The sequence below is a fragment of the Malus domestica genome, chromosome 10 (genome assembly GCF_042453785.1).
Source record: "Malus domestica chromosome 10, GDT2T_hap1".
In the NCBI taxonomy this organism is placed as follows: Eukaryota; Viridiplantae; Streptophyta; class Magnoliopsida; order Rosales; family Rosaceae; genus Malus; species Malus domestica.
In genome coordinates, this window is record NC_091670.1 from 14,548,104 (window position 1) to 14,620,192 (window position 72,089).

A 72,089-nucleotide genomic window follows, 5' to 3' on the forward strand; every position below is an offset into this window, starting at 1 on the left:
TTTATTTTCGAATTTGAAGAGATGAGAAGAGAGAGAAATCAAAATATTATCATAATAATTTTCATTATTGCAGAGGTATAAATGTTCTTTGTCCCTTGATCCTATCCCATATATATATATATATATATATACACATATTGTAGAAAGATGAAATTCATCTAAAACCTCCAGCCGAGTTCTACAATGATAAATCACGTCTCTATCCTAGAAAAAGATTCGGTATCCATCCAAAACCTCCAGTTGAGTTCGACAATGACAAATCCCGTCTCCATCCTAGACAAAGACTCGGAAATCGGTTATATATAGGGTTCTTTAGAGAAAGGACCTTGATATTCCCATTTTTCAAATAAAAACCCAATTAATATTAAACATTCAAATAAAACCCAAATTTCAAATAGATTACCATGTAGATAAATATATAACCAATTATTACAACATATTTACAACTTATGCCACAAAACCCTAATTATGTTAATAAATATTATTACTCACCCTAATTATGATTAGCAATTAACCCCATATGGAAATTTTACCTTTTTTGTTTCATAAATATTATTAACATATATATATATATATAAATATATATTAATTTACCTATATTCATAAACAATTATAGGCATATTTTTTGTATAAAAAAAGGATCCTTTTGTATAATTAGTTATTTTGCATCAAATAATATTGTTTGATAAAAAATTAAAAAAAAAACAAGAATCAATTAATATTCTTTTATTTTGTAGGTAAATTATTTTTACACAGATTATTACATACATTAGCCATTTTGATTTGTTATTATATATGCGTGTCAAAAATAATTTATCTATATTGATATGTAATGTGACAACCCGTCCCTAGTTCTAGAATTTTATAAATTTTAAAGGTGTGAATTTACGAAAATGCCCTGAGAGGCGAGGGTACTGACTTACGTTGACCAACGTATAGTGAGATGTATGACTTATTCTTTTAGCATATCCTCGTAGTACTCATTGGTACGAATGCATAGGCGAAAGCCGTTTGCAAGTCCGAATTATAACGGTATAGTTACGAACGTTTGATTTTGAGTTATTCAAAGATTAGTTATAAATTATTTGAATTCCCACCTTGTGGGAAGAGGACCAATTAAATTAAGGTACAAGGAACCAATCAAATAAAAGGGAACTAAGGACCAAACAACCAATAAGAAGAGAGATTAAGGAGCGAAATGAGGGAACCAATCTCTCCCCTCTTTGGACCCGTGCACCCATATCACCCAACATGTTCGGCCGGAGTTATTCCGGCCAATTTCCACCCATTTTTCCGGCGATTCATGTCAAATTAACACTTAGGAAACACTCCATGACATTTCCTCTACCAATTACAACCCAAAATTTATAGAGTTTGGCTTTGATTTGATGAAAACCGTACCCATGGGCGTGATGAATCCGTGTCTTCAATCCTCCAAATCTGAAATGATTCCATCCAATTACTACCACCATTAGACTCTCTTTGAGGTCTAGACAAAGCCCAAACAAGTTTTGGGGCGTCGGAGTTCGTTAGAGGTCGAATGGAGCACACCCAAATTCAAGGGTTTCGTATGGTTCGTGGTGATTTAAGGTGTTTCTCGACCCAATTGGCCTTATTAGCAGGTATAAATCGATTCCTCATGTTTGTAGATGAATTCTCATGTTTGGATTGTTTAATTTGGTGGAGAAATGAGATAGTTATAACGATTTTAAGGTTGGCCAGTTTTTGGCGACCTCTGCCACTTTCGGGCCGTTTTCCGGCTAAACCACGGTGATTTAGCCATTGTGTAAGGTACCAATCTCTTCATCTCGTCGAGAACTATGATTTCTATTTTTGAATCACCTGTTTTCGTTGAGTATTGACAAATTTATGGACATTGAAAGGTTGCCCAAAAATTCTGGCGAGTTACCAGTTTTCCTGCGGACAGCCGTCTTTCAGACCATTTTCCGACCACCTTCGGCCACCATTTGGACTCCAAGCTAGCATAATTTTGTTTTACATTTCTCTAGCTTCGATTTAGTATATTATGGGTTGAATTCAGTTGAAAAAAAAAAAATATGGAGTCCCAAAGATCGCCCCAGGAAATCTGCAAAATCTGCAGAATCCGGCAAAGTTCCACTAAGGTCCGCCACTTGATTAGGATAGTAATCGATGATCCGACCGTTGGATCATCACCAAAATTTAATACATTATATTAAATAATATTTGAGAACCATAGAAACTTACGGATCGGGAATCCGACATATGGATCTTCCTGAATTGGATTGTAAGTTCATAAAATAAAATGTTGATCACCACTTGGTTTTTGGCAATTGGCGGAGATCTGATCGTTGGATCGTAATGAAATTTTAGATGTTGTTCTAGAAGCATAATGTGGATCTTTGGAAGTAACAGATCAGAAATCCGTTATGCGGATCTTCCGGATCAAATCTTAAGGGTGTGTTTTATGTAAATTACGTATTTTTATCGGTCATAACTCTGAGATGTGATTTGATAATTAGTCATAGGCGATGATGGTTCGTGATGTCTCGATATGTGTGCTAGGGAGTCGTGGTGTGAACCTCAGGTGAGTGGGTCTCTTCCTTTCTATCGTATGTTATATATATATGATTATGATGGACAATTCCATAAACGTTTATAAATTGAATTATCTCATATAAGTATTGTGAATGCTTTGAAATAATATGTGAACTATGAATGGCTTGAGCCCTGGTTAGGGTACATAGGCAGTCTAATGAGACATTAGATGCAGCCATACAATAAGTGAGATTAAATAATCAAGACAAACGCTTTGTTTGGGAAAATGAGCAATGTGAAGGAATCTGGTGAAAAATGTGAGATTTAACCCTATGTTTTGGGTGAATAAATGTTGGTTATAAATCAACGTACGAGGAAACGAGAAATTGTAATTTTATGTTTTATAAATGCCATGCCATAATTAGTCTACATTTTAGTATGTGGTTTAGTACAACCTTGCACAGTGTTGCACACCAATGCGGAGGCTAAGGTAAGTTCAGGTGAGTATATAATGTGGTAGGATTGATGAGATATGTGATTAGATATGAATATGTCGTACATGTCACTAAAGGTGACTCCGACTTATATGCTAGCCATGATTGATGAGATATGTGATGAGATATGAATATGTCGTAAAGGTCACTAAAGGTGACTCCGACTTATATACTAGCCATGATTGATGAGATATATGATGAAATATGTGATGAAATGCTAGCATAAATGTGGTGATATATGATGAGATGCTAGTATATATTTATGATGAATATGTGATGAGCTAGCATATGTAATGAATATGGGATGAGCTAGCATATGTGATGAAATATGTGATGAGCTAGCATACGTGATGAATATGTGATGAGCTAGCATACGTGATGAATATGTGATGAGCTAGCATATATGATGAGTTAGCATATGTAATGAATATGTGATGAGCTAACATATGTGATGAATATGTGATGAGCTAGCATATATGATGAGTTAGCATATGTAATGAATATGTGATGAGCTAGCATACGTGATGAATATGTGATGAGCTAGCATATATGATGAGTTAGCATATGTAATGAATATGTGATGAGCTAACATATGTGATGAATATGTGATGAGCTAGCATATATGATGAGTTAGCATATGTAATGAATATGGGATGATTGATGAGATATATGATGAAATATGTGATGAAATGCTAGCATAAATGTGGTGATATATGATGAGATGCTAGTATATATTTATGATGAATATGTGATGAGCTAGCATATGTAATGAATATGGGATGAGCTAGTATATGTGATGAAATATGTGATGGGCTAGCATACGTGATGAATATGTGATGAGCTAGCATATGTGATGAATATGTGATGAGCTAACATATATGATGAGTTAGCATATGTAATGAATATGTGATGAGCTAGCATATGTAATGAATATGGGATGAGCTAGCATACGTGATGAATATGTGATGAGCTAGCATATGTGATGAGCTAGCATATATGATGAGTTAGCATACGTGATGAATATGTGATGAGCTAGCATACGTGATGAATATGTGATGATCTAGCATATGTGATGAATATGTGATGAACTAGCATATATGATGAGTTAGCATATGTAATGAATATGTGATGAGCTAGCATATGTGATGGATATGTGATAAGCTAGTATGTGTAATGAATATGCGATGAGCTAGCATATGTGATGAAATATGTGATGAGCTAGCATACGTGATGAATATGTGATGAGCTAGCATATGTGATGAATATGTGATGAACAAGTATATGTGGTGAGATATGGGTAAGTTGTACAGGTCACCATAGGTGACTCCGACTTGCATGGTAGTATGAGTTATTAATCATATGATTATTTGATATTACTAATGAGATGCTATGTTGTGGTATATTTATGACTTTTCTAGAAATTATACAGGTGTGTAGCGAAGTGTTATAATGTTTTATATGGTTTCTATTAAAATTTTACTTACAGGGCCACTCACCCTTGTCTTGTCTTCACCCTTTAGGTTTTATTAGCTGAGCTTTCTTATCGTCGAAGATTAGTAGCGATTCTTTGTATTGGAGAATATTTCGAGGGTACGATTGCTTATGCTCTAACGTCATGTGTGGAATGAGTTCATTCCCACTCACTAGTGCACTCTAGTATTTAGGCACACGTAGGTTTAAATTTATTCACAATTTTCCACATGATCACATTTTATGGCTTCGTCACCTTCCAGGTGTCGGCTAGCACAGCTTGATTCGGAATCCTAGTGGACATTCTGGGTCGGGGTGTGTCATGTAAAGTATAAGTAAATTAATTTTTTTATAAGAATTAAATAATAGGTAAATTAAATTGTAGGTACATTATGTTTTTTTTTTAAATTGAAATTTATAAACAAAAAGTAGTAGATATATTATCTTTTCAATCAAAATACATTCCATTATTTTGTAGATAAATTTTTTTAAAGCATTATTACATATACCGGGCACATTTTACTAATAATATATATATGTGCAAATATATATTAGTTTTAATAGGAATTATATATTGTAGGTACATTACGTTTGTACCAAAAAAAACAAAACAATAGGTAAATTAAAATTCATAAAAAAAGTAGTAGATATATTATTTTTTTAATCAACTTACATACCTTTATTTTGTAGGTAAATAATTTTACATGCATTATTACATATATTGGGCACATTTGGGTAATATATATGTGCAATTATACTTTATTATATCAAATGTAGATAAATTAATATTGAATCAAATAACTTTTTTTTTTATTTGTAGACAAATTATTTTACATGTATTATTACATATACTGGGAATATTTTATTACTAACACATATGTCCAAATAATTTACGTATGTTTTTATGTAAATTACTCCATAGTTTTCTTTTAGTTTCCATTTGGTAAGAAAATGACAAGATTAAATTAAAATTGTCTAATTTTATGCAAATTTAGAAAACAATTACGAAATCTAAAGGAAAGTATAACATTAATGTTTATTTATTTTTTTTCTTTGCTAGAAGCATTAACATACAATTTGTTATGATATATTAATATACAATGAATTTAAACATTAATAATTTTTTTTCATTAATCCCTCCCTTCAAATCTGCATAGAATTAAATGTATACATTAAAATTGTAATTAGGGGTATTTTAGGCATATGAAAAATGAAAAATGTGTAAAGTCAAACAGAATTAATGAATTTGCTTATGTGGAGCCTAGTCATTGGGTTTTATTCAAGTAAAAAGACTATGTCGGGTTTTATGTAATGAAACTTGAGTTTCAAGGGCTAAAATCATATTTTCAGTTATATATATGCACACCAAATATGGCCCAGAAATGTCCAGAGTAATTAAAAATGTCTAATCTTGCTTTAATTTATGATTAAATTTATAAACAGGCATATAATATATGTATAAAGACAAAAATACTATAATAATAAATTGAAATAAGCAAAAGATGGAGTAAAGGATAAGTAAAGATGGCAATTAAAGATGATAGGATAGGCATAAAATAGAGCAAACTCACATTAATTAATCTTCAAAATTACAGGGGAGCACTCCAAAAGTCGGATGCAAAGACAAAACTAAAAAAAAATGCACTCAATAGAGTAATTTACAATGTGAAAGTCTTAAGCGTGCAAACAACTGAGCTCGAAAGCTCTTTAAATAGAAAACTAAAAGCAAACTTAAACGGCATGTGTCAAAGAGATAGCGGAGCATCATAAAGCAGCCTATAATAATGAGTGGCCTCTTCACTTTATGCAATGGCACTGACTCAGATTCACGTGGATTTGCATAAAGATTCTTGAAAAAGCACACCCCAACAAACAGTTACAGGAAACAAAGGACAATTATTCGAAAAAGGAATAACTATTGGCGTCTAGATATCAAACATCATCTTACTCTCTCTTTAATCAAAGAAAAACATTTCACGCTTTACTTCTTTGGACGTATAGGAGAACAGATTTTATAGCAGTCGTCTTCTTTGTCATCATCATAGTCTTCCTCCATGTTATGCTGAGATGGCGCGGCTTCAGATTCCATCAACTCATCATCTAGTTCGTCGAGCTCAAGGAGTTTGAGAACTTTATCTTTAAGATCTTTCTTTGAGAAAAAGGGGCTGGACTCAATCAAAGACTTAAGTTTTTCAATCTTCGAAGATGATTCAGGGGTTAAATGGGGAGGTTCAACTGCACTCTGCCTATCAAGCAAAATTCTTCTAGTTTGAAAACATCTGGCTTGAGATGATCCATGTGGAACTTATCCCACCAGAGAATAAAAACTTTCTTTCCAGTTAGGGAACAAAATCCTAAGCACCATCATCGTCATCAACAAAACCATAATCTCATTTCAGGATCCACAGAAGTTCATATATTATCATGAACCAAAGAAACAACTTCATTTAATCAGGATAATCAGCATTTTCTTTACTTTAGAAAAGAATCGACAATTGTATGAGGTAAATAATCCAGATTAGGACCCCAAACAATAAACCATATTCTAAACCAATTGGGAAACTCCTTCAGAGACCTAAGACGAAATTGGATGAACCAAGTATGGGAATGACAAATGTTTTGGAAACATAAAACTGTATCCCAAGCTTTTTGATAATCCCAGTAATTATAACCTCTAGGACTCATATCAAGACTAGAGTGTAATCATAGATAATAGAGGGTTATTTCCCCATTCTTCCAAAGAGATTTTTGAAAATACAATCATACTGTTCGTTTCACTTCTTTATTGGCGACCAATATCGACTGGTTCCGTTTCTATCAGAAGTCTTTCTTACCAATATCTTGGCTTAAGGAAAAGACAAATATGATCACAGTGGTATTTTTCACCAACCTGTCTTGGAGACAATAGTAAATCAAAATCCTCTATGTTTATCAGAGGAATCGCCATGTCCATATGAAAGGATTGTCAGCTACAACCTACTCCCTATCTTTATTATAAGTGAGAGCAGATGAGATTGGATTTGGTTTTTGCTGGGAAGACGAGGGAGAACCTCTCTGGATTGAGGTATAGCCTTTTCTAGCGAGAGCTAGATTTTGCTCCTTCTTCCTTAGATATGCCCTACAAAAATTCATGAGTCAAGAAATCAAGCAAAGAGTTAAATTCACCCTTAATGTATTCTATATCAAAACCAAATGCTGACAAGATCCTTTGCCATCTAGCAAAAAATTGTTTTGAAGCTAAATTTTTAACATCTTTCAACAATATATCTTTAGCAGTCATACAGTCTACCCTAATCAGGAATCGTTTGTTAAGAAGGTCACTCTCAAGTTTAGTAACTACATGAAGTATGGATAAAAGTTCCTTCTTCATAGTTAAATAGTTCTTCTGGGCTGGTTTCCAGACACCAGAAGTAAAGCTAACTAAAAATTCTTTGCCATCTTTAGTTCTCTGCTTCAAAACTCCTCCATAGCCTTCATCAAAAGCGTCAGTTTCTACTATTTTGAATGTTTTTAGATTTGCCAAAGCTAAGCACATGAGTTCTTTGACTTTTCTTTCCAAAAGTCGCACTGCTCGAGTTTGCTCCTCTGTCCAAGGAACAAGATTCTTCTTCAGCCATTGATAAAACGGCTTGCTATCCATCAAGAGGTCCTTATAAAAATCACCTACATAATTTAAACTTCCCAAAAATCTTTGCAATTATTATTTTTATCCAGGATTTCATCTTGAAATTTATCAGCAAAATCGATAGCCCGATCGTTAGGTAAAATAATTCCCTTATGGATATTATGTCCTAAATATCGAACCTTGGTTTGAAAGAGTTTCATCTTTCGAGCTGAGACCACTAATCCTGCGTTCTTCATCACTATCAAGAAAATATTTTGATGCTTAAAATGTTGTTCTAATGAATTAGAATAAACCAAAACATCATCAATATAAACAATGGTAAAAGTGGAGTACGGATTAAAGATGTCAGTCATGATATTTTGAAATTTAGAATGAGCGTTCTTTAATCCAAATGGCATTACGTTCCATTCGTAGTGTCCGAATGGTACATTGAATGTAGTTTTATACCTATCTTTTTTCAGCAATTTGAATATGCCAATATCTAGGTTTCATATTGAATTTAGAAAATATTACAGCTTGATTCAGCCTTTCTAACAAATTTTTCATATTTGGAATAGGGTATCTAATCCATCTAAAAGCTTTATTCAAAGGTTTGTAATTAATAACTAACTTGGGCGCTTCTCATTCAAATTCAGCAGCATTTTGTACATAGAATGCGGAAGAACTCCAAGGAGAGTAGCTCTTTCAGATTAACTTCTTTCTAAGAAGTTCGTTGATCTTTTCCTTGTAAATTTCCATCAGTCTGCTATTCATCTGAAGGGTCAAGCCTTAGTGGGAATTTTCTTTTCATCAAATCAGGCTCATAAGGTAATTCGACAATATGTCTCTTACGATCCCAAAAACCGCTTGGAATTTCAACACAAACTTGTTTTTCAAATTCCTTTTGTATGAACTCAACCTTTTCTTTCACTACTTTGGTAGTAAGTTGTTCTTTAGTCCTTTTAAAATGCATTTCTTCTTTCAAAGAACAGAGAAATTTTCCTTTATTTTGAATATTCTTTCGTATGGCATTTGCATACTACATATCGGGTTCCCTTGAAAATGTAAACTTTACCTTTGTTCCTTCAACTTCAGTTTCAATTCGTTCTTCTGATACTTTGAATGGATAAAGCATGTTGATAAGGGGAGTACCTAAAATCACAGCATGGCTTAATCCTTTGACCATAACAAAAGGGGTTTTCGAAACAAACCTCATCTTGAATCACCGCGGCATTTGGCACCTTATACTGAATTTTCATAGGCTGATCAGTTGCACTTCGTAGATCCTGAGAGGTTTTTGAGAAGTATTTCGTGGGTACTATTCCTTCATTTATACAATTTAGGTTGGCTCCATAATCAATGAGTGTTTCAATCGAAAACTTGAAAGTTTTGTTAATATAAGGGTAATTATAGAATACCACTTTGAGAAATTACCTTGTCAATGCTACTAACATACTTCAGGGTCGAGATACCGTTGTTTGGATTGGCAAGTTCCAATACTGGTTCAAACTCTGGTGGCTTATTCTTTTTCTTTTCTATAAAGTCATCCATCAAATGTTGAAACTCACTTTTAGTTTCAGTTTTACTATATTTACTTCGAACCTCATCTTCAGACGAGAAATGATAGAGTTTGAGGACTTGAACTCTATGTTTCAATCCTTTTATTTCATCTTTTATAACATTGATTTCATGTTGCATTTCAGAAACGTGGGTTCTTTCTTAGCTGTTTTTCCAGCTATTCTATCAACAATTGTTTTGAAGCTATAAGCTTTAATTGGTGGTTTTTCACTGGGTTTTGGTTTTTCCTTTTCTTATGCCAAATCTAAATACTTTTCTAAAACTTCTCTTTTTTCTTTCGGGTCTTCTAATTTGTCTATTAAGTCAAAAATCAAAATTTCTTCTTTAATGATAACACATAGATTTAGTTTACAAGCACATTCTTCTTCTGAATCCGTGCTACTAACATCCGTTGATGATGTAAACAGTTCTTCATCTTTAAGAACTACAACTTCATTCTCGTTTTCTTCAGAATCAGATGAATTTAGCATTAGTTAGCACAATTGCTTCTTCAAACCTTCATATAGATTGAGATTGTTAATCTTTTCTCTCATTCGACATTGAGGTCTCATATGTCCAACCTTTTCACACTTATAGCAAATGAGAGAAAAGATTAACAATCTTTTTTTTTATCTGATCATTCTTTCCCCCTTTTTGTTTGCGAGGCTGGAATTTCCCCTTGCGAAATGACCTATAAGGTTTAGAGGATTAATGTGGATTATCTTTTGAGTATTTCTTGGGTAATCTTTTTGTTTTCCTAAAAGGTTTCTTTGAGGATGATTGGCCTTTAGGTTCAAATCCAAATTATTCACAAAAATCTTCAATTTCCTTTGATCCTAAGGATTTTTACTTATGAAACAGCCATTTCAGCTTCATATCGTTACGAAGTGCAAATCCGTCAGTGCATATTTTAGAGGTGAGTTCTCCGTAAGTACACTGGTCATAAGGTATGACTCCTCCAAAATTTTCTCTTATTCTACTTTGTACTTTTTTCGCAAATACGGAAGCTAATCCAGAGATAAACTTTTCTTTTCAGAAGTCAGCATTACAATCAGTTCTAGTAAAAATATTGGCATAAAAACCATCTTTATGAATTCTCTAGGAGTTCTCTAGAATGATCAAGTTGGAGTTCAGAGGAACCAATGAAATGAAGGTTGTGCCTATGTATTGATAGGCATTTATAATGGAGAAAATGAAGAAGAAAAAAAAGATTGAAAACGATATGTAACATTGGAATGAATAGATTGAAAAAGATATGTAATATTTGTGCATATATTTTTTGGAATCAGTTTGTAAAAGTGAGTTATAACAATGAAATTTTAAACATCAAAATTCTTAACATTGGAATGTTAGAAGTCCAGTTTCTTTTAGTTCAAGATTCTTTTTATTTTTCCTTTTCTTCAATTGCTCGTTTTTCCGCCTCAAACTTCACGCTCTAGCTCAAGCTATGATGTATCATTTCTAATGCAATATCTTGGCGCAAATAGTTGACTTCTCTATTGTTTAAGGACTTTTTCATTTGTCCGCCTTTCACTATTGTTCGGATGTAGTACAACATAAAGACACCACAAATTATTCTTTTGCTCCAATTCAATTTTCTCTTTTTCCCAAGTCCTTCTTCTCTTTTTCCAACTTCTTATTTTGTTTTTTCAAGTCCTTCCTCTTCTTTAACAAAGCATCATTGTCTTTGACATTTTTTTTATCACTGTGTTCTTGAAGTGGCATATGTTGATTGAATTGTTCAACATTTGAAGCTAAAGTTTTGTCCTCCGTTTCCATATTAATTAACACTCAAATTAAAACCCTGTGATTGTAGTATATGTAAGTAGGGATCACTTTAGGCCGAGGATTAGAAGAGATACTAATCTACTCAATTTAAACTTTAAGACACTAAACTAGACTCAAAAACAGAAAACTAGACTCTTATGACTCAAAACTGACCAAGTTGACTCAAAACAGCAAAACTAAGTTAAAGAGACTCAAAACAAATACTAAAGAGTGATTTGGACGAATTCTAAACTAACTTGACTCAAAATACTAAATGGGAACAGATTTGAACAAATTAACTAAACTAAGACACCAAATAAGAACTGAGGGGGTTTTTGGACGAATTTGACAAAACTAAGTAAATTGCAGCAAACCAAGTAAGTTAAAATGAAATTAAGTGAATTCGAGGGTGAAAAGCTAGTTAGAGGGTCCTTCTCCACACATGAAGCATATGCAAATAAATTGATTTCCGGTATTGTTTCTTTAAACCATGAATGACAATGCCCCAAATTAATCGTGAATGCACAAATTAACTCTTAGATTGTCCTTAATTCATTGAATTGGATGGATAATGCATCGGCAACCAAATTATTCTTATCAAGTTCCCTATATGAACAACATGATAGAGATACATATCAAAGATCATTAAGTTCTATGAAAATCATAAGTATTGACATGACATTCGTAACTATGAACTGCATGATACTCTTGCCAAGAATTTACTTAACACGATAGTGACTAGCAACCTTCACTACTTGTAAATATAAGTTTGTAACTATTAGGTGAAACTCCCTTATATTTTAGCATTAGATTCATACATGCAAACTAAGTATGCATCCTTGATCAACACACAAGAATAAGTTATCAATCAAACAGATAAGTAAATCACATTCATGTTTTACGAAACAATAACTGAAGGTAATCAATTCATATAAAACATATAATCATGGCTTTGAATTCACCTCTAACTAAGAAAAACTTAGTTACACATGTTCAGAACAATTGAAAAGCAATCTGAAATAAACATTGAAACTAAAACAAGGGAAGAATGAACTCTTAGAACTCACATAGTTGCAGGTGGCTTGCGGCACAAGGTCCTCCTCCTCCAATGGAAGCCACGACAAAGCTTCTTCTTCTCCAAGGTTGCAGCAAAAGGTATGAATTGGTGTGTGGATGCGGCTGAATATGTTTCTGTGATGTAGAATGAATTGTGGTGTGATCCCTTTATTTCTGCAGCAAAGATGCATATATATGATCATTTGCACAACAAAACCCTAAAGAAATCAGGTTAGGGGTAGAACTTAGCAGAAATAAAGGATTAGGCCTTAGGGTGCGGCATAAATTCATAAGTCCATCAGGAAAAAGGGTTTGGCCCAATTAGTTTCTGAAAAAAAATTTGCACAACCTAAATCCACAAGGAAAAAGGCTAATTAAATCAGAATCCATGAGGGAAAAGAGTAAGGAAAGGTACGGCAGAAATTGGAGGGAAAGGGAGAGGAGTGCAAGGCTCTTTGATGCGAAAATTAACTTAACACACAAATTAAACCCTCTTATTGACAATTGTAGTAAAGATGTAAGTAGGGATCGTTCTGGACTAGGGATTATGAGGGATTGCTAATCTACTCTAAACTGACTCAAAAACACAAAACTTGGCTAAAAATACTTAACTAGACTCAAAGAACTCAAAACAAACTAAAAAGACTCAAAACTAACTAGAATAACTCAAAATAGCACAAAACAATGAAACTGACTCAAATTAGACATTAGGGATTACTTTGAACGAATTCTAACTTTAATTTGACTCAAAACAATAAAATACACAAAGTTGGATAGAGTCTAACTAGTTTAACACTCTAAAGTAAAGGGGATTGGGTTTTGGACGAAATTAAAGTAAAAACAAGTAAATTAAAGACTTAAATAAAGTTGGACGAATTTGGTGAATTAAATGGTTGATGGGCTAGCTAGAGGGTTCTTCTCCACACATGACACACTTGCATGCAAATCAATCTCCAGTTGCTTTTTCAATAAACCATGAATGACAATGCCCCATATTAACCGTGCCATCACTAATTAACCCTCAGATTTTTCTTAAGTCATTGAATTGGATGGGATACGCATCATCAACCCAAATCATTCTTCAATAGTCCCCTACATGCACATCATAATAGAGATACAATCAAAGATCATTAAGCTCTATGAAAATCATAAGCATTGACAAAGCATTCGTAACTATGACATCATGATACTCATGCAAGGAATTTAACTTAACGCGATCATGACCAGCGACCTTCACTACTTGTGAATATAAGTTTGTAACGATTATGTGAAGCTCCCTTATATTCTAGCATCAAATTCATGTATGCAAACTAAGTATGCATCCTCAATCCACAAACAAGAATAAGTTTTGAATAAAACAGTTAAGCAAATTGCATTCTCAATTTATGAAATCACAACTGGAAGTAATCATCAATTCATATTGCAAATATGTTCATGGCTTTGAATTTTCCCTTTGCTAAAATGAGTTTAGCTCCTCATGTTCGTAAAACAAAGATAAATAAACTTAAACATTGAAAATAAAAGATAGATTACACCTAAGAATGATCTAGCAATCCAAACTTGAATAGCAAGCACTCCAAGGGTCCTCATTCTTCTTCTTTGCTGCGACACAAGGTATGGGTAAATGTTTGAGTGATGAATTGTGGTGGTGGATGGATGTAAGTGATTTATGGTGAAGGAAGGATGATGGGTGTTACGGCAAAGACTTAAAAAATAAATAATGATCAAACCCCAAAGTCCTAGTTAATTTTTGAGATAGAATAAGACACCAAATCTTCCAGAAAATAAGGTAATTGAATGTTAGAATAAAAGAGAAAGGGAAAGGGAGATATGCGGCAGAAAATAAAGGAAAGGAAGATCCCTTGCCGTGCAAAGGAAAGGAAAGGGGAAAGGGAAAAGAGTGCGGCAACCCCTTTTGTGTAGGGATTAGGTATTCTAGAACCTATATTAAGTGTCCTAATATATTTGGGAATCTTCCTTGCGGTTGGAACCTTGGTGATTTAGGATTAGGAAAGGTAAGGACAAGATAAGGCAAGTTTGACTTGTCTTTCCTCTTTGTTGCTGGATTCCTTGTCCTCCTTTGTCTTGAATTTATTTTCTTCTTTTCTTTGGCACATTCCTAGCTTCCTGTGGTCTTCAATTTCATCCAACCACTTTGCTCCAAGCATATGTTATCCATTCCATGCCCAAAACTGCTCCAAAAGCTCCAAAATGCACTTTTTTGCCTCTTTAACCCTTTGGACCTACAAACACACGAAAATGGCTTGAAATACTAAATTAAGTAAGAAATAACAACATAAATGCACAAGAACAAGCTAACTAAGTCACATAAATATGCACCTATCAGCCTTCTAGAAGGGGAGAGGTGCCATGTTTTTAAGGTTTCTAAAAGCAATGTGTTTTGTGGCAGAAATTGGGACTTCTAGAAGGGGTTAGGGCGCCACTTTTGTAGGGAATTCTAGAAGGAGTGTTATGTGGCTGATTTCTTGAAGAACAAGGCCTAAAACATGCGGCACCAATGTAGGAACGGATAAGGCCTTCTAGAACTCAGGTTTTAAGTGTTTAGGATTATAATAAGGTTAGTTTGGATAAGGTTGGTTAAGATAAGGTTCCTTCCTTTTAGCTGACTCCTTATTTTTCTTGACTTGAATTAATTTCTTCCTAATTTTTTGCACATTTCTAGCCTCATTTGATCTTCAAAACATCCATTCCTTGTGCTTCACATGCATGCTATCCATTTCAGCCCAAAAGTGCTCTAAAATGCACCAAAATGCACTTTCTTGCCAACTTTGTTAATTAAACCTATAAACACACAAAAATAGCTTAAATCACTATAATAAACACAAACTAACTATGAAAATGCAAGAAAACAACCTAACTAAGTCGCATTAGTATGCTCCTATCATTTGGCTTTGAGTGAGCTCTTCCTCTGAATTTTCACTCCCATTTTTCTTCACTCAGTAAGTGGAGCAAGAAGCCATTCATACAAAGATTGTTGTTTCTTTGTCTTGATCACTGACTCCACGGGATGAATTGACAGTTGAGGAATTGATTCTGCATTTGCTTCTTGTTCCTAAGTTTGAACTAGCAGTTAAGGAATTGATTATGCTCCAATTTAGTTTGCTCTTTTTCCAAGTCCTTCTCTTTTCCAAGTTCTGCTTCTCTTTTTCCAACCTCTCATTTTGTTTTTTCAAGTCCTTCTTCTTTTTTTCCAAAGCATCCTTATCTTCGACAATTTTTTGATCACCGTGTTGAAGTGGCATATGTTGATTGCATTGTTCAACATTTGAAGCCAAAGTTTTGTCCTCCTTTTCTAATACTCTACAGGATCTGTTTGGCTTTGAGTAAGCTCTTCTTGTGTTAGTTCTTCCATTGAATTTGACTCCCATTTTTCTTCACCCATAAGTGGAGCAAGAAGCCATTTATACAATGTTTGTTGAATTTTCACTCCCACTTTTCGGGGTGAATTGACAGTTGAGGAACTAATTTTGCATTTGCTTCTTGTTCCTGAGTTTGAACTGACAGTTGAGGGACTGATTCTGCATTTGCTTCTTGTCTCTGAGGTTGAACTGGCAGTTGAGGAACTGATTATGTAGTTGTTTTTGCTTCTTGTTCCTGATGTTGAACTGGCATTTGATAGGAGCATATTTATGCACCTTAGTTAGCTAGTTCTTATGCATTTTCGTTATGTTTTCTTCGTTAGAGTAGTCTTTTGAGCTACTTTCATGTGTTTTCAGGTTCAAAGGGGCATAATACATAAAAGATGGCAAAATGGAGCATTTTAGAGCAAAAGTGAGCTTGGATTGAAAAGTACATGCTTGGAGCACAAGGAATGGACGAGTTTGAAGGTCAAGGGAGCTTAAGAAATGAAGAAATGAAAGTGAAGAACAAAGAATTCAGAATTAGAAACCAAAGTTTCTAAAGTTGGAAGTTTCTATTCTCGGAGGTTTCCATTTGTGAGAGTTTCTATTCTTGGCTTTGGGCTTCTAGATGACCCATCCTTACCTCTTGGACAAGGCCGCACCTTCCTAGCCCAATTCATCTTGGATCCTCACTTAATGCCGCACCTAAACCCTAGCCCATTGCATATTTCTGACTTCTAAGCCTTTGCCGCACCTAGGGTTCTAGAATCTTTGATTGCCTTGCCTTGCAAGGCATTCTAGAAGGCTCATATTAAACCCTAGCAAGCCAGCCGCACCCTAGGCCTCATTCCCATTAAAAATCTGATTGTTTAACCTAATTTAGGATGGATTTGGGCTTCTAAAAACCCTAACCTGATTTACTAGGGTTTTTTTGGGTGCCTATATATACTTGTTAAACCTTTTGGCCGAAACACCACCTCCCATATCATCCATTCACTCCAGAAAATCATTCTAAACCCTTGCCGCAACCACCAATCCCATTCTCCCTAGTTCTAAGTCCTTGCCGTGCCTCCCTAGTCCTTTTAACCCTTCTACCCTCCTCCATAACCATCCATCCACCACAGCCGTGCCTTCCCACCACCATCACCACCTTGTGCAGCCACCAAAGGAGGAGAAAGAAGGAGTGCCTTGCAGTCCAAAGGAGGAAGACACCTTGCACATGCAATCTGCCATTAGTGGAGTGTTTGGAGTTCTTTCTTTCTTTGTTTCTGTTTTCATGTTTAATTTAACTTGCTTTTCAATTATGTTAAACATGTGGAACTAATTTCTTTTTAGTTAGAGGTGAATTTGAAGCCATGGACATATGTTTTATATGATTTGATTTCTTCCAATTATGATTTCAGAAATTGTGAATGTGATTTACTTATCTATTTGATTGATAACTTGTTTATGTATGTGGGTTGAGGGTCGACACTTAATTTGCATGCCTAAACTTGATGCTAGGATATAAGGGAATTTCACCTAATCGTTATTAACTTATATTCATAAGTAGTGAAAGTCGCTAGTCACGATTGCGTTAAGTAAATCCTAGGCAAGAGTAACATGCTTATCCCATAGTTATGAATGCCTCGTCAATGCTTATGATGTCCATTGAACTTAATGATCTTTGATATGTGTCTCTATCATGCGTATTCCATAGTTAGGGTCCTTGATAAGAATAATTTGGTTGTAATGCGTATTCCATTCAATTCAATGAATCTAGGGTAATCTGAGAATTAATTGGTGCAATCTAGTTAATTTGGGGCATTGTCATTCATGGTTTGTTGGAAGAGTAATTGGAGATTGAGTTGTATGCATATGTTCATGCGTGGATAAGGAACCCTCTAACTAGCTTCTCACCATTCTATTTAATCACAATCTGTTTTGCTTTACATTTGTTTTTAAAGTTTGAGTTTTAAAGTTTTAATTTCGTCAAAATCATTCCCCCATTTATTTTAAAGTGTTAGATTAGTTAGAAATCCATTTAGTTGTGTTTTTAAGTGTTTTGAGTCAAGTCATAGTCCAAATTCGTCCAAACTAGTGTTAGGTATTCAAAACTGCCCAGAAAGTGGTTTTAAGGCAGTTTTGAGCCTTTTAGTTGCTGTTTTGAGTTTTTAGTTTGTTTAGGTGTTTTAAACCCTAGTTTTGCATTTATTGAGTCTAGTTTAGTGTTCTACATTATATTTTTATGTTCTTGAGTCAGTTTTACATTGATTAGCATCCCTAGTTAATCCCCGGTTAGAACGATCCCTATTTGCTCATATACTACAATTGTCATCCATAGGGTTTAATTTGTGTGTCAATTTAATTTTCACACCAGCATATAAGGAACTGATTCTGCATTTAATGTACTTAGAGCCACTTTTTTTACTTCCTTTTGTTTATGGAAATTAACCACAAAATTGATCACCCTATCAATTTCAATGGCGTTCATGTCAGTGATATCTGCATTTCTCTCTTCACATTCAATATTTGGATAGGCGGAATTCTGTGTAACATCTTGGACATCTTGGACTTGCTCATTTGGAATTTGAGTGCCAAAAATAATCTAATTATCATCTTCAGTGTCAAAGTGATCTTCATTTGCATTATGGCTTTCCTCTTCTTCCTCCTGAAATTATGAAAAATCAATAACATGAATCATATGCATCATCAGTATTCTGAATCAGTATACAACATTACTTATATCAGAATTAGGATGCAACATCAGTTATAGTAAAATAAGTATGCAGTATCAGTTATAGTAGAATCATTATGCAGCTTCAATTATAGCATAATAAGTTGCATTTTCCACTTGTAAAAGTTTTAAGAGTAAGTTTTTGATACTTTTTTTGGGAATAACTTTTACAAAATTAGTTCATAAACAATGTACAAAAGAATTAGTTCACACACAATGTACATGCAGAATCAGATGACACATAAGGTACATTGAGAATCATATGACATACAAATGTATATGCAAAATCATATGACACACAATAGGTAGGTGCAGAATCATATTACACACAAGGGTACATGCAAAATCAATTTTACACAATATAAATTATTTTGCTTTTTTTTTTTTGGCATTGTTTGATTCTTTTGTTTGGGATTAAATATGTAGAATCATTTTTCACACAAAGTACATGCAAAATCATTTTTGACACAAAGTACAGGTAGAATCATTTTTACCTCAAAATTTTCGTTTGCGTTTTTATAGATTTTACTATGTAGAACTGACAAATCTCACTTGATTACTGTTGGCAAGCTTTTCTCCTTTCTTGCTATTGGTTTAATGATTTGGGTGCGATCACAAAGCCAATACTGTAGACAAAAACTGATTTGTTTTATTAGTTTTTGTTTGTTTACCATTAAAAGTACAATAGCGCTACTAACGGTTGATTGTTTGCCTTTTTTTTCCTCCTCTGTGCTCTATCAACTAATTCCATCCAGTATCTCGTTGTTTCTTTCACCCAGTTATACTGATTTATGTTTGCGATGGAGTTACAATTCTTGGCCAAACTCCAAGGTAGTTTTCCTGCTGAGCTCCTAAGAAGATTTGTGTTGAGCAAAAATAGAATGAGAAGATAGGTTGCATCTTCATTTCCTTCCTTTATCCCAGTATTAAATGCAACTTGAATTGCATCTCAAATTTCTTTTCTGCAGATTCTTTTCATATATGAGAAGTATTTCTCAACAAATATGTTTTCTCTTGGCTTCGGAATTCTTGTGTCTCTTGTTGACTAAGGGAGACTTCTCTACCTTGGTTCCCAAATATGCGTTGGACATCATTAGAATGTACTTGATTATATCCATTCTTGAATTTGAACATTCATTTTTTAGTGTCATACCAGTTCACTATATGTATGACATCCAGTCTGATTTCTTCTTTTGCAATTCACCTTTTACGTATGCTTTTACAAGCTTACCAAAAGGTGACTTATATATGAATGTCAAGACTTCTAGTTTTTCCTCAAATTTTGTCTTGTGCTCTTGTATTATTTCTACAAAGGCCATGAAACTCAGTCTTATCTGAGCATAGGTATCATTAGTTGCCCGACACTTTACAATATGAGGTTTTTAAGATGCTTCTTTTTGGCTACTAAATGTTTTTCTTTTGGTGGTATCTTCATAAAAAAATGAAACAATAATTAGTAATTTTTAATCAAATAATATGAAGTCATAAAATGACAAACTGACTATCCCAGATGCAGAATCATTTAATACAGAAGGTAGCATAATCATTTCACACACAAGGCACACAAGGCAGATGTAGAATCACTTAGCATACCAGGTAGATGCAGAATAATTTTAACACAAGGTAGATGTAGAAACGTTTTAACACAAGGTAGATGTAGAATTGTTTTTAACACACAAGGTAGATGCATAATTGTCTTTAACACACAAGGTAGGTGCAAAATCTTTTTTAACACAACATATTTATGTGCAGAATCAATTTACAAACAAAAAGTAGTACCAGAATTAATTTACACATAACATGTAGTAGTAGTAGTATTAATTTACAGACAATAGGTAGGTGCAGCATCAGTTCACATACAAAGTTTACAAAGTGCAGCATCATTTTGACATAAAAGGCAGAATAATTTTTCAAACAAAAGCTAGATGGATAATGCTTTTACTCACATAATTTATACACGATCATTTATATCCAGATGTAGTTGAAGAATCAGTACACACATAAACTAAAAAAAAACAAAACTGAGCATCCAAAACACTAAAATTGTTTTTTAAGAAATTGAAACACTGAACTGTTTTTCACGAAACTTGATAATATATCCGTTTTTCATAGAATGCAAGTGTTTTTTTTTTTTTGTTGCAAAAACAACCCATATAATAAGAAAATGATCATGCAAAAAAAACGTTTCTGAATAGTAGGTACCTTGTTGCAACAGAGTTTGTCATTGATCTTCTGTAAATCCGCCTGAAGTTTGTGTATTACTTACTGAAGGTGTCAAAATATCAGAATCTATGGAGTTCTTAGGGTTTTTTTGGTAGGATTTTTTGCGTGAGAGATTTCGTAATGATTATTTGGGGAAAATGAATGAAAAATTGTCAGTTCGTGGTTTTTGAATAGGGCAGATGATTCCTTTTTTTGAGTTTTTGTTGAATAGTGGTTAACGTGGGCCGTTTATTAATGGTTATAATTGAGGGGCATGGGGTGTAATTTACTAGTTTGTTTCTTTTTTGTTTGGGCTTGGTTTTGTGTTGTATGGGTCTTTTTGTCTCTCCTTGTAATGTTTAAAAAGTTGTGGAGTTGTATGAAATATGATATATGTTTGTGTCGCTATAAGTAAGGCTCCCTAAATTAGAACTAAGGCTAAGATAAAAAATAATATCGACTAATCAAAAACTAATATCATAAAATCATTGATTTTATATACATGAAAAATTGTTCAATGTTTGATTCAGTCGTAGCACTACCTAAGTCATGCCTAGATGTCTCAATTCCTTACTATGATCATTGTATACACTTAATGTGACAACCCGTCCCTAAATTTACATTTTTATTTATTTTAATCGAGGGAATTGACGAAAATACCCTAGAGGCAAGGACTTTGACTTGCATTGACCATCGTCTAGAGAAACATAAGACTTATTCTTTTAGCATATTTGTGTAGTACTCGTTGGTACGAATGCATAAGCGAAAGCTGTTTGCGAGTCCGAATTATAACGGTATAGTTACGGACGTTTGAAATTGATTATTTATATTTTAGATTATAAAGTGTTAAACTCCCACCTTGTGGGAAAACTGACTAATTAATGTTAAGGAAGGAAAAAGGCATCAGCCAATGAGGAAAAGGCATCAGCCAATGAGAAAAAGGGGAATTTTCCCCATCCCTTCCCGTCGACACTCATCCATGTGAACAAAACCGATGACGACTGGGTTTTGATTCTGACCATTTCCACCAATTTTTCAGGTGATTTTCACCCATCCCTCACCTGCAACCTATTCCACAATACCCCATCTTCTATCTCCATCTAAATTTGAATATTGTTTAGGCCAAAATCGTGTAAAACCGTGCGGGTGACCCGTGAGGTTTTAACGATGATTCCTTCAATCCAACGAGTTTCACCACCCTTAACTAACTCCCCTTGGACCCAGGAATAAGACTCAACTGGTTGTAGGGGTGTTGGAACACTGAAGAAGGAGAATCGAAGTTCACCCATTTTAGGGTTCCAGTAGATTTGAGTGAAATTGGAGCCTTTCCTAGCCAAATTGGACTTGGTCACAAGTATCAAACTTGCTCTACTCTTGGAGATCTTCATTTCTGCAAAATTTGAGAATTTGTGGAAATAGTTGGATTTTCCGACTAGTCAGGGCGGCCGACTGCCACCCACGGCGGCGTGTGAGGCGGCGCTTGGCCAGGGGGTCATCGATGCTATTCTTAGGCTAAATTAGATACCTTAAATTCAGTTTTGACAATAGTATGATGCAGGTTGACCGTTAGAACCTAAATTCTCTACAACACGTGATTAGGTCATTATATGAATCGACGATCCGACCGTTGGATCATCATCAAACTTTAATAGGTTATTGTTCATAATATATGAGGATTATCAGAACTTACGGATCAGGAAACCGACTCACGGATCTTTCCGAATTTGATTTGTAAGTTCATAAAATAAAACGTTAACCGCCACTTGGTTTTGGCAATTGGCAAAGATCCGACCGTTGGATCGTCCCGAAACTTTTGGATATTGTTCTAGAATTATAATGTGTATCTTTGGAAGTAACGGATCAAAAATCCATAATGCGGATCTTCTGGATCGAATTACGTAGGGATGTGTTTTACGTAAATTATGTGTTCCATTGTTATAAACTCTGAGACGTGATTTGATAATTGTTCTAAGCGACGCTGATTCGTTATGTCTTGATATACGTGCTAGGGAGTCGTAGTGCGGACCTCAGGTGAGTGGGTCTTTTCCTTTTATCATATATATATATATATATGATTGATAATTCTACAAACGCTTTTAATTTGATTTATGCATATTTATGCCATGTCATACATATATTTATATAGTCTAAGATACTATGATATGGTTGAGTGTTAGATTGCATTATGGCATATCTATATGCATATTACCTACATATAATGACTGTGAATGCTTTGACGTACTAAGTTGAACTACGAATGGCTTGATCTCATCTGAGGGTACGTAGGCAGTCTAACAAGACAGTTAGATGCAGCCATAAAACAATCCAAATTTAACAGGGTACTTGGTTTCTTTAAGGAAAGAAGTTATGATGATTAACAGTGTAGAGATTAACCATGATTTTATTCTAGTCTATCAATGGGTTTAGTTCCGATTAAGAATGTTGGGACGTTAAAATGGTTATACCAAATGACCCTGCGGATGCCCCGGTAAGCTTAAGGTGAGTATATTGATGGTAGTGAGTATGATTGTTTTGAGATGCATTTATAGCTCATTATCTTGCACCCCGGTGTTAGTGCTCCGCTTAAGGCAGGGCTTAACCTTCACGTGATTGTTCACCTCCCGCACCACACGCTCACCTTGGATCCAAGGCAGGTGCCAGACTGTCGTACAGACCACATTAGGTGGTTCCGACTCGTAGGTGACTTGCGATACTTCTCACAGCCTTCACGTGATTGTAGCACTTGAGCGTATTTATTTACACCCAGTCTGTCGTACAAACGACATTAAGTGGTTCCAACTCGTGTGCAGGAATTGGTAGATGAGCTATATAGGCAACTCCGACACTGTCGTACAGGTTGCCTATGAGTCGTACAGGTCACTATAGGTGACTCCGACTTATGTGCTGGCATTAATTGATGAGATATGGATAAGTCGTACAGGTCACTATAGGTGACTCCGACTTATGTCCTAACATTGATTGATGAGATATGGATGAGTCGTACATGTCACTATAGGTAGGTGACTTAGACTTATGTGCTAGCATTGACTGATGAGATATGGGGGAGTCGTGCAGGTCACAATAGGTGACTTCAATTTATGTGCTAGCCTTGATTGATGAGCTATGGGTGCAGTCGTACAGGTCACAATAGGTGCCTCCAACTTGCTTGCTAATATATATTATTGAGCACATGTTTATATTGCTGATGTGATGCTGTGCCGTGGTATATTTATGGATTGTTGTTGATATACTTTTGATTTCACATTGATACGTGGTATGATTTTCTGAAAATTATACAGGTGTTGTAGCGAGGGGTTATAACGTTGTAGAAGGTTTCTATTAAGATTTTATTTCCAGGGCCACTCACCCTTATTTTGTTTTCATCCTCCAAGTTTTATTAGCTGAGCTTTCTTATCGACGAGGATTTGTGGCAAAGCTTAGTATTGGAGATTTCTTTCGATGGTATGATTCTCAATTCACCCTACTGTACTTACTTATGCTCTAACATCATGTGTGAAGTGGGTTCATTCCCGCTTACCAGCGCACTCTGGTTTTTAGGCACTCTTAGGTTTAAATTTATTCACATTTTTCCACATCATCACAATTTATGGCTTTGTTACCTTCCAAGTGTCGGCCAGCACAGCTCGATTCAGATTCCTAGTGGACTTCCTGGGTCGGGGTGTGTCACTTAAAATGTGCTTCTTAGTAAAAAAAGAAAACCAAAAAATCTATCTGGTTTACTACCTTTCAATAAAGGAATCTCATGATGGTTCGATATAGACACCATTGTCAATCATCACATCGAGGGTTTTTATCGAACAATTTTCCAACCTAATTTTTTAGCCAAAGCACAATTAATGAAATGACGAGATTTACTTAACAAAATGCCTATGAAGCAAATAAAAGAATAGCAAAATAATTAATAAGAATTGTTGATTTTCATTTTACTTTGTTTCGTGATCATTGCTCCAACTTTGTCTTTGGAACAATAGTGAATCTAGTTATCCAGATAAACACTATTGTTTAGCAAACGAAAATTTTATAATTTGACAAATCCTTAAATATAAAAGGACAACTATTTTTTAAATGAATAATACTATAGAGATTAAATTTGTAGACAAAATTTATAAAATAAATGATGTGTCATCAATAAGATTGAACATGTTTATCAACGTCTCAATAATAATCTGATCATTAACTTCCAGGTCATTTAATTTACGAAATTTTGTTTACAAATTTAATCTCTCTAGCATTACTCTTTCTAAATTAAAAAATGAACCCAATTTCAGTCTTCGCAACTGAAACTGTTCCTTCCAATACTGTTAATGGACTAAAACGAAAAAGAACGCTTCGGGTACTTTGATCAACTTCACCTGAAGAGAAGACAGAATCTTACTACTAAAATAGGACTAGATCTGAATCAGTGGGCTTACAATCAATCATCCACATGTCCTCGTCACCTTCTTCCCTAAAGATATTGCAGTTCACTCCTCCAAATTGCCCGAACGAATTGCCCGAACGAGACCACCTCGATCTCTCTTAACAAATATAACAAAAGTAAGCTGCTAAAATCAGCATATCCATGATCAATGTTGACAGAATGCAAATTTCAGTCTAAACTAATATGACTTCAAACTTTGCACAGGGGTTGCTTTCAACGTGTCTTCTAAAATCAGCATCCCCATTAAATCTGAAGGTATATAAAGCTTGCCTCTGTGTCATGCCAACAGGATATATTCTATATATTTTAAATTCGTCTCCTCCTCTTATGCTTTCAGGTCTTTCTGGTTTCCAAATGGGCACATGTTTCTGGGACTTTAATTTCGCGAGCACCAGAGACTCAAACGCTCCAAGAGTCAAATTACCAGACCTGTCACAGAAAAAGATATTGGGGGACAAAAATTTATTTAATTTTTCAACATGCAATGACACTAGAAGTTTTATTTTTCCTGCTTCTAGAAATATAAAATAAACTTAGACGGAAATCTTCAGCATGATGAAACTCGTAAGGATCTAAACAATGTGCAGAGACAGATCTCATTCCCGACAGTCTTGGCTGTTTGATAGGAGCATATTTATACGACTTAGTTAGCTTGTTTTCTTGCATTTTCATAGTTAGTTTATACTTATTATAGTGTTTTAAGCTATTTTCGTGTGTTTGTAGGTTCAAATGATAAAGTTGGCAAGAAAGTGCAATTTAGAGCATTTTGGAACAGTTTTGGGCATCAAATGGATAGCTCATGAATGAAGCAAGATTGATGGACGAATTTGAAGTTAAAAAGGCTAGGAATGTGCTGAAACGAGGAAGAAATAAATCTAAAACAAAGAAGATAAGGAATCAGCTCAAAAAGAGTCATTATCCAAAACCTTATCCAACCTTATCTTATCCAAACTAACCTTATCTTATTTTATCCTTTCCTAATCTAGCATTATCCAATCTTATCTTATCCAAATCAGTTTGTGCCTTAATTCCAGCCATTTATAAGGGATAATTATGCATTTAAAATACATATTTCAGATTCTAGAAGCCTTATCTCCTCTCCCTACAAAAGTGGCGCCCCAACCCCTTCTAGAACCCCTTTTCCTAGTTGTGCCGCACCTTATATCCTTGTTCTTGATGGTTTTTTTATGTGTAATCCTAATTCCCTTTGGTTTCTGATTTTTTTAACTCATTCCACTTGGGTTTTAGTTACATAAACCTTGTCCCACTTTGATTTCAGGAACCTATCCTAATCCTTAGGGACTGTGCCGCACCTAGCCCTATAAATACATCATTATGCGCCTATTTCATATCACCACCCTCTACCATCAAATCACCACACCATCCACCACAATTTCATGTACCACACATACAAGAGCCAAGACATCAAAAAATACATACTTGTGCGCAGATTTGCAAGGAAGGAAAGAGAGGAGACCCTTGTCATGCCCTGCCATTCAAGCTTGGATTGCTGGACGTTTCTAGGTGTATTTTATCCTTAGTTTTAGTTCAATGTTTGTTTTAATTTGGTTTTATGTTTTCAATGACATGAGGAACTAATTTCCTTTTAGTTAGAAGTGAACTCGAAGCCATGATCATATGCTTTATATGAATTGATTTTATCCAGTTATTGTTTCTTGAGTCTTGAATGTGATTTGCTTATCTGAGCTATTAAAACTTGTTTATGTGTGTTACTTGAGGATCGACACTTAATTTGCATGCATGAATTTGATGCCAGAGTATAAGCGAGTTTCACTGATAGGAGCATATTTATGCAACTTAGTTAGCTTGTTTCTTGGCATTTACTTAGTTTAATTCTAGTTATTTTAGTACTTTAAGCTATTTTCGTGTGTTTGTAGGTTCAAATAATAAAGTTAGCAACAAAGTGCTATTTGGAGCATTTTGGAGCATTTTTGGGCCAAGATTGGATAGTGCAAGCATGGAGACATGAGGATGGACGTTTTTGAAGATTAGAAGGCTAGAAATCAGCATGTGTGTGTGGCAAGTGTAACAGCTTGTACATGTGGAAATGATGAGTACATGGACAGCACACACATGGGAAAGAAAGGCACGGCATGGGCAGAAAAGGTGTTGATTTGTGGCTGAAATGAGGAAGAGCATGTGTGTGTGCAACTGTAACAGCTTGTACATATGGAAATGATGATTAGATGACAGCAAACACCCATTACATCCACTCATTACCACAACACTCACCCTTGTCCCCTTCATTATTTCTGTTTTCATGCACCATTACATTGAATCATTGCACTCAATTGGTGCACATCCCTTGTCCCCTTCACCCATCAGATTTCATTCACTTTTACCTCCACTACATGCACTCATTGATGCACCACTCGTTCACTTTCCTTGCCCATGTCGTGCATCATGAATCAACCTGCACCTATTACTTATTTCTGCACCATTCCACCTCCCTTTCCTTTATCTACCATGTGCACAATCATTCATGTTCCCTACTTGCATTCATAGCTGGAACACCACTCTATTTTACCCCCCATGCTTTGCATCATTACTTCACTTTCATCTTTGAATCATTGCTCACACCACCATTCATCCCTCCATACCATGCACTTCCTCTATAAAATGAAGTGTGTGTAGCAGCCATTACAATCAGTTTTTGCTTAATAATTCATCCCCATTTCAATACAACCTTCATCCAAACACATCCATTCATCTTCACATCCATTCCTCCATACAAACAAACCTTCAAATACTCACCAACACCTTGTGCCGTAGCAAAGGAAGGGAAGGAAAGTGTTTGGACGTGCTTGCTGTCCAACTTGGATCGTTGGAGCATTTAGGTGTTTTCTTTCTTTTGTTTTCAATGTCTAAATTTGTTTATCTTAGGGGGAATTCGAAACCATGTTCATACTTGCAATATAATTTGATTACCTTCAGTTGTGATTTCATAAGTTATGATTAACTGCTTGATTGATAACTTATTCGTGTATGTTTATTAAGAGTGCACACTTAGTTTGCATGCATGAATATGATGCTAGAGTATAAGAAAGTTTTACCTAATAGTTATAAACTTATATTCACAAGTAGTGGAGGTCGCTTATAAACGATCTCGTTAAATAAATTCTCGGCAGGAGTTTCATACTCATCATAGTAACGAATGCCTCGTTAATACTTATAGTTTTCATAATGCTTAATGATCTTTAATTGTATCTTTATTGTGCTGTTCACGTAAATGACTTTTGAAGAATGCTTGAATTGTTGTATGCGCTTTCCCATCCAATTCAATAACTTAAGGAGAACTTCAAGGTTAATTTAAGCGGACTTAATTAACCTGGGGTGTTGAGTTTCATGATTTATCGAAAGAACAACTGAAAATTGGTTAATGTGCAAGTGTGTCATGTATGGAGAAGAACCCTCTAGCTAGCCCATCATCCATAGTTTACCCAAATTCGTCCAAAATCTATTTTAGTTTACAATCTGTTTGTTTTGTTTTCAAATTCGTCAAAATCAAATCCCCTTTTACTTTAAAGTGTTTTATTAGTCAAAATCTGTTTTGATTTGTGTTTTTAAGTGTTTTAAGTAAAGTTAGAACCTAATTTCATCCAAAACCATCCCTAGAGTCAGTTTAGAGTCTAATTCATTATTTTAAGCTGTTTTGAGTCTTTTAAACTAGTTTTGAGTCTGTTTAGTTTGTATTGCACCTTTTGAGTCTAGTTTGGTGTTTTAAACTTAATTTTACGTTTTTAAGTTAGTTTCAAGTGTTTTAGCAATCCCTCCTAATCCCCAGCCTAGAACGATCCCTACTTACATTCTTAACTACAATTGACAACAAGAGAGTTTAATTTGTGTGTTAAGTTATTTTCGCATCATTCACCTAATCGTTATGAACTTATATTCACAAGTAGTGGAGGTTGCTAGTCACCATCGTGTTAAGTAAATCATTGGCAGGAGTATCATGCTTTTCATAGTTACGAATACATCGTCAATACTTATGATTTTCAAAGAACTTAATGACCTTTGATATGTTTTCTATCATGCTTTTAGTTAGGGGACTTGAGAAGGATAATTTGGTTGTGATGCGTATCCCGTCTAATTCAATGAAATAAAGAAAATCTGATGTTTAATTTGTGCTATCACGGTTAACTTAGGGTGTTGTCATTCATGGTTTAAAGGAATAATAACTGGAAATTGGTTTGTTTGCATATGTCATGTGTGGAGAATGACCCTCTAACTAGCCTATTTCACCATTCAATTCACCTGATTTCATATCTAGTTTACTTTGTTCAATTCACCTGATTTCATATCTAGTTTACTTTGTTTTGCAATCTGTTTAGTTTAGTTAAATTTCGTCCAAATCAATCCCCCTTTTAATTTAGTGTTTTGAGTCCTACTAGTCTTAAATTCGTCCAAATAATCCCTAAAGTCTGTTTTGAGTCTTTTTGATTGTTTGTTGTTGTTTTGAGTGTTTTGAGTCTGTTTTAAGTCTATAGAGTCTAGTTTAGTGTTTTTTAGTCTTATTTATGTTGATTAGCAGCCCTGTTAATCCCCGATCTAGAGCGATCCCTACTTGCTTAATGCTACAATTACATGTTTAATAGGGTTTAATTTGTATGTCAAGTTAATTTTCACATCACTGCTAGTGTAGTAATTGGTGTTAGGGAAATGAAGTTACCTTAAGAAAATAGATTCCGTATTGAACCTCCCTCTTTCTCTTACATATAAATGATAGACGACTCCTTCGCCTCTGGTGCACTTGCAAGGTCGTTTTTTGACCCCTTGGTTCATTTCTTCTTTCTCACGAATCATTGTTGCCAGGTGAATGCAAAGACGACATGATGAATGTACTGCTGCCATGTCCACAAGGGCCTTGAAAGAATCGGATGGACCCTCATACTTCCACCTAATCATTAAACATCATTCAATCTTCATAACAATACTAAAACATAGAAAAAGAAAAATATTTGACGTGTTACGGAAAAGAAGAAAATGAGAAGAAACAAACAACTAATGATTTACCTCAATGACTGATTATATGCTTCAGGATTATCTGCAAGATATTTCATTCTCTTGGCAACTGATTCAACATCGGTTAGCTCCTTAATATGTAAAATTGAACCAGGAGCAGGAGCGTATTCTTCAATATTTGGAGCACCAACAACCACAGGTATAGATCCTGGAACAATAAAATATCAACGTCCATACCCAACATCTTTCTCGAATTTCAGTACATAGATGACAATTTTGCTTTTGGAATCTGAAATGCAATTTTTTCCCTTATGCATGATCATAATCCTTATGTTGAATGCGAAAATGTAATCCATTAAATCTTATAGATGTTAAGAGGCAAAACACTGCAATTTCAAAGATGAACGCGCACACTCATAGTTTTCCATCCATACTAAATCTCTTAAATTTGTTTATGAACTATTACCAACATTTTTTCCATATATTTAAACAACATTTATCTGGGTTAAAAGAATCCTGGTTGCCTCTAAATTCTGAATTTTTCCTCCACAAAAAGTTTTCATATTATGCGTCACAACTACATAATCAACACACCAGGGAGGAGAGGGGGAGGGGGAGAGAGAAAGAGAGTAGTTTCATACCAGCAACAAGCGATTGGAAGTATTTCTCGGTAACATAATCCTCCTCGTTGGAATTCTCAAATGCCAAACTGAATTTATAGTGCTTCAGAGTTTCAACTTTGTCAACTGCTAGATTCATTTAAAACAGAAGCAAATTATTAAACAGTTACAGGTTATGTATATCTTATAACTATAGAATACAAGCCATAATATATCTTAGTAGTGTATTATAAGTGTTTATTTGGTTCAAGATGCCAACTATTTAGTCAATAATGAAACATGCAGTCCCTCTGTGATTGCACAACCAGAAGTCTAGAACCGACAGACATGATCAGAAAAAATAATAATAATTCCAAGCACATGCAGCTTGTTTAAGTGATATCATAATCAACTAAGGTCTGACATACCTTGCCCATTGGATAAAAAACAATTTCTTACAAGTCAAACTTCCAAATTCTATATCCTTATAGCCAGGGAAAGTAACTTATAAACAAAAAAATGGCAAGGGAGAAAGAAATATTTTATACGCCTGTGAATCTATTTCAGACCAAACAATACAACATTATGCAAGATTAAACCTACCGTCAAATCCTAGGGGGAGGGCGTTAGGTAGTCAACAGTTGACACTCCTAGGTTACGTCGAATCCTTATGAAAATGAATCTAGAACGAAATCGCGCTAAAACTAGGGCATCATCCGTAAGTGGCGCGCTGTGTGGCCCGAGCACAATGATAAATGAGTAAGGATCGCTGTATCTCCATCGGCACCCAAATGCAGTGTTAAATGAGCAAGGGGGTCGTAGAAACATTTTTTTGAACGACTCCACTCAAAGTTGTTTGGAAGCATATGCTCCTATCAACTTTACACAAGACACACAAAACAAGTACTTTGATCCTATTAGACGGAGGAAGGTGAAGAAGCTAGGACAAAAGGATAAAGTTCAAGAGAGTAGAATGCATTTAAGAATGTAGAATATAGGAACCTTAACGAGAAAACCTATGGAAGTAGTGGAAGTTATGGTGAGGAGAAGGATAAGTATTATGTGCCTACAAGAAACTAAGTGGGTTGGTCTCAAGGCAAAGGATCTAGAAAACTCGGGTTTTAAACTTTGGTATTCGGGCACAAATAGAACGAGAAACAGTATTGGCATCATCGTCGACAAGACCTTGACACAAAATGTTGTAGATGTCAAAAGGCTAGGAGATAGAATTATGGCAATCAAGATTGTAATAGGACAAGAACTCATCAATGTGATTAGTGCGTACGCACCTTAAGTAGTGTTGGATACGAGTTTGAAGGAGAAATTTTGGGAAGATCTTGGAGACTTGGTGCAAGGAATTGCCTAGACGGAGAAGGTATTTATAGGAGGAGATTTAAACGGACACGTGAGCAAGGAGACAGGCAACTATGGAGGATTTCATGTTGGTCATGGTTTTGGGGAGAGAAACGAGGATGGGAAAACCATCTTGGATTTTGCAATGGCATATGATCTCTTTTTAGCCAACACCTTCTTTAAGAAGAGAGAAGAACATGTGATCACCTACAAGAGTGGGTCTGCAAAAACACAAATAGATTTTCTTCTAATGAGAAAAGGGGATCATATAACTTGTAAGGATTGCAAAGTTATACCGGAAGAGAGCTTGGCTAATCAACATCGCTTGTTGGTGATGGATGTACATATCAAAAGAGAAAAAAAAGAACAAGACCTAGAAGTTCCCAAGGACTAGATGGTGGAATCTAAAAGGAGAAAAACAAGTCATTTTCAAAGAGAAAGTAATCACTCAATGCGTGTGGGATAGAGAGGGGGAAGCTAGCCAAAGGTGGGATTCCATGGCTAGTTGTATCCAAAAAGTAGCAAAAGTGGTATTAGGAGAGTCCAAGGGCTTTACTTCACACCAAAAGGAATCTTGGTGGTGGAATGAGGAGGTACAAACAAAGGTGAACGCTACGAAGGAATGTTGTAAAGCCCTATGCAAGGATATGACCGATGAAAATGGTGAAAGGTATAGAATAGCGAAGCAGGAGGCGAAGAAAGCTGTGAGAAAAGCTAAGCTAGCGGCTTATGACGATATGTATAAACGACTAGATACCAAAGGAGAGATATCTATAAACTAGCTAGAGCAAGGGAAATGAAGAGAAGGGACCTAAACCAAGTGAGGTGCATCAAGGATAAGGATGGAAAAGTTCTTGCTACAGAGAACGTGGTCAAAGACAGATGGGGAGGTTATTTTCATAATCTTTTCAATGAAGGACATGAAAGGCATACTTCTTTGGGGGAGTTGAGCAACTCAGAAGAATGTAGAAACTACTCATTTTTACCGTCGAATCAGGAAGGAAGAAGTGGTTGTAGCTTTGAAAAAGATGAAGCATAGAAAAGCAGTGGGCCCAGATGATATACCAATCGAAGTGTGAAAAGTCTTGGGAGAGACGGATATAGCATGGCTCACAGACCTTTTCAATAGGATTTTGAAAATGAAGAAGATGCCAAATGAGTGGCGAAAGAGCACTTTGGTGCCTATCTACAAAAATAAGAGCGACGTACAAAATTCCTTGAACTATAGGGGTATTAAGCTAATCAGTCATACAATGAAGCTTTGGGAGAGAGTCATTGAACATAGATTGAGACAAGAGACACGGGTTTCGGACAACCAATTTGGGTTCATGCCAAGGCGCTCAATCATGGAGGCAATCTATCTCTTACGAAGATTGATGGAAATATATAGAGATAGGAAAAAGGATTTACATATGGTCTTTATAGATTTGGAAAAAGCGTATGATAGGATCCCAAGAGACATTCTTTGGAGGATTTTAGAGAAGAAAGGAGTACGAGTAGCATATATCCAAGCTATAAACGATATGTATGATGGAGCAAAACTGCCGTAAGAAATCATGAAGGACAAACTGAAAGCTTCCCCATAATTGTTGGGTTACATCAAGGCTCATCCTTAAGTACTTACCTTTTTGCATGGGTAATGGATGAGTTAACGGGACATATTCAAGTTGATATTCCTTGGTGTATGCTTTTCGCAGACGATGTAGTGTTGATAGATGAAACTCAGGAAGGAGTAAATGCGAAGCTTAACCTTTGGAGAGAAGTGTTGGAATCTAAACGTATTCGCCTAAGCCGATCAAAGATATAATATATGGAGTGCAAGTTCAATGCAAATGGAGGCCAAAATGAGTTAGGAGTGAGGATCAGAGATCAGGAAGTACCAAAGAGAGACCACTTTCACTACCTAGGATCTATCTTGCAAAAGAACGGAGAATTAGATGGAGACCTCAACCATAAAATACAAGTTGGATGGATGAAGTGGAAGAGTGCATCAGGCGTGTTGTGTGACCGCCGTATGCCACTGAAGTTGAAGGGAAATTTTTATAGGACGATAATAAGGTCGGCGATGCTGTATGGCATGAAATGTTGGGCGGTGAAGCATCAACACGTACATAAAATGGGTGTAGCGGAGATGAGGATGCTTTGTTGGATGTGTGGGCACACAAGAAAGGATAAGATTAGGAATGAGGATATCCGAGGTAAAGTAGGAGTAGCCGAAATTAAAGGAAAGATGAGAGAAAATCGGTTATGATGGTTTGGACATGTGGAAAGAAAGCCTACCGACGCTCCGATTAGAAGATGCAACTATGGGACAGAGATCCGTGTCCGAAGGGGTAGAGGAAGATCTAGGAAAACTTTGGAAGAGACTCTAAGAAAAGACTTGAGAGTACTTGGATCTAACGGAGGACATGACACAGAACCAAGCGCAATGGCGTTCTAGGATTCATATAGCTGATCCCACTTAGTGGGAAAAGACTTTGTTGTTTGTCAAAATCCAACAAATTCAATTACCTACAAGACACTATAGAGCCAACCAGTGTTTTAAAAGGCTCGCCTTGTAGCGCGCCTAGGCGGTCTCAAAGGCTGGGCGAGTAGCTTGCCGCCTCTGTTTTCTAGGTATGGCGTAAGGCGTCGCTGGAGCGCGCCTCAGGTGTCCAAGCGTTTTTTTTTTTCCCATTTTTTTCTTTTTTTTTGGGTAAAAATACCCAAACCAAAGCCGTGCCCAACGACGAAGATGAGTTGCAAAACCGTACCAGGGAAGAAGATGAAGAAGACAGACAGCGAGGGCTTTCTTTTCTCCTGACTTTTCATTTTTCTATATTTTTTTTCTCTTTAAAATTTAAATAGTCCCCACTTTGCTTGACATTTATTATCCCACTATCTTTTTTTTATTCACTTTTATTTTTTATATTATTTATTAGATAAGCATCTTTTTGTGTTTATTATTTATAGATAAGCATATTTTTATGGATATTCTCATAACATTCCAACAAAATTCAGCCTTTATTTCCTTTAAATTGCCTATGATTGCAAAATTCAGCCTTTATTTTCATTGAAATTCCCTATAATTGTGGCCACTCAATCTTATTTCTCTTGAAGTTCTCTATAATTGCTTACAATAAAATAAAATAATTACAACATTTTAAGACTATATGACATAGTTTCTAAGTACAACTAGACTTAATAATGAAGATGTTATTATATTTGATTTAGTTATAATTATATTTGTTTTACAAAGTATTCTATTTTATAAATATAAATTATATATAATATATAATAAAATTTTAGGTACCGTGAGGCTTTGCCTCATGCCTCACGCCTCACGCCTAGGCAGGGCTATCCATGGGACGCCTCACCTACGCCTTCACCTTTCAATACATTGGAGCCAACACATAATATTTTCAACCAAAAACGAAATAAAGGCCACAAACTGAACCCCAGTTTGTTGCAAACCTCATACGGCATGCTAAGAAAGCATGCAAGAGAATCACAACTCCCGGTTGTAATGATTTGACACCAGAAAACTAGCAAAATATCATTATTATTACTTTAAAAAAGCATCTCTGAAATGTCACACCTTTTCCATCACGATTTCTGTGGCAACCGCCATAAGAGTCTATCTTGAGGTTAGCACTTTCAAGAGCTTCAAGAGCTTGCAAGCGGAAGTTGCGGGCACCACAGTTGGAAATAAATGCAGCTGCAAGGGCAGTCTCAGTCTTTGGCTGGACAGGCGCCATGATGTCGTACTCAGCCCAAGAAAAATATCCAACAGGAACATCCGATGAGAGACTAGTTGTCATAACAATATTATATCCCCTCCTAGTACAAATGAAAGAAGTTAAAACTATTAGTTATACAAACAAGTTTTAGCACAGATCTCTGAGGGTTTCCCCCCAGAGGAAAAGAAGAACACCATCCGTCAGGAATGTGAATGAGAAATGATTATATTAAGTAATTCCAATTGACTCCATGAATAATTGGTATGTCCCACCAGAACACTTAGGCTTATAGTTAATAGACACAATTCAAAGTAGTACTATGCAATATGCAGCACAGCCTATGAGATATTCTAAACCATGTTAAAAAGATAAAATAATTTGTTTTCAGCTCTTCAAATTTGTGGATACCATTTTTTCAAGAAAATGAGCCTTAAAAAATCTTAAAAACTTGCTCAATACTTGTACAAGATTGCAATTCCTATGATAAAGGGATAACATGTCCACAAACAACATTAAATGAAAAAGAGAAAATCTTCAAAAACTGCAATTAAGCCATATTTGTTTGTGCTTACCCACCGTCGTGCATGAGCAAGATTGTTCTCAGCATAGTATTGAGCTGATTCCATGGATCGGAGAACACTGGCTGTCCCAGATTGGTGAGCTAAACCAAAAGCAGCATCAGGTTTTTTTGCAGGATTGTATCCAAACTGGCATCCCACAGAACAAGATTTCCATTCCTATATAGAAGACAAGACAAAAATAATTACAAACAAATGCAGGACGTGACAAAAGTGAAATGTGTCAATTATATCCCAAAACTCCATGTTGAAGTCCCTAGAGAGTATCGTAAAAGTAGGGTAAGAAATGGGACTATCCAATTCAAGTTACTTCCAATTACAAATCGTTCTTGTTCATTTAACTCAACAAGTTTTAGATGGAACTTAAGGGTCCTCCACCGCCGCTAGACTACATTCTACAAAGACTAACATAATGCAGACTAAAATTGAACAATAAAAAACATAATGCAGCCAAAAGCATCAAACTTCCTATCCAGCTTCAGATGTCAAGGATCAATTGCTCAAACAGTGACTAACACAAGGCAGTCGAAAAGCGAATATCAAATTTCACATCCTGCTTTCAAGTACAAGAATCAACAGCTTAAGCAGTGTAAACATCTTACAAACATTCTCGCTTGCACTATTTTCCTCACTCGTGTCATGAAATTATTGTCATGTAAATCACAATTCAATTTTAAACTAAAACCCAATAAAACAAATACATATATATATATGTGTGTGTGTGTGTGTGTGTGTGTGTATTAGAAAACTACACAGTATTAAGAACACAATTGAAACTAATAAAAAGCTGCAAATTACCTTCTCATCACCAGAAACCAAAACGGGTTCTTTGTCAAAATCCCTGGAGTACTCTATAGCATCCTCTCTCTCCAACCACTCCTCGCAACTCAGCAACCCCAAATCACCACTCTCCGCCGCCGGCACCGCCACTTCATGAGTCAACGGCGTCCGGGCGAACAAGTCGGCCCACGAGTCTACTAAACCTGCGTTATTTCCGATGTCGAGTTTACCCAGAAACGCGATCTCTGCTATCACAACAAGGGCAACAAAAAAAGGCATCAGATTGGACCATTTTCTCTTGGGGGCCGCCGCCGAACCCACCCCAAGAGAGACCGGTAAGCCACCTTCGTGGGTCGCCGCTGGTCTCGAGCCTCTCTGAGTGGAAATTACGCCCATCAAACGAACCAGAATTGGTCGCTCTGTTTTTTTCTGGGGATTCTCTGACTTTCCCGAGAAAGTGATATAAAAGTCGGGACTTGTAACAAGGTTTTCAACGGAGGAACATGATGGGGGTTTTGTGCGGGCTTCGATTAGAATCACGAAATGGGTTTAATCATGACGATGGTCTCATCGAGTAGTTGATTTTTCTTTAGTTGCTAGTCAAACAACCACAAGGTGAACAGTGTTATTCATACACTCATTTTTTATTTTATTTTACACTTTTTCAATTATGACCGTCAAAATGAATTAAAAAAAATTAAAGAACAGAAATTAATAAAATGTGTAAAAATAAAAATAAATATGTAAATAACACCACTTATGAAGAATATTCAATTTGTTTTTGTTTGTTTGGAGAAGCAATCAAGCATACGAAATGCATTGTGTGTCGTGTGCAAACACTAAAATCTTGTAGCAAATAAAACAAGTACAAAATAAATGTTTTGTGTAAATGAGTTTAGGGTTACAATCTCTTTACAACTTTGAATCCTCTAATGATGTATGTCGATGCAAATTTCTGCTATCTCTAGCTTTGACGAAAATGCACCTGCAAAACAATCAACATCTTTAATTAAAGACCTAAGCCTTACACGCCCACGAGGTGGGGGCAGGGTTAGGCCAATGAATCTCCGCTGCTTAAGTTAGTTTCTTTGAAAAGAGTAAAATGTTTAGGGCTTTTAGAGGTAGCAAAAGCTTATGAAATTTAGTAGAATATGAGGAATATATAGGAGGAGAGGGCCGGCCATAGTGTTAAGACTTTACCGTACACATGGCGACATCCTATTGGCCAATGTTTATGGAGAAATATTCTCAAGATATTAAATAGGAAATAATATCTTGAGATAATAGAGTAATTATGACACACCCCGACCTAAAATCAAGGCGTGCTGGCCGTCACGTGAGGATAACGTAGCCATGTGCACAGTGCGGAAGCGATAAGGATAAGAGATATACGAATAAATAAAAACCGAACGCTAATTAATGTGCACTAATAAGCAAAAAGTGTTAGGAATGAGATACAAGTGTAAATACACCTAATTAGAGCGTAGAAAGTCTATGTGCAGTTCAGTAGGACAAGTACTAGTTATACAGTACCAGAAGATGTCCTACTAATATTATATTTTGTCAGAATTGCCGAGATCCTCAAATGCCACCAACAGCAAGTTTACCTAAAACCTAGAGGGGTGCAAAACAGAAAGTATGAGTGGGCAAAAACAAAGCTTTTCAAAATCATTTCATTTATCAAGCGCTCTAACCCCTTGCCATAAAACATGTATAATTTTCCCAGAAATAGAATATAAACATATGTATGTATATATATTCAAATCATGCTTCATATATCCATAATCATAAATATGCCATACCAAAATATAAAATAAAGTAACTCAGGTGAAAATAATTTCATGGAAAATAACATATTAGCTGGAACCCAGTAGAAGTCTGTACGGCTGAATTCATATCTCATTAATCAATCTATCATGAGTCACTACAGGTGACTTATACGGCACTATACTGCACACGGGTTGGAACCACTGGAAGGGTCTGTACGACAAGATTGGGTGTAATATAGTTATGCTCAATGCTACACTTTCATGATAGCTGTGCGATAAATTGCTAGTCACCTATGAGTCGGAACCACCTATAATGGTCTGTACGACAAGACTGTGTACCTAAATTGGATCCAATGTGAGCATATGGTGCGGGAGGTGACATTATATACAGGTTTGTGCCATATCTCTGGCTACATCACTAACACCGGGGTGCAGGTTTATGAGCTCAATGTTTCTTAATTAATCACAACCGTTATTCATATGCACAATTCATGAACTCACCTGGGACTTACCTGAGCATACTCAGCACCACAATTTTATATATATATGCAACATCATATGCATAATCTAAATATAAAACATTTGGCATGGCAATTTAAATCATAACTCATTCAATGCATTTTCTAGAAAAATATCAAGTATATAAGCATATACTGAAAACCAAAAGCCTACTCGCTGGTATGTCGAAGGGTCGTAGCCCCCGAGTCGTGATAGGAGCATATTTATGCACCTTAGTTAGCTAGTTCTTATGCATTTTCGTTATGTTTTCTTTGTTAAAGTAGTCTTTTAAGCTACTTTCATGTGTTTTCAGGTTTAAAGGACATATTACATGAAATGATGCAATTTGGAGCTTTTGGAGCAAAAAGTGAGCTTGGAATGAAAAGGACATGCTTGGAACACAAGGTTGGGATGAAATTGAAGAGTTGAAGATTTGAGGTTTCCTACTTGAAGTAGGAAAGCTAAGCCTAAAAGTTTCCATTTTGGGTTGATCTTTCCTAAACCGGAATGGCCTTGCGTTTGAGCAACATTAGAAGGTTCCGAAGCGTTGGAAGACACAAAGAAAGGTGTTAGAATATTTTCTCATCCTTGCCGTGGGTTAGGGCTTAATTTCTCTTGGTTTTGGGCTTTTTAGAAGCCCTATCCACATTCCCACTAACCAGCCGCACCTTTCCCCTCTAGAACACATATTTCCTTGCCTTGCAAGGCTTTCTAGAAGCCCTAACCCTAGCCCACTTAATTGCCGCACCCTAGGCCTTTTTCTCACCAAATTTCTGATTGTTTAACCTATTTTTCTGGTGGATTTGGGTTTCTAGAAACCCTAATCTGATTTGCTAGGGTTTTTAAGTGCCTATATATATATTTCTACACCTAGCCGCACACATCACCTCTCCACAATTCAGAAATTCATCCAACCCTATATTCCCATTCCTTGCCGCAGCCACCATCATCCTTATACCCTTAGCCGCCACTCCTCCATCCATTCCAGCCATTTCCCACACCTTGCCGCAACCCTTCTCCACAACCATACACCATTCTACACCTCCATACACCATCCATACACCTTGCCGCACCACCATACTATCCTAACTCCCTTCCAAACCCAAAATCACATCCAAAAATCCCCTAAACCCTCTATGCCGCAGCAAGGAGAAGAAGAAAGAGGAGCTTGACGTGCAGAATTCAAAGTGGAATTGTTGGGCGTTTTAGGTGTAATCTTTCTTATGTCTTCGATGTTTCAATTCAATAAACTTTGTGTTGTGAGTATGAGGAACTAAACCCCCTTAGTTGGGGGGTAATTCGAAACCATGTACATGCTTGCAATATGATTTGATTACATTCAATTGTTATTTCATGAGTTGTGGATTCAATTCGTTCATCTATTTGATTGATAACTTATTTGTGTATGTTGATTGAGAGTGCACGCTTAGTTTTCATGCATGAATATGATGCTAGATTATGAGGGAGTTTCACCTAATAGTTACAATCTTATAATCACAAGTAGTGAAGATCGCTTGAAAACGATCGTGTTGAATGAATTCTTGGCATAAGTTTCATGCAATTCATAGTAACAAATGCTTTGTCAATGCTTATGTTTTTCATAGAACGTAATGATTCTTGCTTGTATCTCTATTATGCAATTCATGTAGGGAACTTGTAGGGAATGTTTTGGGTTGTCGTATGCAATCATCCAACTTAATAACTTGTGGAAAAACTGAGGGTTAACTAGTGCAATTCACGGTTAATTTGGGGCGTTGAGTATTCATAATTCATTGGAAGAACAAGTGATAATCGTTTTGTTTGCAAGTGTGACATGTGTGGAGAAGAACCTCCTAACTAGCCTTTTATCCATCCTTTTATTCAAAAACGTTCTACAATCTGTTTAGTTTAAAGTTTCTGTTTTGTTTTCAATTTTCGTCCAAAACAAATCCCCCTTTATTTTGAAGTCTTAGATTAGTTAGAAAGTGTTTTGATTTGTGTTTCTAAGTGTTTTGATTCAAGTTTTCACTCAAATTCGTCCAAGTTCTTGTTAGGTTCTCAAAACTGCCCAGAAAGTGGTTTTTAGGCAGTTTTGAGTCATTAGGTTGCTGTTTTGAGTTTTAGGTTTGTTTAAGTGTTTTAACCTTTAGTTTTGCATTCTTTGAGTCTAGTTTAGTGGTTTAAACTTTGTTTTTGAGTTTTTAAGTCAATTTCCAAGTGTTTAGCAATCCCTCCTAATCCCCGGTCTAGAACGATCCCTACTTACATCTCTACTACAATTTGACAAAAGAGGGTTTAATTTGTGTGCTTATCTATTTCGCATCAAATTTTTGGCGCCGTTGCCGGGGATTAGCAATTTTGCTAATCCCTTGGATTGTTTTTGTTCCTTTTATTTCACTTTGTTTCTGACTTTGTGTAAGTTTCTGACCTAATTTTGTTTCTTGTTTCTTAGGTACTAATGTATGACTAGAAGCTCTCAAACGATTCGTGCGAACATCTTGGATTTTGACGACGATTTTGAGAGGAAGTTGAGAAGAGTTAGAAACCAGCAAGAACACCATCCACCAAATTCCAAATCTGACCTTGAAGAAAACGTACAAGAAGAGGAGGAGGAAGCCACGGCAGGGATATTTGAAGAAGTCCAAGGCATGGCAGTGGACAACCGTACACTCAAGGAGCTTTCCGCCTCAGGTTTGGATAATGCCGCACCCTTGCGCATTCAATACCCCATGGCTGCCCAAGGTAAGACGGACGAGTTTGAATTAAAGTCAAGTTTGCTTCATCATATTCCTAAATACCATGGCTTGTCCATGGAAGATCCTAACAAACATTTGAAAGAATTTGAAGTAGTTTGCTCTAGTATGACTCCCGTCAATGTTGACAGAAATATCTTGAAGATGAAGGCTTTTCCATTCTCTTTGATGGATAAAGCCAAGGATTGGTTATACGAGTTAGCTCCCGGCACTGTCACTTCTTGGGAGAGTATGAAGAGAGCGTACTTGGAGAAGTTCTTTCCAACTTCTCGCATCATCCTCCTACGCAAAAAGATAAGCGGAATTTAGCAAGAAGAAGGTGAGTCTTTTCCTACATATTATGAACAATTTAAATCACTTGTTGCTTCTTGTCCACAGCATCAGATGAAGGAGGAATTGCTCTTGTAATATTTCTACGAGGGCCTCCTACCTCTAGAACGTCAAATGCTTGATGCTTCGGCGGGGGGAGCATTGGTGGACAAAACACCCATGGCTGCCAAGGTCTTGATTGCTAATAGAGCGTTGAACGCTCAACAGTACGAGGGTGTAGGCCAAAGAGGACCCTCACGGCACCAAGTACATGAGGTAAGTTCAACTTCACAATTGGCTAATCTTACTTCTATTGTTTCACAGATGGCCGAGGGAATGAAGATGCAAGGACCTGTGGTATGTGGCGTATGTTCTATCCAAGGACATGTCTCCGAAAAATGTCCTCAACTCATCGAGAATGGCGGATGGGAGAGTGCGAATGCCATTGGGTTTCAAAGCCAAAATCAGTCAAGACATGATCCATACTCCAACACGTACAATCCGAGGTGGCGAGACCACCCAAATTTCAAGTGGAGGGATACCCAACAACCTCAAAACCAAGGAGGCTTTAGGCAACAACCCCCAGGGTTCTTTCCCAAAACCTACGGCCCACCCCAAAATCAAGCCCAATCCGGCCCAAGTGCCTCAGGTACGTCTCTTGACAATGATGCACTTCTTAAGATACTAACTAAGTTGTCTAATGGGCAGGAAGATCAAGCTAAGGCTATGCAAAACCAAGATAAAATGGTGGATCAACTTGAGAAACAAATTAGGCAGATTGCCGAGTTTGTAGGTAAGTTTCGAGATCCCGGACAACTTCCTAGTTCCACCATTCCAAATCCGAAGGGAGGTTTCGAAAGTGCAAAAGCAATCACCCTAAGAAGTGGTAAGGAGGTTGGGGCAGGTTCTTCATCAAAAACAGGTCATAACGAGGATGAAATTTTGCAAATGGAAGAGGAGGAATCAAGGTTGCCCACGGCAAAGGTGGTTCCACCTTTGCCGCAAGTCCCTAAGGCCCCAAATCTGCCCAATTTGTCCCACAAAGGTAAGAAGGTGTCAAATTCGGTTCATACTAATGTTTTCCCTTCAAATGTGCCTTTTCCTATTAGGTTCATGCAAACGAAGAAAGAAGAGGCAGAAAAGGATATCCTTGAAACCTTTAGGAAAGTTCAAGTTAATATACCTTTGTTAGATGCAATCAAGCAAGTTTCGAGGTATGCTAAGTTCTTGAAGGAGTTGTGTACCACTAGGAAGAGGATGTCAACTAAGGAAGTGGTAAAGGTAGGTGAGAATGTGTCCGCCATCTTGCAACGCAAACTACCTCCCAAATGCAAAGATCCAGGTAGCTTTACCATTCCTTGTGTCATTGGGAATACTAGATTTGAATCTGCCATGCTTGATTTAGGTGCTTCTATAAATGTTATGCCATATTCCATTTATGCATCTATGAACTTAGGAGCATTGAAAAATGATGGGGTAATAATACAATTGGCCGATAGATCTAACGCCTATCCAAAGGGAGTTTTGGAAGATGTGCTTGTGCAGGTTAATCATTTAGTCTTCCCGACGGATTTCTATGTCCTCGAAATGGATGAATCGGACCATGCTTCTTCACTACCCATTCTACTTGGAAGGCCATTCATGAAGACGGCCCGGACGAAGATCGACGTGTATAATGGAACTTTGTCCATGGAATTCGATGGGGAAGTTGTTAATTTTAATCTTTCTGATTCCATTAAATACCCCAGTGAGGACCATTCATGCTTTTCTATTGATATAATTGACTCTTTGGCGCAGGGATATCTCGACGATTTGAATGACGATGCGCTTGAAAAAGTCATTACACGAGGCATGGAATTCAAAACCAAGGGGGCAGATTATAGTGTAACCCACGGCATACATGGACTAGGCCATGCCGTGCCCCCTAGTGAGGATCTAATTGAAGTTGTGGCTGCCCTTGAGTCCTCACCTAAGCTTGATGGTAAGTATACTACCCGTGAGTCCATTCCCATTTCGACTAACAAATTACTTCCATCCATAATTCAGGCACCTATCCTTGAACTCAAGCCTTTGCCAAGCCATTTGAAGTACATTTTCTTAGGAGAAAATGAAACACTACCTGCCATCATTTCCTCCTCCCTCACGGCACAAGAGGAGGAGAAATTGCTTCGAGTTTTGAAGGAGTTCAAATCTGCCTTAGGTTGGACATTGGCCGACATCAAAGGTATAAGCCCTACGACTTGTATGCATCACATATTTCTTGAGGAGGGGGCCAAACCAACTCGAGAGGCTCAACGCCGTCTCAACCCTCCTATGATGGAAGTTGTGAAAAAGGAGATCATAAAGCTTCTAGATTGTGGGGTTATCTATCCAATCTCGGATAGTAGGTGGGTTTCGCCCGTTCAATGCGTACCAAAGAAATCCGGAGTGACGGTGGTAGCTAATGCCGAGAATGAGCTTGTCCCTCAACGTATTCAAACCGGTTGGAGGGTGTGCATTGACTATAGGAAGCTAAACACCACCACGAGGAAGGACCACTTCTCATTGCCGTTCATTGACCAAATGCTTGAGAGGTTAGCGGATTATGCTTTCTATTGTTTTCTTGACAGTTATTCTGGTTATAATCAAATTGTCATTTCACCCGAGGACCAAGAAAAAACCACTTTTACATGCCCGTTTGGTACATTTGCATATCGTCGCATGCCTTTTGGTTTATGTAATGCACCTGCTACATTTCAAAGATGCATGATGAGCATATTTTCTGATCACGTAGAAAAGATAATTGAAGTGTTTATGGATGATTTTAGCGTATTTGGTGATTCGTTTGATAGCTGCTTGCATAATCTAAGTTTGATCTTAAAACGTTGCGTTGAAACTAACCTTGTTCTTAATTGGGAAAAGTGTCATTTTATGGTTAAACAAGGCATCGTTTTAGGTCATATAATCTCTGAAAAGGGTATTGAGGTTGATAAGTCGAAAATAGATCTTGTACGTCACTTACCCTCTCCGACTTCGGTTAGAGAGGTTCGTTCGTTTCTTGGCCATGCAGGATTTTATCGTAGGTTTATCAAAGATTTCTCGAAGATAGCACAACCTCTTTGCCGACTCCTACAAAAAGAAGTGGCGTTTGAATTCACCAAGGAGTGCACAGCATCATTCAACCAACTCAAGGAGTTGTTGACCACGGCACCCATCATTGTTCCACCGGATTGGAGTCTACCTTTCGAGCTCATGTGTGATGCGTCCGACTATGCTTTAGGAGCTGTTTTAGGACAAAGAAAGGATAAGAGGCCGCATGTCATTTACTACGCCTCCCGGACGTTGAACGATGCACAATTGAACTACTCCACTACGGAAAAAGAACTCCTTGCCGTTGTCTTTGCTTTAGATAAATTTCGATCATATCTAATTGGAACTAAAGTAATTGTTTTCACTGATCATGCAGCTCTGAAGTACTTGCTCACCAAAAAGGAGGCCAAGCCACGGCTTATTCGATGGATATTGCTACTTCAAGAGTTCGACATAGAGATTCGGGACAAGAAGGGAAGTGAAAACGTGGTGGCTGACCACCTAAGCCGAATGGTGCATAATGAGGAGTCTTTGCCGATTTTGGAGACATTCCCCGATGAACAATTGCTGTCCATTAAGGTTAGTGCACCTTGGTATGCCGATATTGTTAATTTTTTGGTGTCAAAACGTATTCCAAGTGAGTTCACTAGGCACCAACGTGATAAACTTAGGCATGATGCACGGTTTTATGTGTAGGATGATCCGTACTTATGGAAATTTTGCCCCGATCAGATTATACGTCGTTGTGTGCACGATTCTGAATGTCATTCAATTTTGAGTTTTTGTCACACATATGCATGTGGAGGGCACTTTGGCACACAACGCACAGCCCTTAAGGTTTTACAATGTGGATTTTATTGGCCTAGTATTTTCAAAGATGCTAAAACTTTTTGCTTAACATGTGATAAATGCCAACGAATGGGTGGTATTAGTGCTAGGGACCAAATGCCGCAGGTTTCTATCCTAAATGTTGAAATTTTTGATGTTTGGGGTATTGATTTTATGGGTCCTTTTCCTTCTTCGTATGGTTTTACATATATTTTGCTTGCGGTTGATTATGTGTCGAAGTGGGTGGAAGCAAAGGCCACCCGAACTAATGATTCTAAAGTGGTTGCAGATTTTATTAGAACTAACATTTTTGCGAGGTTCGGAATGCCACGAGTGATCATTAGTGACGGAGGGTCACACTTTTGCAATCGGACCATTGAAGCGTTATTGAGGAAATACAGTGTCACCCATAAGGTTTCTACACCTTACCATCCTCAAACTAATGGGCAAGCCGAGGTTTCCAACCGTGAGATCAAGCAAATCTTAGAGAAGACCATTGGGCCAACGAGGAAGGATTGGAGTCTACGACTTGATGACGCACTTTGGGCGTATCGTACGGCGTACAAAACACCCATTGGGATGTCCCCCTTCCGACTTGTCTATGGCAAGGCGTGCCATCTTCCTGTTGAATTGGAGCACAAAGCACTTTGGGCCATCAAGAAGTTTAACATGAACCTCGAAGAAGCAGGAAGTCAAAGGAGATTGCAATTGAATGAGCTTGATGAGATACGGCACGAGGCGTACGATAATGCAAGCATTTACAAGCAAAAGACCAAAGCTTTCCATGACAACATGATCCGTGGGAAATCATTCTCAATTGGGCAGAAAATGCTATTGTTCAATTCCCGTTTACGTTTGTTTCCCGGTAAGTTACGTTCTAAGTAGATTGGACCTTTGTTATTACTAACATATCTTCTTATGGTGCCATCCAGATTCAAAGTCTCAAAATAGGTCATGAATTCCAAGTGAACGGACACCGTTTGAAGCCATATTATGAGAGCTTTGTTGAACAAACCGTGGATGATATTTCTTTGGGTGCCGTGGGCACAAATGGAGAATGAATGGGCTTTTCGTCCGGCTGTACGACGTAAAAGAAAGCGCTACTTGGGAGGCAACCCATGCAATTCAACAAAGGAAGACCAAGGAATTACTCCAATTCCAGATTTGCGTTCCTAAACTCTTCACTTTGTTGTTTATTTCGAATCTGCCTCTTTAGTTGTTTTAGTTGCTGTTTGTGTGTTTCTTTTTGTTTAGTGTGATTTTATGCTTGAAACATTGAGGACAATGTTTGATTTAAGTGTGGGGGGGGGGGGTAACTAAGTGTTTTAGATGCAAATTCATGGGATTTTATCACCCTTAACTTGGAGACTTGTTCCTTGCTGTTTTTAAGTGTTTTTGAGCAGTTTTGATGTGTTTTAGTGTGTTTTGATGCAAAAATCCGAAAATCACATAAAAATTTGAAAAAATTGTTTTAAAAAACCCAAAAAGAGTTGTTTTTGTGTGTTTGTTTGTGTCTTAGGGTACCTTCCAACACAATGATGAGGATTCGGTTTGTAATTACATGGCTGTTAAAGAGAGTGATTAACATGGATGAAAGTTTGATTTACTCTTTGTTATGCTTAGTTGTGGTTATAACTTATGAATTCACATGCAATCATAAAAGAAAAAAATCAGTTTTTGTAACATGCTTGAAGGAAGGAACTTAAACTAACGCTACAACCGTGTGAGACTTGAGCCTAAACGTTTATTTGGAGAGTTAAAATCTGTGCATTCTTTGTTTTCTAAAGTCGTTGCATGATCTCATTATTCTTTGCTTGGTTGCTACTTAGAAGGCGTTTCATCATTTAGTTCCAAATGCTAGAACTAATGCCCATTTCATTCAAAGCATGTTATTGATTTGCATAACACACATTCAAGATGAAGTTGTGTAGTGACCACCACCTTAGCCAAAAAGCCGTGTGCCCTATGTCATTATGTTTTGTAGGTTTTTAACCCCATTGAGCCTTGTTAGCCTTCGTTATTTGTTAACCCATGTTCTCCTCACCTAGCCTAGATTAGGACCATCCATACCTTGTTCTTAAAGCATAGTAAAGCATGATTCAAATTGAATTCCTTTTGATTTATGTTGGCAGAAAACAAGTGTGGGGGAAGTATTTCTTTTGTGATTTTGTGTGCCATAGGCACGTGTGGAAAGAAAAAAAAGAAAAAAGAAAAAAAATTCGTGGAAAAAGAAAAAAATGAAGAAAAAATATGAGAAGTATGAAAAAAAGAGTTGAAAAGTTGATACAAAGACTTCCAAAGTATTGTTTGTTGAAGTAAGGGTCCAAAACAATGAATTTGACCCTAAGGAGTTGTTTAAGTCTCCCCCTTGTGTGATAAAGTTAATGTCTGCAATCTAAGTGAATTCTAAGTCTCAATTTCATTGCTTTGCTTACTATCGCTTGAAGAACGGTTCTTTTCCTTATCCCTTCCTTGTTAACCAATACCCCGAGCCCCATTACAACCCTTAACTTCTATCTTGAGTGTTATGTGTTTCAATTTGTGGAGTTTGATTTTGGTATGAGCATATGGTGTCACTGGTTCTCGCATCTAAGTAGTAGCATTCCATTCATGAGATCATATCTAAACATGCTTCTTAACTCTAGAAATTGCGTTCTTTGTGATACATATATGTGAGCATTCGTTGTCATATCTACATCAATCTTCTCACATATGACTAGTGTAGGGTGTGGAGTTAGAAAATCTGAGTGAAAATAGAGTGTATATCTTGTAAGGAATTGAGGGAATTCTCTAAGGCATGTTACTACATTCAAAGCATTGTTTTAATTGATTACTTGTGAACTAGTGAGTAGTGGCTTTAATTAAGTATGTGCTTGTGTAAAGATGACTGAAATCTGTGGGGATAACAATCTTTAACATGTCATATGCATTGGAAATCCCTGAGGCAAACGTTGGAAGGTTTAGGTTTTGTTTTGGTTAGTTTGTTTCGTTTTGTTTTCTTTCTTTTGTTTGTTTTGCTCGAGGACTAGCAAAAGCTAAGTGTGGGGGAATTTGATAGGAGCATATTTATGCGCCTTAGTTAGCTAGTTCTTATGCATTTTCGTTATGTTTTCTTTGTTAAAGTAGTCTTTTAAGCTACTTTCATGTGTTTTCAGGTTTAAAGGACATATTACATGAAATGATGCAATTTGGAGCTTTTGGAGCAAAAAGTGAGCTTGGAATGAAAAGGACATGCTTGGAACACAAGGTTGGGATGAAATTGAAGAGTTGAAGATTTGAGGTTTCCTACTTGAAGTAGGAAAGCTAAGCCTAAAAGTTTCCATTTTGGGTTGATCTTTCCTAAACCGGAATGGCCTTGCGTTTGAGCAACATTAGAAGGTTCCGAAGCGTTGGAAGACACAAAGAAAGGTGTTAGAATATTTTCTCATCCTTGCCGTGGGTTAGGGCTTAATTTCTCTTGGTTTTGGGCTTTTTAGAAGCCCTATCCACATTCCCACTAACCAGCCGCACCTTTCCCCTTCTAGAACACATATTTCCTTGCCTTGCAAGGCTTTCTAGAAGCCCTAACCCTAGCCCACTTAATTGCCGCACCCTAGGCCCTTTTCTCACCAAATTTCTGATTGTTTAACCTATTTTTCTGGTGGATTTGGGTTTCTAGAAACCCTAATCTGATTTGCTAGGGTTTTTAAGTGCCTATATATATATTTCTACACCTAGCCGCACACATCACCTCTCCACAATTCAGAAATTCATCCAACCCTATATTCCCATTCCTTGCCGCAGCCACCATCATCCTTATACCCTTAGCCGCCACTCCTCCATCCATTCCAGCCATTTCCCACACCTTGCCGCAACCCTTCTCCACAACCATACACCATTCTACACCTCCATACACCATCCATACACCTTGCCGCACCACCATACTATCCTAACTCCCTTCCAAACCCAAAATCACATCCAAAAATCCCCTAAACGCTCTGTACCGCAGCAAGGAGAAGAAGAAAGAGGAGCTTGACGTGCAGAATTCAAAGTGGAATTGTTGGGCGTTTTAGGTGTAATCTTTCTTATGTCTTCGATGTTTCAATTCAATAAACTTTGTGTTGTGAGTATGAGGAACTAAACCCCCTTAGTTGGGGGGTAATTCGAAACCATGTACATGCTTGCAATATGATTTGATTACATTCAGTTGTTATTTCATGAGTTGTGGATTCAATTCGTTCATCTATTTGATTGATAACTTATTTGTGTATGTTGATTGAGAGTGCACGTTTAGTTTTCATGCATGAATATGATGCTAGATTATGAGGGAGTTTCACCTAATAGTTACAATCTTATAATCACAAGTAGTGAAGATCGCTTGAAAACGATCGTGTTGAATGAATTCTTGGCATAAGTTTCATGCAATTCATAGTAACAAATGCTTCGTCAATGCTTATGTTTTTCATAGAACGTAATGATTCTTGCTTGTATCTCTATTATGCAATTCATGTAGGGAACTTGTAGGGAATGTTTTGGGTTGTCGTATGCAATCATCCAACTTAATAACTTGTGGAAAAACTGAGGGTTAACTAGTGCAATTCACGGTTAATTTGGGGCGTTGAGTATTCATAATTCATTGGAAGAACAACTGATAATCGTTTTGTTTGCAAGTGTGACATGTGTGGAAAAGAACCTCCTAACTAGCCTTTTATCCATCCTTTTATTCAAAAACGTTCTACAATCTGTTTAGTTTAAAGTTTCTGTTTTGTTTTCAATTTTCGTCCAAAACAAATCCCCCTTTATTTTGAAGTCTTAGATTAGTTAGAAAGTGTTTTGATTTGTGTTTCTAAGTGTTTTGATTCAAGTTTTCACTCAAATTCGTCCAAGTTCTTGTTAGGTTCTCAAAACTGCCCAGAAAGTGGTTTTTAGGCAGTTTTGAGTCATTAGGTTGCTGTTTTGAGTTTTAGGTTTGTTTAAGTGTTTTAACCTTTAGTTTTGCATTCTTTGAGTCTAGTTTAGTGGTTTAAACTTTGTTTTTGAGTTTTTAAGTCAATTTCCAAGTGTTTAGCAATCCCTCCTAATCCCCGGTCTAGAACGATCCCTACTTACATCTCTACTACAATTTGACAAAAGAGGGTTTAATTTGTGTGCTTATCTATTTCGCATCAAGTCGCCCTTGACTATGCTCGTCCTCGGGATAAGTCTCCCCTATATGCAAAACAACTATAAAAACGTTAATTTAAAGCACATAACCAATACTAGTTAATAACTTCTCATACATTGCTCAAATGGGATGTTTGAATATATCAACGTGATCTACACAACCTCACGAACATCCCCTGAACCCTGTTAGGAATATTCCATTAAAAAGTAATAGGAACCGTTAATTCTACCTGACGGCGTCAGAATATTCTGTCAACTTTGACGGAATATTCTATCACCTAATTTGGGACCTAAAATCCATGGAAATTTGCCAGAGAACCTTCGATAATCTGGCCAAACTTCAAATGCATCGATCTTGACTTCCTGACGTCCAAATCATGCTATTTTTCTTTCTCCGAGCTTCATGGAGAGGTCCTTAAGCTCCCTATAAGCTTGAAATCTCCCAAAAACTCCATATTCACGTATGCATGAACAGTACCTCCATTCGGGCTTCTTGGTTCTCATGATCCCGAAGCTTTCACGTCCTAAAAATGGTATGGATGGGTTCGTGACGATGAGATGAAGATGATGACGGTGCCTACAAGCTCTATCCACATCTGAAAGAGGGTTCGAGATTTGTTCGTACACTTGTACGGACGTTGCAGAAAAATCGAAAGGCAGATGAAAGAGAGTGCACGGGAGAAAAGTTGGATAAGTATGTGTGGATGTGTTGGTCCTACTTGGTCTTCCAATACACAAAACAACTCTTTTAAGTCCTAAGTGTTCCAAAAGCTTAGGAAAATCTTTGAATTGGTCCAAATAAAACTTCACCCACATAACCACACAAAAGGTCCAAGGGTAAATAAGTAATCTCACGCCGTCGAGAATAGATATTTTGGGACGGGCTGTGACAAATTATCCCTAATTGATTTAAATTGGGATTACTTACTTGATTGGAGTCAATCTTCAATTGGGGAATGTATTAAAGATAGGATTTGGGTAATTAATCTTTATCTTTAATGCTTTGACTTTTCCTTGCCAAAGGCAGGTGAGCTATGGGCAATTGTATTCAGCTGTTAAGACCTTCACGGTTGTGAGATACGAGTGAGAGTATCTAAGGAGTTTGCCCATTTATTGAGGGCAATCTTGTCTTTCTTGAGAAAAAGTCCACGTGTCACCTCTAAAATTTTTGGGATTATTTTAGGCTCCACAAATGCGCCTACACTTACTGGGTTGCACGTAAAAAAAGGCAGTAGGTGTAGAAATCCCAAGCTGCATGGGCTTGTAGAATTATTTCCCAATTTGAACTTGATTTGGAGATAGACTTCTTCTAGGATAAGGAAACCAATTGCCCCCAATACATATTTAATTCTGCCTTAAGGAGGGGATTAAATAAATTTGGAGAACAATCATCATTCCAACAAGGAAGAGAGAAGAAGCCAGAGGAAATTTTTTTTCCTTCCCCTAGCTTTCTTCTTCTCTTGCCCTTGCAAAGAGTCGTCTCTCGTTGTTGTTCTTCTTCTCCGTGCTGTACCAAGGCGAGAAAAAATTTGAATTTTCTTCTTCTTGATTTTTTGGGAGTTTTGGGGCTTGAAAAATTGGCTCGGCGGGGGCCAAGGACGTTTGAAACAATTGACAAAGGTCGCACGGGGACACGGGGGTCAGCTAGCATGGGCTAGGTGCTTGGCTTAGCTCGGGTCGAGGTGACAGGTATGCCGAGCGCGGGGAGGCCAGCTTGAGCTAGGTCTTTATGGCTGTTGGGCACAGGCCCGTGCATGTGAGATGAGAGAGAGTAGGAGAGACCAGTGTAGGCCTGCTTTCGGGTCCTGGTGGCTTGGGCCGAGAGGCCTAGGCCTTACTGGAGCACGTTGGGTGCGAAGAAGAAAAAAGGAAGGAGGCTAGGGTCTCATCCCTTTCTGGGCTGCACGGCATAGGCTGTATGCATAAAGGACAAGAGGCCTTTAGGCCATGTTGCGTGAGAGAGAAAGTTGGGCCTTTGTGGCCTGGCTGAGGTGGCGAGCTAGGCCATGGGGCCAGGCACTTGCGTTGGGCTCTACGGTCTTATTTATTTATTGATAGGAGCATATTTATGCGCCTTAGTTTAGCTTGTTCTTGTGCATTTATAGTGTTTTTGCTTAGTAAAGTAGTCTTTTAAGCTAGTTTTATGTGTTTTCAGGTTCTAAGGGAAAAATATGAAAAAGGATGCATTTTGGAGCCTTTTGGAGCAAATTAGAGCTTGGAATGGACACCATATACTTGGAGCCAAGAGGATGGACGAAATTGAAGATTTGAAGATGATGTTTCCTACTTGAACAAGGTTTCCTAGTCGAAGTAGGAAAGCGCCTAAGTGAAGATGGAATCCTAGTTGAATTAGGATTCCTAGTCAAAATGGGTTTCCTAGTTGCATTAGGATTCCTTGAAGATGAAGATTCCTACTTGATGTAGGAAAGTCAAAATCCAAATGGTCTCAAGTGAAGCAACAAAGAAGTTTTCCAAGTCCAAGAAGGAAAAGGAGTCCAAGATGAAGAAGGAATGACAAAAACAAGGTTTCCTAATCCTAATAGGCAAAGTTTCCAAGTGCAATGAGGAATCCTTATCCATTTAGGGAACCTTATCCATTTAGGATACCTCATCCTTGTTCTAGAAACCTTATCCATCCTTGCCGTGAGTTTTCCTTGCATTAGAGGGTTTCTAGAAGCCCTAATCTGCCCTATCCTCTAGTGCCGCACCCTAGGCCTTCTAGAAAACTGATTTCCTTGCCTTGCAAGGCCATCTAGAAGCCTTATCCCTCTAATCCATTCCTGCCGCACCTAGGAGGACCTTTCCTACCCAAAATCTGATTGTTTTAAGCCCTTTCCTGATGGGATTTAATCCTCCAAGTCCTAATCTGATTTGATAGACTTTTAGGACCCTATAAATACATGGTGCCGCACCCATTCATTCACACCACCTCTCATACACATTCATTCATTCCACAAATTCAGAAATTTGTCCAAACACCTCTCCACACCTTTGCCGCACCATCCCCATCCCCTAAACACTACTACATCCATCCATAACCATGCATCCATACACCTAAGGTCCTAAACTAGTCCCTAGACCCTTTGCCGCACCAAGGAGGAGGAGAAGGAAGCTCGGAAGTTCATGCAATTCAAGTTCGCGTCGCTGGAATTTCTAGGTGTTTCTTTTCCTTTGATTTCAATGTTTAAATTCAATTCTCTTTGTTTTGTGCGTATGAGGAACTAAACCCCCCATTGGCTAGGGGGGGATTCGAAATACATGTTTATGCTTGCGAGGTGATTTGATTACTTCTAATTGCGTTTCATAAGTTGTGAATTCAATTTACTTATCTATGTGAATTACATTGATTTGTGTGTGTTGGTTGAGAGTGCACGCTTAATTATCATGCATAAATTGAATGCTAGGATATAAGGAAATTTCACCTAATCGTTATGGACTTATATTCACAAGTAGTAAAGGTTGATGACCTCAATCGCGTTAAGTAAATTCTTGGCATAAGTTTCATGCAATCATAGTAACAAGTGCTTCGTCAATGCTTATGGTTTTCATAGAACTTAATGATTCTTGCTTGTATCTCTATTATGCAATCATGTAGGGGACTTGTGGGGAATGTTTTGGGTTGTCGTATGCAATCATCCAATTCAATAACGTTAGGAAAATCTGAAGGTTAATTTAAGCGGACCTAATTAACTTAGGGCATTGAGAATTCATGGTTTATTGAAAAGCAATTGGAAATCGTTTTGTATGCAAGTATAACATGTGTGGAGATGAACCCCTTAGCTAGCCTTCCATTCACCAATTTAAATCAAATTCGTTTTTTTTAATCTGTTCTAATTTACAAAGTTTGTTTTGTTTTAAATTCGTCCAAAACCAATCCCCCTTTGTTTTAAAGTGTCAAATTAGTTAGTAAGTGTTTTACTTTGTGTTTTTAAGTGTTTTGATTCAAGTTAAAACCCAAATTCGTCCAATTTGGTGCTTAGTGTCCAAAACTGCCCAGGTTGTGTTTTTAAGGCAGTTTTGAGTGTTTTGGTGCTGTTTTGAGTCTTTTGGTTTGTTTTGGTGTTTTAAAGTTTAGTTTTGCATTCTTTGAGTCTATTTTAGTGTTTTAAACTTGTTTTTACGTTTTTGAGTCAATTCCAAGTGATTTTGCAATCCCTCCTAATCCCCGGTCTAGAACGATCCCTACTTACATACATTGCTACAATTGATAAAAAGAGGGTTTAATTTGAGTGCTTATATATTTCACACCATTTATTTATTTTTGTTTCTCGTATCGCGAGCTGCTTTCTAAATATTTTTCTTCGTACTTTTTACCGAGATTTTGAGATGTCTTCCTTCGATCACAAAAGTGAGGAATATCCTCCACCTTTGTATCGACAAGGTGGTTCTTCCTGCAAGATAGGCTAATTCAAGGCTGCACATGTCAAGATTAATCCTGATGAGCTGTTTCAAGATTTTCTTGAGACGTACAAGCATGCGATTCCGTCAGGGGTTCACGTTAAGCGGGTGAAGGATGATAGTGGCCATGAACCGTGCGGCGAGGGTGCCTCTACTAGGAAGAGGGCTATCAAATTTCATTTGTATTACTTCATGTTGGGATTTACTTTTCCCATGTCGTGACTTTTCCATGAGGTGATCTGCTCTATGAAATTCGTGCTTGCTCAGTGCTCCCCGAATGCAGTTCATGTGATGGTGGGGTTTTCGAAATCTTGCCATAAATTGAAGTCTTGCCATAAGCTACTTGATGGTTCCTACAAAGGTGATTATGAGTGGGTGAGAGATACCTTGAAGACTGATGTGAAAATTGACTTGACACACAAATTAAACCCTATGGATGACAATTGTAGTATATGAGCAAATAGGGATTGTTCTAAACCGGGGATTAACTAGGGATGCTAATCAATGTGAAACTGACTCAAGAACATAAAAACATAATGTAGAACACTAAACTAGACTCAATTAATGCAAAACTAGAGTTGAAAACACTTAAATCAACCAAAAACTCAAAACAGCAACTAAAAGACTCAAAACTGCCTTAAAACCACTTTCTGGGCAGTTTTGAGTACCTAACACTAATTTGGACGAAATTGGACTAAAACTTGACTCAAGACACTTAAAAACACAACTAAATTGATTTCTAACTAATCTAACACTTTAAAATAAATGGGGGATTGATTTTGACGAACTTAAAACTTTAAAACTTAAACTTTGATAACAAACTTAAAGCAAAACAGATTGTGAAGAAATAGAATGATGAGAAACTAGTTAGAGGGTTCCTTATCCGCACATGAACATATGCATACAACTCGATCTCCAATTACTCTTTCAACAAACCATGAATGACAATGCCCCAAATTAACTAGATTGCACCAATTAATTATCAGATTTCCCTAGATTCATTGAATTGAATGGAATACGCATTACAACCAAATTATTCTTATCAAGGACCCTAACTATGGAATACGCATGATAGAGACACATATCAAAGATCATTAAGTTCAATGGAAATCATAAGCATTGACGAGGCATTCATAACTATGGGATACGCATGTTACTCTTGCCTAGGATTTACTTAACGCAATCGTGACTAGCGACTTTTACTACTTATGAATATAAGTTAATAACGATTAGGTGAAATTCCCTTATACTCTAGCATCAAGTTTAGGCATGCAAATTAAGTGTCGACCCTCAACCCACATACATAAACAAGTTATCAATCAAATAGATAAGTAAACCACATTCACGATTTATGAAATCATAATTGGAAGAAATCAAGTCATATAAAACATATGATCATGGCTTCAAATTCGCCTCTAACTAAAAGGAAATTAGTTCCACATGTCTAACATAATTGAAAAGCAATTTAAATTAAACATGAAAACAGAAACAAGAGAAGAAAAAACTCTTAAAACTCCCAAAGATGCAGATGGCTTGCGCACAAGGCCCTCATTCATCAACGGAATGCACGACAAGGCTCTCCTTCTTCTCCAAAAGGTGCGGCAGAGATGTGTATGGATGTAGGATGGGGTTTTGTGATGTAGAATGGTGATTAGGGTTGCAGCAAGGTGTGTTTGAATGGTGTGAAGGGGTGGTGATGGTGGTGGAAAGGTGCGGCTATGGTGGATGAATGGTTATTTGAATGGAAGGTTGCGGCAAGGTTGAATTTGGGCAGAAAGTTGGGAGTTTGGGGATGGAAGGCTGCGGCAAGAACTAGAACTAGGGTTTTGGCGTGTAGAATGAATATGGGAGGTGATAGATTCGGCCAAGAGGTTTAAAAGAGTATATATAGGCACTTAAAAACCCTAGCAATCAGATTAGGGTTTCTAGAAACCCAAATCCACCAGAAAATAGGTTAAAACAATCAGAATTTGCAAGGGAAAAGGCCTAGGGTTCGGCTGGTTTAGTGGGCTAGGGTTTAGGCTTCTAGAATGCCTTACAAGGCAAGGAAATCAGATATTTAAAACTCTAGGTGCGGCAAATTAGTGGGCTAGGGTTAGGGTTTGTAGATAGGGCTTCTAGAAAGCCCAAAACCAAGAATAGAAACTCTCGAAAACGGAAACCTCCAAGAATAGAAACTTCCAACTTTAGAAACTTTGGTTTCTAATTCTGAATTCTTTGTTCTTCACATTCATTTCTTCATTTCTTAAGCTCCTTTGCCCTTCAAACTCGTCCATTCCTTGTGCTCCAAGCATGTACTTTCCAATCTAAGCTCCATTTTGCTCCAAAAGGCTCCAATTTGCATCCTTTTATGTCATATGCCCTTTAAGCCTGAAAACACATGAAAGTAGCTCAAAAGACTACTTTAACGACGAAAACATAACGAAAATGCATAAGAACTAGCTAACTAAGGCTCATAAATATGCTCCTATCAAATTCCCCCACACTTAGCTTTTGCTAGTCCTCGAGCAAAACAAAGAAACAAAAGAAAAACAAAACGAAACAAAACAACCAAAAATAACCTAAACCTTCCAACGTTTGCCTCAGGGATTTCCAATGCACATGACATATTAAAAATCATCATTCCACAGATTTTAGCCATCTTTACACTTAAGCACATACTTAATTATAGTTACCACGTACTAGTTCGCATTTAACCAAGTAAAACATGATTTTGAATGTAGTAACATGCCTTAGAGAATTTGCTCAAATCCTCACTAGATATGCACTCAATTTTCACACAGATTTTCTGACTACACACCCTATACTAGTTATATGTGAGAAGATTGATGTAAATATGAAAACGAATGCTCACATATGTTATAACAAGGAAAGCTTTTTCTGAATTTAATAAGCATGTATATGATCTCATGAAAGGAATGCTACTACTTAGACGCGAGAACCAGTGACACCATATGCTCATACCCATCCCAACCTCCACAAATTGAAATACACAACACTCAAGATAGAAGTTAAGGGTTGTAACGGGGCTTGGGGTATTGGCTAACAAAGAAAGGTGAAGGGTAAACAAACGTTCTTAAAACAATAGTAAGCAAAGCAATGAAATTGACACTTAGAATTCACTTTTGAATGCAAAAAACAACTTTTAAACTCAAAGGGGAAATTCATGCAACACTGAGGGTCAAATTCAATGTTTTGGACCCTTTCTTCAACAACCAACACCTTAGAGCTCATTTTCATGCTCTTTCAACTCTTTTTCACACTTTTCACAATTTTTTTTTTTTTTCTTTCTTCTTTTTCTTTTCTACCCCATGCCTCATTTAAGACTTTGGCACACAATACACCAGGCTCACTTTCCCCCACACTTGTTTTCTGCACACCCTTGATCAAAAGGAATTCATTTTAAGTCATGCTTACTATGCTTCAAGAACAAGGGTATGGATGGTCCTAATCTAGGCTAGGTAAGGATAATGTGGGTTAACAAACAATATAGGCTAAACAAGGCTCAACGGGTTTAAACCTACAAAAACAAATGTATGGAATGAAGGCTTTTTGGCTATGGTGGTAACTACTAAACAACTTTATCTTGAATATGTGTTATGCAATTCAATAACATGTTTTGAATGAAATTGGCATGAGTTCTAGCATTTGGAACTAAATGATGAAACGCCTTCTAAGTAGTAACCAAGCAAAGAATAATGAGATCATGCAACGACTTTAGAAAACAAGAATGCACAGATTTTAACTCTCCAAATAAAGTTTTAGGCTCAAGTCTCTCAGGGTTGTAGCTTTAGTTTGAGTTTCTTCCTCAAGCATGTCACAAAAACTGATTTTTTTCCTTTTTGATTACATGTGAATTCATAAGTTATAACTACAACTAAGCATAAACCAAGAGTAAATCAAACTTCCATCCATGTTTATAACTCTCTTCAATAGTCATGCAATTAAAAACCGAATCCTCATCATTGTGTTGGAAGGTACCCTAAGACACAAACAAACACACAAAAACAACTTAAAAACGACTCTTTTTGGGTTTTTTTAAAACAAATTTTCAAATTTTTATGGGATTTTCGGATTTTTGAATCAAAACACATTAAAACACACCAAAACAGCCTAAAAACACCTAAAAACAGCAAGAAACAACATTGGAAATTATGAGTGAGAAAACCCTACGAATTTGCATCAAAACACTTTGGTTACCCCCCCACACTTAAACCAAACATTGTCCTCAATGTTTCAAGCATAGACTCACACAAAAACACATAAACAAACAAACCAACACTAACAAACTAAACATGGCAGAAACGAAAGAAACAACAAAGATAAGGGTTTAGAAACGCAAATCTGGAATTGGAGTGCTCTCTAGGTCTTCCTTTGTCAAATGCATGGGTTGCCTCCCACAAAGCGCTTGCTTTAACGTCTTCCAGCCGGACGGTACCTCCATTTAAGCTTAACTAGGTTCCATGGCATGGAGGGGTACATCCTTCATGACATGCTCCTTGAAATACTCATGCATTGGGTCTATGTATGGCAGTGGATAATGATGGTCCCAGATTGTGGCATAAATAGAGTATGGCATAACATTAATCGAAGCCCCTAAGTCTAACATGCATTGTTCAAACTTAGTCTTGCCAATAACGCACGGAATTGTAAAACTACCCGGATCTTTGCATTTAGGGGGTAATTTCCTTTGTAACATGGCAGAAACATTCTCACTTACTTGGACCACCTCTTTGTTCGAAATCCTTCTCCTTGATGTACAAAGTTCTTTTAAAAACTTAGCATACCTCGGGACTTGCTTAATTGCATCAAGGAGCGGAATATTGACTTGAACTTTTCGAAAGGTCTCTAGAATGTCTTTCTCGGCTTCTTCCTTCTTTGATTGCCTAAACCTGCCAGGAAAGGGCACATTTAGTGGAATGGAACTAGAAAAAGTCGAATTTGGACTTACCTTGGTGGTTTGGGACGGCTTAGGAGGGCTGGATGGTGGCGGCAAGGATTGTTCATCCTTGGCCGTGAGTTTTGGTCCCTGTGCTTCCTCTTGTAGCAACTTTTCATCCTCATCGTGACTTGATTTGGATGATTTTGGTTCGGCTCCAATCTGTGTACCACTTCTCAACATGATTGCATTGACGGTTTCAAAGCCTCCTTTAGGATTCATAATAGTTGAACTAGGCAATTTGCCTTGTTCTCTAATCTGCCCCATGAATTCCGCTATTTGCCCCACTTGCTTTTCCAAGTTATCCACCCTTTTGTCTTGGATTTGCCTCTCTTTGTTTTGATTTTGTACTTCCTGCGTCAAAGTAGTAAGTAACTTAACAATCTGATCATTATCCAAAGACATACCTGAGTTTGTTGGGGCAGATTGCAATTGGGTTTGATTGGGGACGAATGGCTTTGTATAAAAGCCCGGTGGTTGCTGCTTAAATCCTCCTTGTTGTTGGGGTTGTTGAGGATCCCTCTACTTGAAATTTGGATGGTCCCTCCACCTTGGATTGTAGGTGTTTGAGTATGGATCATGGCGTGGTTGATTTTGGCTCCCAAAACCCACGGCATTGGCAGATTCCCAACCCCCATTCTCAATCAATTGAGGGCATTGATCGTTGGCATGTCCTTGCATAGAGCACACACCACACACACTTGGTCCATGAATCTTCATTCCCTCGGCCAACTGAGAAACAATAGAAGTAAGGTTAGCTAATTGGGATTGAATTTCGGGCATAGAACTTACCTCATTCACTTGTGGCCATGGGGGGTCTCTTTGTCCAACACCTTCGTATTGTTGTGCATTATGTGCTCGGTTGGCAATTAGAACTTTTGCAGCCCCCGGAGTTTTATCCACCAACGCACCTCCCGCCGAGGCATCAAGCATTTGGCGTTCCATGGGAAGGAGTCCTTCGTAGAAGTATTGAATGAGTAGCTCCTCCTTCATTTGATGCTGTGGACAAGAAGCAACAAGTGATTTAAAACGTTCATAATAAGAAGGAAACGATTCACCTTGATTTTGTTGGATGCCACTAATCCGTTTCCTCAAGAGAATGACTCTTGAAGTTGGGAAAAACTTCTCCAAAAAAGCTCTTTTCATACTATCCCAAGATGTAACCGTTCCGGGTGCTAACTCGTAAAGCCAATCCTTCGCCTTTTCCAAAAGTGAGAATGGAAAAGCCTTCATCATCAGAATGTTCCCGTCGACATTTATGGGTGTCATGCTCGAACAAACAACCTCGAACTCCTTGAGATGCTTGTTGGGATCTTCCATGGAAAGCCCATGGTATTTCGGAATGTGGTGCAACAAGCTTGACTTCAACTCGAATTCATCGGTCTTGCCTTGGGCAGCCGCGGGGTATTGAATGCATAATGGTGCGGCATTGGTCAACCCCGAGGCCGAAAGTTCTTTAATGGTCCGATTGTCCGCTGCCATAACTTCTTCTTCCACTTCTTCAAACTCAGATTCGGCCTCTGAACTTGAACTAGGTTCACTAGGTTCGGGATGCCTCCTCTTTCTTCTCAAATCACGTTCAAAATCGTCGTTGAAATCCAAGATGTGTGCATGCATAGTTTGAGGAACTAAACCCCCCCTTGGCTAGGGGGGGATTCGAAATACATGTTTATGCTTGCGATGTGATTTGATTACTTCTAATTGCGTTTCATAAGTTGTGAATTCAATTTACTTATCTATGTGAATTACATTGATTTGTGTGTGTTGGTTGAGAGTGCACGCTTAATTATCATGCATAAATTGAATGCTAGGATATAAGGAAATTTCACCTAATCGTTATGGACTTATATTCACAAGTAGTAAAGGTTGATGATCTCAATCGCGTTAAGTAAATTCTTGGCATAAGTTTCATGCAATCATAGTAACAAGTGCTTCGTCAATGCTTATGGTTTTCATAGAACTTAATGATTCTTGCTTGTATCTCTATTATGCAATCATGTAGGGGACTTGTGGGGAATGTTTTGGGTTGTCGTATGCAATCATCCAATTCAATAACGTTAGGAAAATCTGAAGGTTAATTTAAGCGGACCTAATTAACTTAGGGCATTGAGAATTCATGGTTTATTGAAAAGCAATTGGAAATCATTTTGTATGCAAGTATAACATGTGTGGAGATGAACCCCTTAGCTAGCCTTCCATTCACCCATTTAAATCAAATTCGTTTTTTTTAATCTGTTCTAATTTACAAAGTTTGTTTTGTTTTAAATTCGTCCAAAACCAATCCCCCTTTGTTTTAAAGTGTCAAATTAGTTAGTAAGTGTTTTACTTTGTGTTTTTAAGTGTTTTGATTCAAGTTAAAACCCAAATTCGTCCAATTTGGTGCTTAGTGTCCAAAACTGCCCAGATTGTGTTTTTAAGGCAGTTTTGAGTGTTTTGGTGCTGTTTTGAGTCTTTTGGTTTGTTTTGGTGTTTTAAAGTTTAGTTTTGCATTCTTTGAGTCTATTTTAGTGTTTTAAACTTGTTTTTACGTTTTTGAGTCAATTCCAAGTGATTTTGCAATCCCTCCTAATCCCCGGTCTAGAACGATCCCTACTTACATACATTGCTACAATTGATAAAAAGAGGGTTTAATTTGAGTGCTTATATATTTCACACCATTTATTTATTTTTGTTTCTCGTATCGCGAGCTGCTTTCTAAATATTTTTCTTCGTACTTTTTACCGAGATTTTGAGATGTCTTCCTTCGATCACAAAAGTGAGGAATATCCTCCACCTTTGTATCGACAAGGTGGTTCTTCCTGCAAGATAGGCTAATTCAAGGCTGCACATGTCAAGATTAATCCTGATGAGCTGTTTCAGGATTTTCTTGAGACGTACAAGCATGCGATTCCGTCAGGGGTTCACGTTAAGCGGGTGAAGGATGATAGTGGCCATGAACCGTGCGGCGAGGGTGCCTCTACTAGGAAGAGGGCTATCAAATTTCATTTGTATTACTTCATGTTGGGATTTACTTTTCCCATGTCGTGACTTTTCCATGAGGTGATCTGCTCTATGAAATTCGTGCTTGCTCAGTGCTCCCCGAATGCAGTTCATGTGATGGTGGGGTTTTCGAAATCTTGCCATAAATTGAAGTCTTGCCATAAGCTACTTGATGGTTCCTACAAAGGTGATTATGAGTGGGTGAGAGATACCTTGAAGACAAGTGGAAAGTGAGAGTATGACTCATCTCCTGAGTTGCGTGTTTCGACTGTCTTTATTAGTGGTAAGTGAACTGCTTCATTCTTAGCCTGCTTGAATTTGGTTTTAGTTACTTCATGACTTCAATTTACTGATCATCCTTCTTACTTTGTGTAGATTCAGAATTTGGCTCAACTCCAAGAATTTCAGCAGATATGAAGAAATTGCATATTGCCTTGCACACTCCTGCTAAGATAGGAGCATATTTATGCACCTTAGTTAGCTAGTTCTTATGCATTTATGTTGTGTTTTCTTAGTTAAAGTAGTCTTTTAAGCTATTTTCATGTGTTTTCAGGTTTTATAGACAAAGTGAGCAAAAGGATGCAATTTTGAGCATTTTGGAGCAAAATTGGGCTAGAATGGAGTTCATGCACATGAAGCACAAGGGATGGACGAATTTGAAGGATTGATGAAGCTAGGAATGTGTTTTGAAGTTGAAGAATTGAAGATACAAAGATTCCTAATTGAAGTGGGAAAGTGCTTAATTGAAGATGAAATCCTAGTTGAAGATGGATTCCTAGTTGAAGTTGGATTCCTAGAAGATTGAAGTTTCCTACTCAAACAAGGTTTCCTACTTGAAGAAGGGAAGTTGAAGCCAAAGAATCAGCTTAAGTGAAGAAACCTTATCCAAAACATTATCCAAACCCTATCCTATCCTAATCCTATCCTAATTTAATTCCAGCTGCATGGGGGATTTATTTTCAGATTAGGACACATTAAAATTGGTTTCTAGAAGCCCTTATCCACTCCTACAAAGGTGCCACACCTTATCCCTTGTTTTTTCTAGAAATCAGCCACAAAACAACCTTTCTAGAAGGCCTTATCCCTTGTCCTACAAAAGTGACGCCCCAAACCTTTCTAGAACTTCTAGAAACCTGATTATTCCTTTCCCCCTTGGTTTCTAAAAGCCTTAGCCTTTTCCTTCAAGGATTGTGTGTTATTATCCTATACAAATTAGGCTTTTAAATCCTTTTCCTTTGCTACATAGGGGCTGCGAATTTCAGCCTATAAATACCATCCTTTGCTGCACCATTTAGTCACGATCCTCTACCATATTTTCACTACACCATTCACCCACACATACCTCATTGTGCCGTGAGTTTGCAAGGAAAAGAAGGAAGAACTCTTGGAGCCGTGCATGCCATTCAAGGAGCTTGGATTGTCAAGCGATTCTAGGTGTTTTCTATCTTTGTTAGAATGTTTAAATTTATTTATCTTTGTTTATTTGCGAACATGAGGAACTAATTTCTTTATAGTTAGAGGGGAATTCAAAGCCATGATCATATGTTTTATATGACTTGATTACCTCCAGTTATGATTTCATGAATCGTGAATGTGGTTTACTTATCTATTTGATTGATAACTTGTTCTTGTGTGTTAATTAAGGATGCATACTTAGTTCGCATGCATGAATTTGATGCTAGAGTATAAGGGAATTTCACCTAATCGTTATTAACTTACATTCATAAGTAGTAAAAGTCGCTAGTCACGATTGTGTTAAGTAAATCCTTGGCAAAAGTAACATGCGTATCCCATAGTTATGAATGCTTCGTCAATGCTTATGATTTCCATTGAACTTAATGATCTTTGATATGTGTCTCTATCATGCGTATTCCATAGTTGGGGTCCTTGATAAGAATAATTTGGTTGTAATGCGTATCCCATTCAATTCAATGAATCTAGGGAAATCTGAGAATTAATTGGTCAATCTAGTTAATTTGGGGCATTGTCATTCATGGTTTATTGAAAGAGTAATTGGAAATCAAGTCGTATGCATATGTTTCATGTGTGGAGAAGGAACCTTCTAACTAGCCTTTCACCATCTTGATGCGAAATAGATTAAGCACACAAATTAAACCCTCTTTTTGTCAAATTGTAGCAAAGATGTAAGTAGGGATCGTTCTAGACCGGGGATTAGGAGGGATTGCTAAACGCTTGGAAACTGACTTAAACACTCAAAAACAAAGTTAAAAACACTAAACTAGACTCAAAGAATGCAAAACTAAAAGTTAAAACACTTAAACAAACCTAAAAACCAAAACAGCAACTAGAAGACTCAAAACTGCCTAAAAACCACTTTCTGGGCAGTTTTGAGCACTTACACTAATCTGGACGAAATTGGTTGAAAACTTGAATCAAAACACCTAGAAACACAAATCAAAACACTTTCTAACTAATCTAAGACTTCAAAATAAAGGGGGAATTGTTTTGGACGAAAATTGAAAACAAAACAGAAACTTTAATTAACACAGATTGTAAAAACGATTTTGGTGAAAAGGATGGATAAAAGGCTAGTTAGGAGGTTCTTCTCCACACATGTCACACTTGCAAACAAAACGATTTTCAGTTGTTCTTCCAATAAACTATGAATACTCAACGCCCCAAATTAACCGTGAATTGCACTAATTAACCCTCAGTTTTTCCACAAGTTATTAAGTTGGATGATTGCATACGACAACCCAAAACATTCCCTACAAGTTCCCTACATGAATTGCATAATAGAGATACAAGCAAGAATCATTACGTTCTATGAAAAACATAAGCATTGACGAAGCATTTGTTACTATGAATTGCATGAAACTTATGCTAAGAATTCATTCAACGCGATCGTTTTCAAGCGATCTTCTCTACTTGTGATTATAAGATTGTAACTATTAGGTGAAACTCCCTCATAATCTAGCATCATATTCATGCATGAAAACTAAGCGTGCACTCTCAATCAACATACACAAATAAGTTATCAATCAAATAGATGAACGAATTGAATCCATAACTCATGAAATAACAACTGAATGTAATCGAATCAAATTGCAAGCATGTACATGGTTTCGAATCACCCCCCAACTAAGGGGGTTTAGTTCCTCATACTCACAACACAAAGTTTATTGAATTGAAACATCGAAGACATAAGAAAGATTACACCTAAAATGCCAAAGAAGTCCACTTTGAAATCTGCACAGAAAGCTCCTCTTTCTTCTTCTCCTTGCTGCGGCAGAGATGGTTTTGGGGGTTTTTGGATGTGATTTTTGATGTAGGAAGGGAATTAGGATGGTATGGGGGTGCGGCAAGGTGTGTGGGTGGTGTATGGAGGTGTAGGATGGTGTATAGAGGTGGAGAATGGTGGCTGGAATGGATGAAGGCTGCGGCAAAGTGGGGAATAGGGTTTTGACGAATTTCTGAATATGGAGAGGGGAGAGGATCTGCGGCTAGGTGTAAAATACATATATATAGACACCTAAAACCCTAAATAAATCAGATTAGACAACAATGGGCTAGGGTTAGGTGCGGCACTTAAGTGAACATGGGCTAGGGTTTGTAAAATAGGCTTCTAGGATGGAAAGGTGCGGCTTGGGTTTAGGAGGAATGGACTAGGGTTAACATGGCAGATTTTAGATGATTAGGCCCTAGGGTTCGGCATGGGTTGAAGGTCCACAAGGAAATTTGGGTTTAGGTCATCTAAAATCCCAACGCCAAGAATAGAAACTCTCGAAAATGGAAACCTCCAAAAATAGAAACTTCCAACTTTTAGAAACTTTGGTTGCCAATTCCGATTTAGGAAAGATCGACCCAAAATGGAAACTTTTAGGCATAGCTTTCCTACTTCAAGTAGGAAACCTCAAATCTTCAACTCTTCAATTCCATCCCAACCTTGCGTTCCAAGCATGTCCTTTTCAATTCAAGCTCACTTTTTGCTCCAAAAGCTCCAAATTGCATCATTTCATGTAATACGTCCGCTAAACCTGAAAACACAAGAAAGTAGCTTAAAAGACTACTTTAACGAAGAAAACATAACAAAGATGCATAAGAACTAGCTAACTAAGGCGCATAAATATGCTCCTATCAAATTCCCCCACACTTAGCTTTTGCTAGTCCTCGAGCAAAACAAACAAAAGAAAGAAAACAAAACGAAACAAACTAACCAAAACAAACCTAAACCTTCCAACGTTTGCCTCAGGGATTTCCAATACACATGACGTATTAAAGATTGTTATCCCCACAGATTTGAGTCATCTTTACACAAGCACATACTTAATTAAAGCCACCACTTACTAATTCACAAGTAATCAATCAAAACAATGCTTTGAATGTAGTAACATGCCTTAGAGAATTCCCTCAATTCCTTACAAGATATACACTCTATTTTCACTCAGATTTTCTAACTCCACACCCTACACTAGTCATATGTGAGAAGATTGATGTAGAAATGAAAACGAATGCTCACATATATGTATCACAAAGAACGCAATTTCTAGAGTTAAGAAGCATGTTTAGATATGATCTCATGAATGGAATGCTACTACTTAGATGCGAGAACCAGTGACACCATATGCTCATACCAAATTCAAACTCCACAAATTGAAACACATAACACTCAAGATAGAAGTTAAGGGTTGTAACGGGGCTTGGGGTATTGGTTAACAAAGAAAGGATAGGGAAAACAACCGTTCTTCAAGCAATAGTAAGCAAAGCAATGAAATTGAGACTTAGAATTCACTTAGAGTGCAGAAATTAACTTTAAAACACAAGGGAAAGATTTAAACAACTCCTTAGGGCCGAATTCATTGTTTTGGACCCTTACTTCAACAAACAATACTTTGGAACTCTTTTTCTCAACTTTTCAACTCTTTTTCACACTTTTCATATTTTTTTCTTCATTTTTTTCTTTTTCCACGAATTTTTTCTTTTCTTTTTTTTCTTTTTTTCTTTCCTTTCCACACGTGCCTATGGCACACAAAATCACAAAAGAAATACTTCCCCCACACTAGTTTTCTGCCAACATAAATCAAAAGGAATTCAATTTGAATCATGCTTTACTACGCTTTAAGAACAAGGGTTTGGATGGTCCTAAACTAGGCTAGGTGAGGAAAACATGGGTTAACAAATAACGAAGGCTAACAAGGCTCAATGGGGTTAAAACCTACAAATCACAATGACATAGGGCACACGGCTTTTTGGCTAAGGTGGTGGTCACTACACAACTTCATCTTGAATATGTGTTATGCAAATCAATAACATGCTTTGAATGAAATGGGCATGAGTTCTAGCATTTGGAACTAAATGATGAAACGCCTTCTAAGTAGCAACCAAGCAAAGAATAATGAGATCATGCAACGACTTTAGAAAACAAAGAATGCACAGATTTTAACTCTCCAAATAAGCGTTTAGGCTCAAGTCTCACAAGGTTGTAGCGTTAGTTTGAGTTCCTTCCTTCAAGCATGTTACAAAAACTGATTTTTTTCTTTTATGATTGCATGTGAATTCGTAAGTTATAACCACAACTAAGCATAACAAAGAGTAAATCAAACTTTCATCCATGTGAATCACTCTCTTTAACAGCCATGTAATTACAAACCGAATCCTCATCATTGTGTTGGAAGGTACCCTAAGACACAAACAAACACACAAAAACAACTCTTTTTGGGTTTTTAAAACAAATTTTTCAAATTTTTATGTAATTTTCGGATTTTTACTTCAAAACACACTAAAACACATCAAAACTGCTCAAAAACACTTAAAAACAGCAAGGAACAAGTCTTCAAGTTTAGGGTGATAAAATCCCACGAATTTGCATCTAAAACACTTAGTTACCCCCCCACACTTAAATCAAACATTGTCCTCAATGTTTCAAGCATGAAATCACACTAAACAAAAAGAAACACACAAACAGCAACTAAAACAACTAAATAGGCAGATTCAAAATAAATAACAAAGGGAAGAGTTTAGGAACGCAAATCTGGAATTGGGGTGATTCCTTGGTCTTCCTCTGTTGAATTGCATGGGTTGCCTCCCAAGTAGCGCTTTCTTTTACGTCTTGCAGCCGGACAATGCTCCTTTGAAGGTTATTGAACCCCACGACATGGAGGGGTGTTTCCTCTACACCTTGTCATTCGAACCACTTCATGCATTGGGTCCTTGAATGGAATGGGATAATGATCCTTTCGTAGTGTCGTGTTGTGCTTCTCTAAATCAACACGAACTCTCCCACCATATTGACTTTGATTAGGTACCTGCACCGTACAAGGTAACAACCGATTAATTGAAATGGGAATTGAAATTGGATCAGGTGGCTTACCTAGGTGCGGCATAGGAGTGGGAGTACAATGGACAGATGCACAAAGGTTGCACTCGGCCAAATTTGGTGATTTCAAGGTTGAGGCCGTGCATTCTTTGTTGCTCACTCCAATTCCCTCCTCGATGGTAGTTCGAGGTGCATTCTTCTTGACTAGTGTTGAACATTCCTGCCCTATATTTTCAATTACATTAATGGCACAACAAGAACGAACATCATTAGTATTCTCAATTGATTCAGGAATCTTAAAGTTAATCATATCACCACCAAAGGCCATAGTTACGGCTCCCTTGGCCACATCAATCTTGGTTTGAGCCGTTTTCATGAATGGTCGTCCAAGCAAGAGTGGTGATGGTGGAGAGTGGGTTGAGTCCTCCATATCAAGCACATAGAAATCTGCAGGAAAAATCAAATGGTCTACCTGCACCAAAACATCTTCCAACACTCCCTTGGGATATGCATTAGATCGATCGGCTAATTGAATTATAACGCCATCATTTTTAAGTTTTCCTAGATTCATAGATGCATAAACAGAATATGGCATGACATTAATTGATGCACCTAGATCTAGCATAGCATGTTCAAATCTTGTATTACCAATTACACAAGGGATTGTGAAACTACCTGGATCTTTGCATTTAGGTGGTAGCTTCCTTTGCAACATTGCAGAGACATTCTCGCTTACATGTACCACCTCCTTCTCCCTAATCCGCTTCCTCGTTGTACAAAGCTTCTTCAAGAACTTGGCATACTTCGGGATTTGCTTGATTGCATCCAAAAGAGGTATGTTAACTTGAACTTTCCTAAATGTCTCTAGAACATCTTTTTCCTCCTCTTCATTCTTGGATTGCAAAAATCTGCTAGGAAAGGGCACATTGGGTGGAATAATGTTAGAATTAACTGAACTTGGACCTTTCTTACCTAGGGTGGACGGATTGGAGGACTTAGGATCAATGGTTGCTTGCGGCAAAGGTTGCTCCACCTTTGCCGTGGGTTGCTTTGGGTTCTCCTCTCCAGATTTCAACGTTTCATCTTCTTTGGGACCTGATTTTGGTGGTGTAGGACATGCCCCAACTTCTTTTCCACTCCTTAGCATGATTGCATTTGCGGTTTCAAAGCCTCCCTTTGGATTTGGAATGGTGGAACTAGGGAGTTGTCCGGGATCTCGAAACTTACCTACAAACTCGGCAATCTGCCCAATTTGTTTCTCAAGTTGATCCACCCTTCTGTCTTGGTTTTGCATAGCTTTAGCTTGATCTTCCTGCCCATTAGACAACTTAGTTAGTATCTTAAGAAGTGCATCATTGTCAAGAGACGTACCTGAGGCACTTGGGCCGGATTGGGCTTGATTTTGGGGTGGGCCGTAAGTTTTGGGAAAGAACCCCGGGAGTTGTTGCCTAAAGCCTCCTTGGTTTTGAGGTTGTTGGGGCTCCCTCCACTTGAAATTTGGGTGGTCTCGCCACCCCGGATTATATGTGTTGGAGTATGGATCGTGCCTTGACTGATTTTGGCCTTGAAACCCAATTGCATGAGCGCTTTCCCATCCGCCATTTTCAATCAACTGTGGACATTTTTCAGAGACATGTCCTTGGATGGAACATACGCCACATACAATTGGTCCTTGCATCTTCATGCCTTTGGCCATCTGAGACACAAGAGAAGTAAGATTAGCCAATTGTGAATGAAGATCAGGAGTTGAACTTACCTCATGTACTTGGTGCCGTGGGGGTCCTCTTTGGCCTACACCCTCGTACTGTTGAGCGTTCAACGCTCTATTAGCAATCAAGACCTTGGCAGCCATGGGTGTTTTGTCCACCAATGCTCCCCCCACCGAAGCATCAAGCATTTGACGTTCTAGAGGTAGGAGGCCCTCGCAGAAATATTGCAAGAGCAATTCCTC

General features: G+C 37.3%; 1 protein-coding gene across 3 annotated transcripts; it reads right to left on the reverse strand.

Moving 5' to 3' along the window:
* Positions 1-24,907: 24,907 nt before the first annotated feature.
* On the reverse strand, positions 24,908-37,819 carry LOC103421796 (glycoprotein 3-alpha-L-fucosyltransferase A). Of its 3 annotated transcripts, none has more exons than XM_029109632.2 (7): positions 37,217-37,819; positions 36,417-36,577; positions 35,699-35,940; positions 30,811-30,915; positions 30,221-30,377; positions 29,877-30,104; positions 24,908-25,615 (listed from the first exon to the last, which is right to left on the reverse strand). In XM_029109632.2, the coding sequence occupies exons 1-7, from the start codon at positions 37,592-37,594 to the stop codon at positions 25,360-25,362; spliced, it is 1,527 nt and encodes a 508-aa protein (XP_028965465.1). In that variant the 5' UTR covers positions 37,595-37,819; the 3' UTR covers positions 24,908-25,359. The 3 variants fall into 3 exon arrangements, 2 of the variants coding, with proteins under 2 accessions (XP_028965465.1, XP_028965464.1); XM_029109631.2 differs by having other exon boundaries at positions 30,811-30,918; positions 37,217-37,747; XR_011571954.1 differs by lacking the exon at positions 24,908-25,615 and adding an exon at positions 27,304-29,461 and having other exon boundaries at positions 29,497-30,104; positions 37,217-37,758.
* Between the last annotated feature and the right edge of the window lie 34,270 nt (positions 37,820-72,089).

Bases quoted from the DNA above. Each gene is read 5' to 3' on its own strand.
- LOC103421796 (XM_029109631.2), bottom strand. From the start codon at position 37,594: ATGGGCGTAATTTCCACTCAGAGAGGCTCGAGACCAGCGGCGACCCAC. The intron at 35,941-36,416 runs GTGGGTAAGCAC...CATTTGTACTAG, and splicing joins AATCTTGCTCATGCACGACG to GAGGGGATATAATATTGTTA. The intron at 30,919-35,698 runs GTGTGACATTTC...AAATGAATCTAG, and splicing joins CAGAAATCGTGATGGAAAAG to CAGTTGACAAAGTTGAAACT.